This window comes from Equus caballus, chromosome 16, assembly GCF_041296265.1.
Source record: "Equus caballus isolate H_3958 breed thoroughbred chromosome 16, TB-T2T, whole genome shotgun sequence".
Classification (NCBI taxonomy): domain Eukaryota; kingdom Metazoa; phylum Chordata; class Mammalia; order Perissodactyla; family Equidae; genus Equus; species Equus caballus.
This window is the reverse complement of record NC_091699.1, coordinates 90810342-90878633: the sequence shown is the minus strand read 5'-3', so window position 1 is coordinate 90878633 and position 68292 is coordinate 90810342. Positions and strand designations below refer to the sequence as shown.

General features: G+C 37.9%; 1 long non-coding RNA gene across 1 annotated transcript; it reads left to right on the top strand.

The window, feature by feature from the left end:
• The first annotated feature begins 9775 nt into the window (after window positions 1-9775).
• Window positions 9776-47474, top strand: LOC138918131 (uncharacterized). The gene is made up of 3 exons (XR_011427127.1): window positions 9776-9986; window positions 43954-44089; window positions 45081-47474. It is a non-coding gene; the product is annotated as an uncharacterized lncRNA (long non-coding RNA).
• The last annotated feature ends 20818 nt before the right edge of the window (window positions 47475-68292 follow it).

Below are 68292 nucleotides of genomic sequence, written 5' to 3'. Positions count from 1 at the left end.
AATATTATTCAGTACTAAAAAGAAACAAGCTATTAAGCCATGAAAAGACATGGAGGAAACTTAAATGCATATTACTAAGTGAAAGAAGCCAATCCGAAAAGGCTGCATACTGGATGATTCCAACTATATGACATTCTGGAAAAGGCAGAACTGTGGAGACAATAAAAAGATCAGTGGTTGCCAGTGTTGGGGAGGAGTGAGTGATGAATAAGTGGGGCATGGAGGATTTTTAGGGCAGCAAAAGTACTCTGTATGATACCTAATGATATATCATTATACGTTTCTCCAAACCCATAGAATGTACAATGTCAAGAGTGAACCTTTATGTAAACAATGGACTCTGGGGGATAATGATGTGTTAATGTAGGTTTGTCAGTTATAACAAACGGCCCACTCTGGTGGGTGATGTTGCCAGTAGGGGAGGCTGCACATGTTGGGGTACTGGGTACACAGGAATTCGGCACTTTCTGCTCAGTTTTGCCATGAATCTAAACTTGCTCTAAAAAATAAAATTTGTTAATTAAAAAAAATGTTGGTGAGCATTTGGAATTCAGAAGCCATTTGACGCATTGGAAATAATATCATAGCCTTTGGAATCAGACAGCCATTATTTGAGCCTGCACATGTGTGGAGGCAGGGGTATATGGAAATCTCTGTACTTTCTGTTCAATTTTGCTATGAACCTAAAACTGCTCTAAAAAACGAACCCTATTAAAAATAAACAAATAAGGAGCCGGCCAGCCTGGTTGTATAAGCAGTTGGGTACACCAGCTCCATTTCAGCTGCCTGGGGTTTGTGGATTCGGATCCTGGGCATTGACCTGCACACCACTCACTGGGCCATGCCGTGCCAGTGTCCCATGTACAATGTGGAGGAAGATTGGCACGGATGTTAGCTCAAGGACAATCTTCCTCACCAAAAAATAATGATAATAATAATGACAAAAATAAATAAATAATAAAAATTAAAACAAAACTAGGTTATTTTATGTACAAATCTATGTTTGCAGTTTCTCATGAGAAATTAGGAGATCTGGTGATGCAGAGCCTTGGTTCTCACATGGCAGAACCAGCTGGAACTAAGGGGGACTGCCTGCCCCCATTACGTGGGTGCTGGCTCCCCCAATTGCCACAGGGCCCACTGAGCCGCTTCCTACAGTCATATCCCTGACCTCAGCAGCTCTTTGGTGTGTGACCTAAGGGAGTTTAGGCTTGTGATCTCTCTGATGCTTTCCTTTCACCTCAAAAAGTCTGTAATTCTCACTGGGCAAACCAATAATTACGTCTTATTTATATTGCCGTTTCAGCAGCCTGACAAATAAGCTGGAAAACCTTAGTACAAGACCAGATTTAATTAACATAACCAGAAATGTTTTCTTCTCCAAATTTTCCTTGTAGGTGGCCGACTTTCTATATCATGTATCTTTCTCCATCTTCCTTTGAAGGCGCTGACTTGCCCTTTAACCATCATGTCCCCATAATCAGACGATATAGTCCTCCAAAAAAAGAAGAATTGGCTTCCTGCCCCCCTTTAGAACTGATTCTTTTTTTGAACTACAAAGTATGCAACATTAAAACTCACCGTGTCATAGCTTGAAAATTTAACCAACTCCAGCTCAGATGGCTCCTGAAATGATCTCTGAATTTTTTAGGGAAATAATAAAGAGATCAATAGGCTTTTTTCTTACTCCATTCCACTTCCACCTTCTCCTCTCCCCCTTCTTCCCCGGTTTTCATCCCAGTACACAGTTCTCTCCTTCCTTTTCTTCTTCTCCCTTCCTCTTATTCCCACGAATGTCTTCCTCCTCTCCCCCTCCCTAAGCCCTATCTGCCTCTCTTCTTTCCTTCTGCCTTCGCATCTTCCCAAGTGACAATGAGAAAGGAAACAAGGATGCATGGCAGCAACCTGGGGTGTGTCCAGACAGCTTTCTGTTAAATGCAGGGCCACTGGAATATTTAACTTGTTTTAATTTTTTTTTTTTAACCAGACAGTGCATCCTGCCACATTATATATCTAATTGAAATTGGAGCTGTATAGAGTATTATAGAAGGTGGGAAGTTTTCTGTTAACGTTTTGCAAATGCCCCTCGTGGGAGGAATCTGCGCCAGCATGAGGTAGAGTTTGTCTCTGGAGGAGGATTGGTGTTGGGGCCATGAATCTTGTGGGAATTTTTCTGCTAAATCTGTCTGAGGCTCACACCCTCTGAGTGGCTTTTCTGTGTTTCTGAATGGGGATACTTTGAAGCATTGCAAAATTGACCATTTCCCTTCTGAGATCAGTGACTACGTTCAGCGTCCTTCTTCATTACGACGCAGGGCTCGCCTGTGATACTGGCTGCAGTGAATTCTCCCTCCTCTTTACTGTGCAATCCTTTGCTAATCTTTGAAAGGGATGTGACTTCTTCCAAGCTAACAGGACCTGAATTTTACTATTATCTAATTTACTGCTTTGTTTCCATCCCTGGCAATGTGCTCTCTTCCTGAATAGAATTCTTGATTACAGTTGATAAATCCTCATTACTATTCTGACATCAATAATGGTTTTAATAACAATTTTACATTAAAATGGATTAATTTTTGATAAAGTTTGGAGTTTATTCATAAAAGCCGTATCTAACAAGACTTTGAAAGGCTTTCCTCTGATGCTTACTCATTTTTTTAAACCAACTTGATTCTCATTTTATTCTCACTTATGGATGCTGTAACTGACTTGAAACTTTCTACTTGTGGAAAATTAGCTCTAAAATTCACTAGTCTGACCTCTGTCATGCTCCACTCTGCTCAAGTCTTCTAGCATTTGGTTAGAGAGACTCAGTTTAAGGGGCTCTTCCAGAACACTTTCCAGACCAGCTTGACGAGTTTTCCAGCAGCTCATGTAAATTGTTCCATGCCCAAACAAATGAATCAACTAAACTAATTATTTTTTTTTTCATCAGCCACTTACTAAAGGAAAAGAGGCCTACTTATCTGGGTATTGTAAACAAGGAAGAAAATGCCATTGACCATGCTCTTCTCATTGCTTTTATCCTAGCATAGGTTAATTTTAGGGTGCAGGCATTCTTTCCCTTAGGACAAATGTCATCTCTGTAGCTGCTGATAGTGGCTCCTCCTCACTGTGGCTCAGGCACATAGGGTGACCTTTCCATGTCTCAAAGAGCAGAGCAGATTTGGATCTCTTGGCAGCATCTACTCAGGGACAGTGTAAAGCCATCCATAGCAACCCTGGTCTGTGACTCAGGACCAGGCCTTCCATATTGCTTTCATGAAGACTCTACTCATCATAAGTAGCTTTGGCTTATGTTCTCCTTCTGTTTTCTTGGATAGTGTCCTTTCGGTTGGTTACTACCACCCACTAATATTTTGAATTTATCTGTGCTAAAAGCTACAGGTAACATCCTGCATTCTCTTTTGCCTCAGAAACTTGCTTGGCTTCTTTCTGTGATTGAAGCATAATTAAATAGTTGGAATCTTTACCTTCCCCATCTTTGCTTGCAGCTCATGTTTGACCATCCTGAACGTGCTGGATGTTGAAGAGGACACACGTCATCTGTGGTATCTTTGGGGCCAAAGTGGCTGGAGCCTGTGAAGCCCAAGGAAGGCTTTGTAGAGTGAGTGCCTGGAACTACATTTCCTGGCCCACCAAGAACCCTCAGAAAAAAGATGCTATTTCCAGAAAAGATTCCCAGGGACAAACACTTTGCCCTGGAGATGAAGTTCTTGGACTCATTTCTCCAGCTTCTCTTGCAAATGGCTTCCAACCTTTTTTTGAAATGCAGATTTTTTATGTGATTAGAAGGGACCAAGGTGAGAGGCAATTGAAACTATGTTTGATTATGGACGTGGGGTTTTATAATAAAGCCTCGATGAAGGTTTATGCTCTTGTGAGTTGATGTTGAGACGGTGAATTTGTTGCTTACTCTCGTTAAGTTCCTTAAAACTTTCCAAGCCAGATGGGTCTCTCTAAAGACTCTAGCAAAGCCATACCCCTGAGCAGTGACCCCAATAATGGCACTATATTTAATAAAATGAAATGAAATAATATATGTGATAGGGCATGTAAACTCTAAAATCTAAGGTGCTAATTACGGTTACAGATAATCAGCCACTTTTTATAGACCTGTCACACTCTACCAAGACATGTGATAAGGAAGGGACTTTGCCTGGGTTATTTCTCATCTGTACTCTCAAGCTTGCAAAACAGGAATGATAATACTGTTTTACAGATGAGGAAACTGAGGCTCATAGAAGTTAAAACAACTTACCTCAGACTTACTAATAATTATTTTCTAATGATTGAGGAATATTATTTTCATGCACATTGTATGAAAGTGACTGCTATCGAGCCACTTATTGTTTTTCAGATCATTGCACATATACAGAACATTTTCTTAACATTATAATTTCAAAGAAGGACAGTGAAATTCTCCAGTGGCATTCATATTTTAAAAAAATCATCTCTCCAGCTCCCTCCCATTTTCTTTTTGCTCGATTCAGCTGGGTCCTGTCCTATGACTCACTGTTTATTTCTATCCTGCCCAACTGCTTGACTTTCACTTACACAGGCTCAGTCCAGAGGTCCAGCTGAATTCCTTGCAGAATCGGGCTTGTTTCTATGTGGACTCAACTATAAAACTCACAAGTGCTTTATTCTTCTCAATTAATGGAAAGTTGCTCTTATTTTTAAGCTTACCATACCTCCTGGAAATCTACCAGACTCTATGAATTTTCGACTTAGATAATCCCTGATGCCCAGTAAGCAAAATCACCTTGGAATGTCCCTGTAAGGACTGGCCAGGCTCAGTGAAATAAATAACTACCTCATCACATTGCTGCTCATCTTTCTGTAATGCTTACCCACCCACAAGACCACAGGTGGTCTAAAACTTGGAGGTCTCTTCAGGGCAGAGTTGATCCATGGAGTGAGAAGTTCAACCAGGATTTGTTCCTGTCAGGGAAGCTGGGTGCAGCCGAGTGTGCTGCTGATCAGAGCTGAGAGCTGACTGCTTAGCTTAAAACCTAGGCTATAGGAAGATAATTGTCCTATTTCTTTTTAAATATCCGAAATACCATGTTATGGCTTTTACCCATAGGAGGGCAATGTTGAGCTGCAGGAAAATCCTTGCAGTTTTTTGCAAAAGAACATATAGAACTGATTAATTTTAAAATTAATGAATCGAAACAAATTAACTAATTTAAACATACTACAAGATGACAGTTATTTAATAATATCCCCATGTCGAATACCGACTGGCTTCATGTTTGTCATACTGGAAGTTAATTTGTAAATTGATGTCAATTATCCTTGTCACTCAAAGCCAAATCCTTGCTGTCCCTTTGGAGAAGGCTATCTTCTCCTTTGTGGAGCTTTTCTTGATTTTAGCTCTTGGAATAGCTTGAATTCTTTACAAACAGAATGCTATTCTTTTATATTTTTATGCATGGTGTGCTGATGACGGCTCTGCTTAGAGATAAGAAGTTTTACAGTTCAAATGTTTCATCTGCTGTGACGCCCTTTCCTGGGTGAGAACTTGAGGTTTCCTTTAAATGCCACCACAAGGCTCTCAGAGCAAAGAGTTAACCAAATGCAATGTTTAAAGTGAGTTATAAAGAACAAGACAAAATTAATTTCAGCCAAACTTTAAAGTATGAAATTTGGTCATTTATCAAAATTATTTTCATAAAGGAGTCATGGGCCAATACAGCACACTGTCATTTGAACTTATATTGAAAGCAAGTCTATTTTGAATTTTTTGAAGCAAGTGTTGTAGATAGAATTTGAATAGAATTAGTGTTTGTGTGGGAAGGTGACAAGTTTTGTTTTGCTGTGAAGTCTTATCTGACTTCTAGATTGAAAGAGCAATTTCTCTCTCCTTTGCATGTCCATATGTCCTATTGTCCAGAACGCAGTGATGTGGGTCTGGTTGTTGCTGCCCTAGGGCACATCTGGCTGCAGGAGCTTGGTGTGTCTTGTCTATGGTTTAGTTCCTGTGTCTAAGGAAGCAATTAATAGAAGCAGCAAACCCCTGGATCAGGAATAATAATAGCCAACATTTATTCATGCTTTTCTATATGCCAAACACTGTTATCCAGATACTGTTATGAATTTAACCCTCACAGCAATACTATAAGTTGTATTATCAACAGCATTTACCAGATGAGTAAACCGAGCTGCAGAGTTAGTAAATAACTTGCTCGAGGTCACAAAGCTTCCGAGAGACAGAGTCAGACACACTCCAGGCTCCTCGTCACCACTTCCAGCTGATGGCAGTAGAGTGGATCAAAGATAAGGAGAGGTGATGCATATGGCATTTCAGAGCAAAGGGGAAGAATATATGACTGTTAGGAAATATTTAAACATTTCTGCAGTTTCTTTTATTTAATGCAGTGCTTCCGGGTAGATGTGAGTGGATGGGAATGGGCAAGGGTGCCAATGGGGAACATCGCCGTAAAATTTACTCATTTGATCTACCTGCATGTCTTAACATTTCTTTTTTTTTTTTTTAAGATTTTATTTTTTCCTTTTTCTCCCCAAAGCCCCCCGGTACATAGTTGTGTATTCTTCGTTGTGGGTTCTTCTAGTTGTGGCATGTGGGACGCTGCCTCAGCGTGGTCTGATGAGCAGTGCCATGTCCGCGCCCAGGATTCGAACTAACGAAACACTGGGCCGCCTGCAGCGGAGTGTGCGAACTTAACCACTCGGCCACGGGGCCAGCCCCATGTCTTAACATTTTTGATGGCAGATTTTTGTTCTTTCTATATTATAATAATATGATAAATGGATTGAAATCTTCTGGAGGGTGGAAATTGCTTCTTATAATTCTCTGTATCCTCCATTGCACCTAATCCAATATCATGGATATGTGGATATGGTAGATTTGGAAAAATAAATAAGTGATAACCAAAAAAAGTGTATGCAGGGCTGAAAGGCAGATATCTGTAAAGTCAAATGCAGAAACCACAGACACACAATCTTCAGCCCATAGTTTAGGTCTGAGTAGCATCTTTGGGGGATTTATTTTGCTTATTTGCAACCAGGAAGAATAGTTTGTGTCTGAACTACTGTCTGGATGATTCACGTCAACCTTATCGGAGAAAGTGGATTTTAGACAATGGTCAGTAGGTGTGTTTTTCTTTCTAGTTATTACTTTAAAAAAGATCTTTGACTTCCCATTCTGAACATCAAAATTATATGATAATTTGAACCTCATGCAATTTTCTGGATGGATATTGTTGGCATATATGTAGAGAGATCTGTTTGACTAAGCGTTTTTAATTTAACAGTTCTTATCTTGAAATAAGTAGCACTATATCGTTCCTGTGAAATTCTAGTCAAACACTAAATGCTCACCTCAGATAGGGCAAATATTTATTCATCTTATGAGATTTAGAACTCTACATAAAGCAGTATTTTTCAAGAAATTCCACACAGGGAGAAGGAAGTAGTTTAGCCGAGCAAAGATACCCTTCACAGGGAGGGGAACATTGGTGCACTTCTGGGGGGGGGTGTGTGTGTGTGTATGTGTGCGTGTGTGTGTATGATAACGGGAAGGAAAATAAATGTAGAATAAAACACAAAATAAGGAATATAGACTTTGAAGAAAGACGATACGTAAAGAGAGAAAAATTCTGAGACTAATCAGGGAAGGAGGACTGGATGGATTGAAGCAATTTGCACAGTAATTTCCCCACTTCCTTGTTCATCCTCGGCCCATTAATAAAGGGTTCTAATTGAATATGTGCAGCAAGAGGGCCTATATGTCATTTCAATGACTCTGCAGCTGTGAGACTACACAGCAGAGGTAGTGCTTTCACGGGGCTGGCCCTGCCTCGCATGGGGATATAGGGTAATGTTTACATGCCATCCCGTCCCACCCAGCAATGGGCACCTCGACTTCCCTGGAAACCTCTCATCCTCAGATTTCTCCCCAGGACTTGGAGAAATATGGGAAAAATGACCAAAATTTTTAAGAAACAGAGAGAGAGGGAGGGAAGAAGAGAGAGGAAGAAGGCAGAGAGAAAAATAAAGGAAAGATGGTGGCAATATCACTTTAAGGTTATTAGAGTGAAATTTGAATTTGGTTATATGAGAACAACTAGGGATTAAAAGGTATGTATAAAATCCTAACCCCATAGCATAAAATAATTTCCATTCCTGGCCTCCACAGTGTATTTACGTTTATACAAATCAGTTAATAATGACTTTGAGTGGAGTCATTTTCATCATCCAATTTATTCCAAGAGGTATGGATGGAAGCTCATTCTTCTAGGTAGAAGTCAGTAAATTTCTTGTTCACAAATTTGATGAAATCCAGGCCCACTCAAAGCTGAAAGGGTCTGCTCAACTGAAGGGGTGAGAGTAACAAACATAGTTTTATCTATTCAAGTTTTACTCATTTTTGCCTAATTTCTAATAACTCAAGATTTCAGTGACTTTTCAAGCCTAATTGAAACAATCACCAGTGTCACAGTGAACCCAGAAAATTTCACCAGAGCGAAGGCTCGTGTCCTGTCTTGCTGCGGGAGGCCTCCTTTGGTTGACAGTGTTGCCATCAGAGGTAGCTGCTCAGGAAAAATTCCCACGGGGTTATGCAGGACTTGAAAGACCTGAATCTTGCCTCAACTATCTCACAATTAAAAGATAAGCATATTTTTTAAGTGGCTGTAATCTTTTTTATATCTAAATAAAATTTTTATTTTTGACTAATTTTAGATTGACTGAAAAGTTTCAAAGATAATGCAGACAGTCCCCCCACACAGCACACCCAGTTTCCCCTGTTGTTACTAATCTAATATTCCTATCGCAGATGGGTCACAACTAATGAACCAATACTAAGATATTATTATAAACCAAACTCCATACTTTACTTGGGTTTTATTAGTTTTTCGCTAATGTTCTCTTTGTGTTCCCAGATCTCATCCGGAATCCCAGGTTCCACCTAGTCGTCAGGTCTCTTCAGGCTCCTCCGGGCTGTGGCAGTTTCTCGGGCCTCCCTTGCTTTTCATGACCTGCCCAGTTTTGAGGGGTACTGGTCACTATTTGTAGAGTGTCTGATGTTTGCATTTGATGCTTTTCTCAGGTTAGGTAGGTTACGGTTTTTTGGAGGAAGACCCACAGAGGTGAAGTGCCACTCTCGACATTGTATATCTAGGGTACATGGTGTCAGCGTGACCTACCATGAAGGATGTTGATCACCTGGAAAAGGTCGTGTCTGCCAGGCTTCTCCACTGTGAAGTGACTTCTTCCCCTCGCTCCACTTTCCGTCCAGTACTGTTCGGAGACAAACCCCCAAGCATGGCCCACAGTTAAAGGGTGAAGAGTTAAGATTCACCTCCTTGAGGGGCAAATACCGACATAATTATCAACATAATTGATTTGGAATTCTCCTGTAGAGGAGACTTGCCTTGTACCCCCATTTATTTGCGTATGCAATCATTTATCTCACTATGGACTCAGGGATATTGATTTTCTACTTGAGTTATAATGAAATAGCATGCTATTTTTTCTTGCTCCCATTATTCCAACTTTGGCTGTTTAGAGCTCTTTCAGTTGGCTCCTGTGTCCTTTTGACATATCACCACCACCATTGTTTTGTTTTTTGTGCACTTTCTTACTTTTTGGCACTTTGAGACGCTGCTGACTCGTTTTGCCCCAGTCCTACAATCAGCTGTTTCTCCGAGGAGAAATTGGAGAATGGTATTAGGAATGAGATATGAGCACAGGGTGTACAATGACATTTAAGCAGTTGCTTTTTACTTGCATGTGGCTGATTGTTTTCCATTGGGCATCGTCCTGCCCCCCAACTCTGAGAGTGAGACACCTCCGTGTTTAGCATTTGTGTCTGTGCCTCCTCTGTGTTTTTTCACATTAGTCAATTATAAGCAGTGGATAGTCTCAAGTATCTTTGTTCTCATTTCCCAGCTTGAAAATAGCTGGAAAGTGATGTCATTATCCTTATGGACGTGAAGAGAAGCTTCATTGGATTCCAGGTTAGTTTTTTATTAAAATTTCTTTAGCACAAGTTAATTAGTTTCACTTTTTTTTTGGTCAGTAAATAAATTCCAGAGTTTGTCAGACACCATCTAACAGGAATTCTTTTTAGAAGCCAAGCTATAAATTGTGTGACTAGTCTTATTAGAATACAATATAACTCCCGCGTTTTCTAATAGGTTGTCAAAGGAAAGTGATAAGTAGAAAATGTATTGTATTGATGTAGACAGTACATGAGACAGAATAGTGTGAGTAAAAGTACGTTGTAATTAAAAAAGAAAACCTTGTGTAATCCATGATCTTAATTTCTCACAACATAGATGTGCTGACGTTTATCTCACTAATATATTTGGATAAGCAATAATGTTGGAATCATTATCAACAATTGTGTAGGGGTTCTTCCAACTGGTACTCAGCCCCAAGTTTGATAGCACCTACTGGTCAGGATAGGCCAGGCCAGTGTTCTCAAAATGTGGTCTCCAGACCAGGAGGCTGAGCATCACGTGGAACTTGTTAGACAGGCAGTCTGTGTTCCGACGAAGCCCCCAGGTGATTCTGATGTATCCTCAAGATTGGGAAATACTGGACGCCAAGTTAAGCTGCAACTCTAGACTTTAGTGTCTTAAAACTTTAAAAGTTTATATCTGACTCAAACTACATGCCTGCACCGGGGGTGGAGGGGCTCTGATCTCAGTCACCAGGCTGCCAGCAAGACAGAGGCCTCGTTACAACATCTGTTTCTGTAGCAACAGCAGCTGGGAAGTGAAACACACACTGACTCTTAAGGCCTCTTTTGGGAAGTAACACTTTCCTCTTCTCCTCGTAATTCTTTGATCAAAGAAAGCCTCTTGGCCACACTTAACTTCAAAGGGAGTGAGGTAGTGCCATCCTACCAGGTGCCAAAAAGGAGGGGAAGATAGACTGATAGTATATGTCATGAATATCTGTCACAATAGTCCATATCACATTTTTCCCAATAGAAATATAATGAGATGTACATATGTATTGTAAAATTGTCCAGTATCCACATTAGAAAAGCATGAAAAAGTAGATTAAATTAATATTAATAATATATTTTATTTAATTCAATATATCCAAAATATTATCATTTTGACATATAATCAGTGTAAAATCAGTAATGAGATAATTTGCTTTCATTCTTTTCATCCTAAATCTCTGAAACCCGGTGTGTATTTTATGCTAGAGTATATCCTCGGTTTGAAGTAGCCACATTTCAAGTGCTCAGTAAATACATGTGACTACGGATTGCCATTTTGAGCAGCATTTTGAGCTTGTAGAGACAGTGTCCACCACATAGTAAGCATTCCACACATATTTGTAAAATGTTGAAGGATTGTCAACCATATATGTTTTAAAAAATAGTTTTACATCTTTATCACACTAATAGTGCTTGGATCTTGGGTTTTCTTTTCTTAACTTCTTTCCTCCTGTGCATTTCTCCCACTTCTTTAGTTGTATCCTAAATTTCAGGGATATTTGTGAAAATCAGATTTCAAAACTTTCATCAGAAAATCATTACGAGTGTGTAATTTTTCTTCATATCTTGATCTATTTGCTGCAGGTGTCTAGTTTTATATCTCTCTCTACAATTTCTTGCTATACTCTCTGTGTAACATTTTTGTGTATTTAGGGACCACAGGTCTTTTCAGCATTATGCCAAATTTAAGCTGAGCTTATGAAGTTTAAACAGATGGCCTCCACCCAGACTGATGTTCAAATGTGAGGATTAAATGCAAAGATAATATCCAGGAGAGTATGAAATGCTGAATTGTAGCCGTAAGGCCCGGAGTTATGTCTATAACTGCTCAATAAAACTGTCCAATAGAAAATAGTTCTCTATTGCCATGATACCCTCCTTGTATCCTGCATTTTCTCAAATGTGAACTACATGTTCTTGTTTATTTAAGACAGTTTGATTCAACATTTTAAAAAATGTAGAAACATACTGAATGAAAAATTAAAGTTCTGAAATGCTGTGAGCCACAAATAAGGAATATATTTGCCAAAAAGGTGTTCATTCTCTTAGAATGACCTGTTCATTGCCCATTTTCACCATTGCCTCAGAATACCAGACACGTGGTCAAGTGATTTGATAAGCGATAACTATACTTACACAATAAGTCTTCTACAGAAAGCTCCTAAAGGACACACTTCCAAAAATCTTCTTTATATCAAAAGGAGCTTAGCTTAATGTGGTGCTTTGTTTCTGAGTTTTGAAGGAAAAATAAAGGCCCAGTGGTTTAGCAAATGATATCTTCTTCCTGGTACACTCAATGTATATGCAAGTTCGTTCTGTTGTGGTTCTGACTAGTAATATTAAATAAGGGGAAAAAATCTTAGTGTTCAGGTGGCCATGAGAATGTAGATCATGCTCCTCCAATTACAGGGGTGAATCTGCTGAGGGCCCTCAGCTGCTGGGCTCTGAATTCCATCCACTCCTTTGTGCTCATCCCACACTTCTGACAGGCTCTTTGTACCCAAAGATGGAGACTGGCATGGATGGATGTTGAAGTAGAAAGGTTTCTGGGCGTTTTTCACAAGACCTCTCTGATGGTCTACTTTGGCTCAAGGACCCCCTCGTGGGTTTGCTGAACCTTCCTTAGACACTTCCACCTAACCTGTCTTGTCTTTTTCTTTGCACTTGGAGTCAGGCCTGTTTGTACTCCGGGGCTTTCTGAGGCTTGTCTGGCTACCTCCCTGTTTTCTCTCACGCAGGCGTTTCTTTGAATAAAATCCTTATGTATTTAATCCAGTCTTAGCATCTGCTTCTTGGAGGACCTGGACTAATATAAGTGCCTTGGAAACACTTGGCTTTTCAGTGAGGGTCTCCTCTTCCTAGAGTGGAGTGGTGGGGCCCGAGCAGTGTGAGGAGGGTGCCCTGTGGGTGCTGGTGGCCTCGGCCTGGTGCAGGGTATTGGAGCAGGTGACAGCGCGTTGGCAGAGGAGAGCAGTGGTGGATGCAGGGCTTCAACGTGAGGTGTCAGAATCCACGAGAGAGAGGAGAGGCACAGGGACGAAGGGCAGTGGTAACAATGGGACATTTCTTGCACACAGGGGGAATTGAACCAAAACTAAATTAATGAGTCAGGTTTGTCATTGTCAGAAGTGAGAGTTTTAAATATGGAAAGTGGGAACATTATATAACACCTGTGGTTTGAGGTTCAAATGTGAAAAGAATTGATGGTTTTCAATGTGGAGATAAATGTGGTTATAAATGTATGTATATAAACAATATATGTTCCCCAGCTTTGTCATAGAATAACAACACCCCAATAATAATGAGCGTATCTATCACCCAGATGTTGATTTCTATCTAACACTGTTCATTAAATGAGCTGGAACTCTGGAACTGGAGAAGGGAAAGCACAAGATGAGCTTGGAACATTATTTTGTGTCAGAAAGCATGGAAGTCGCAATGAATGATAGGGTCATGTCAAAAGGACACAGGAGTCAGCTTTACGAGGTTCCCACTGACCAAATTTGGGACAATTCGAGGATAAGGTTGACAATAGTGGGTTATAATCAATGGAATAAAATAAGAATCCATGGGTCCATGCTAACATAAATAAATAAGTAAGTAAGAAGACAAAAGTTTTCCTTCATAGAATGTCAACTAATAAATGTAGAAGAATGAATATAAGTAGAAAAATCACAATTAAACAGCAATCATGATAATAATTAATTCAGCCAAAAAATATCACTGGATGCTAAAACTATGAGTGAAAGTTTGAGGAGGAATAGAATATTTATATCACAAAGTATTTCCTCACAAAATATTTATTAATGATAAGGATAAAAGAACAACCGTACAGTGAAAAAAATAAAAGAAAAAACTGACAGCAGCCCCCTTAATCAAGTGATCAAAGTTAACGACTCCAATAATAGGAAAATTCCAAATCATGTACGACCTAATAGGATAATGAAACATACCACCTCTTCTGTCAAATTTCTCCCAGATTAGGCTCTCATTATGAGGCAACGTCAGAACAAAAATCCCAAATTGAGGCATGTTAAAAACGTAAAGAACTGATTAGGTCCCAGGCATAATTTTCATCAGATCAAACAGCTTGAAAGAACGTTGGAAAAAGAAAGCTGTCATGGGCATGCACTCAAGGACTTGCTTCTCCCACTTGCTCTGGAGAGATGAGAAAGTACATCCGTCAGGTTAGATGCCACGGGTCGCAGCAGCCACGTTTCCCCAGCGGCCGTGTCCGCAGCTGCCCGGAGCTTCTTTACTTGGTCTTTCCCTCGTCAGGAAATTAGTATCTGGAATTCTCCAATAATTATAGAAAAGACGCAAACTCTATGTGACTAAAATTCATCTAGGCTTAGATTTATAAGCTTAAAAATTATTTAGAATTGATTTATGCAACAGAAATTTTTTTTATGATTTTTACATTTGTTGTTATTGTTAATACTAAAGTATATTAGGTAACAGATGTGAATACAACCGGAAAAGACGGTTTTAAAAACCCTCATACATAAGCCTTTCCCTCCTACTTGTCATCCCCCCCCACCCACTACTTGTCATATTTTACAAAAAGGTCAGGAAGGAGAAGGAGGAGGAGGAAGAAAGCACAGTTATGAAGGGTGCTCTACGTGCAAGAATGAAACTGACATTTATTAAGTTTATATCACGTGCCAGACACTATTTTTGATGCTTTTTATATTGACTAGCAAGCGAGAAAAAAGCTGAGAGTAATTAGTAATCTTGCTTAACAGCAAGTTAGATGATATGTCTGTGTTTCTCCAAAGCTCGGGCTTTATCCTCAGCGCTGCTGCTAAATACTTAAAGAGCTGTGTAACCGGTGAAATAAAGAATGGAAACGCTCCACCAGATGTCAGTGTCTAGGGGGTTTAATGCTTTTCTTTCAATATAGTTTCTTTATTTTAAAAATTTGAACAAACACCCAAAATAGTCTAAAATGTGTTAAATTTAACAGACTTTAAAATATGGTGCCTGAAAATGTTATTGTCTTGGAATATTATCAGAGTAATGTTGATGTTTTTAGTAATTTTCAGTTTAAAGTGAAATTGTGTCCCAAAGCTTCTCAGTAAAACATTACTTTAAAAATCTGGGTCAAACAGAATGTCCTGAAATGGCTAACAAACAGTATTAGGTTTGTCAAATAAAGTACTATTAAAAATTGTGTGACTGAAATGTTCTCTGAATACTTTTTAATTTTTAAAAAGTCTGGTGATTAACACATAATGCTCAAGTATTAAGTGAATAAAATGTAAAACGCTCAAGTATTAAGTGAATGGTTCAATTAGTTTTGACAAATGTGTACACATTCACTTAAGACGCAGAACATTTCCGTCAATCAAAACGTTTCTTTGTGCCCTTTCCCGGTCAGTTTCCACCTCCCTCAAAGCTAGATGCATATGCTGATTTGATTTCTATCATCATAAGTTAGTTTTGCCTATTCTGGGTCTGTATATACATGGAACGGACAGAATGTTCTCTGTTTCTGGCTTCTTCCACTCAGTGCAACATTTTCATATTTATCCACGTTGTTGGAAGTATCAGTGGTTTGTTCCATTTTATTGCGGTTAGTGTTCATTGTTGGAATCAACAACAGTTTGTTTATCTATACTCCTGTTGATGGACATCCAGGCTAATTTTGGCTCTTACGAATAAATCTGAATGAACATTCTTGTACAAGGGTTTCTGTGGACATACGTTTTCAATTCTCTTGGTCTGGAATTGCAGGGTCAAAAGGTAGATGTGTATTCCACTTTTTAATCAATTGCCAAACATCTTTCCAAAGTTGTGTCATTTTATACTCCCGCCAGCACAAAGTATGAGAATTCTGGTTGTTTCAAATCCACTCCAATATATGGTTTTGTTAGTCTGTTCCATTTTAGGCATACTTGTGGCTGTGTAATGGGATGCTTCTGACTACTTTTAACAGAGCTGAAATATAGGCCATGAGGAACACTGTGCTAGTCATTAGGGCTGCCACAAATATTTTAGATCTCCTCTCTTCTGAACATATGATAAGATTGCACTAGTTTGTCTCTAAGCTTTAATATTAGACATGCATAGTCAACAACAGGCCCTCTGCAGACTTGTGCTGAACATGTAGCGAGACATAGAAATAACCTTTGTTATATTAAGCCTTTGAGATTTTGGTGTCATTTGTTACTACAGCATAACCTAACCTAACCTGAAAAGTGGAATGCGGTTCTCAGTCTTGCTTGCCCCATTGGGGTACACTTCGACTATCAATGAAGTCAGGATACCATGTAAGAGAAGTCAGGATGTGTTTGGAGGAAGTAATTTATGTTTTGTGAGCACCACCCATGTGAAAGACAATCTAGGAAGTACTTAAATTATTCCTTTGAAGATTCTGTTACCTTGCAATGTGATTTATTTTTTGTCATTCAAATGAGGAAATAGGATTAGAGTGTTGATTACCTTGTTCAAAGTTATAAAAGCCAGCGAGTGTAGGTGGCCTTTCTCTTTTACTTGTATTCTTTTCATTGCTCTGCGCTGTTTGAAGCTGGGAGATACTGTCAGTGACAGTGCTGGATGGTGTTGTTACGGCCTCTTCCACCGTATGCGTCAATGTGAAAACAAAGAATGTAAAGAGTAATGCATTGTTTCTTATTCCAAAAGCAGTATAGTTGTTGACAAAATGGGCAAGACAGAACTTCAAATGGCCTGAGGACACATTTTGTGAGCCAGTGTACACCAGGAAGTATAGCTATAAATAAAATGGAATTTCAAAGTGCAAATTAGGGATCTGTGTCCCAATGCGCGTCCATGTTTGACAGAATCGTGGCAGTGATGGATCACATAGGAAGAATTTCCACTCACTTGCCAAAGTTCAGATGTGTTTGTTACTTTGTCAAATGAGAGTAATCTGCACTCATCTTTTCAATAATTCCAATTTGCTTAAGTGATACCAACACCGTAGGACCTGTTATGGAGTGGTGATATACATACAGATACACAGAGTGTGTGCACAGTTTTCATGATGGTTATGTTTCTAAGTGATATTTTTCATTTAACTATGTAAGAAAGAGGTAAGGAAAAAAATGAAAAGACATTTCTTTAGGTCCAGCTCTTGAACTATAAGAGGGTGACTATTAACTTCTAGGTATTTTTGAGACTTCTTTACATTTGGCATTTATGTTGTCTAAACAAATTTCCAAGGATTTAAATCATGTAAAATATATTCTCTGACAAAAGTGAGAATAAGCTAGAAGTCAGCTGTAGAAAAACAAATGACAATCCCTAAACATTTGGATTAAGAAACAAACTTCCAAATAACTCACAGGCCAAAAAAGAAATCAGAATAGAAGTTAGAAAATATTTTTAGCTAAATGGTATTGAAAATACAATATATCAATCTTGGGGAGATGCAGCGAAAGCAATGCTTTGGAGGGAAATTTGAGTGTTAATGCATATATTAGTACATAAGAAAGCTTGAAAATAAAGGATCTACACTTCCATTTCAAGAAACTATAAAAATGGTAAATTGAATCCAAAGAAATAAGAGAATTCAGGAAATAAGAAAGAGAAAGCAAATATATAACAGAGAAAATTGACAGAGCTAAAAATGTGTCCTTTGAAAAGATTCACAAAACTAATAACATTCTAGCAAGACTGATAATGCACAAGTAGAAGGAAACACAAAATAAGCATCTGAGAAATGAAAAGGGACATCACTACATTGCACAGACACTGAAAATACAATAAGAACATATCATGATGCTCAGCATCACTAGCCATGAGAGAAATGCAAATCAAAACCATAATGAGATACCAGTTTACAACCACTAGAATGGCTATTGAAAAAAAAAAAAGGAAAATGACAAGTGCTGGTGAGAATGTAGGGAAATTGGAACCCTCATACATTGCTGGTGCAGCTGCTTTGGAAGACCGTTTGACAGTTCCTCAAAACGTTAAACATAGTATTACCATGTGACCTAGCAATTATACTCATGGGTATATATACCCAAGAGGATTGAAAACAGGTATTCATACAAAAACTTCTACACAAGTGTTCATAGCAACAGCACTCATAATAACCAAAAAGTGGAACCAACTCAAATCTCCATGAACTGATGAATGGTGCAACAATATGTGGTGTATCCATAAATGGAATATTAGTGAGTCATAAAAAAGAAGAACATATTGATACATCCTACAACACAGATCAACCTTGAAAACGTTGCACTAAGTGAAAGAAGCCAGACACAAAAGGCCACAAAGTATATGATTCCATTAATGTGAAATGTCCAGAATAGGCAAATCTATAGAGATGGAAAGCAGATTACTCTTTGCCTGGGGCTGGGAGGAGGAGGAATGGAAAGTGACTGCAGGCGTGGGGTTTCTCTTTGGGCTGGTGAAAATGTTCTGGCATTAGTACCAGTGATGGTTGTACAACCTTGTAGATATATTAAAGACCACTCAATTGTACACTTTAAAATGGTGAATTTATGTGAATTATAGCTCAATAACAAGAGAACATATTATGAACACATTTATGCTAAGATGTTTGAAGAAATGACATAAATTCTGGAAAAACACAACTTGCATAAAACTAAATAGAAAATTTAAATAGCCATGTTTGTTAAAGAAATCGAATTCTCAATTTAAAGCCTTCTCAGACACATGCAGAAGCTTCCAGCCTAGGTAGGCTCCCTGGTGAGTCTCGCAAATATTTGAGGACAAAATAACCCGACTAATGTCAATCTTGCACAAACTATTTCAGAAAATAGAGAAAGAAGGGGACAATTTCCGACTTGTTTTATGAGACCAGGGTAACCCTGATGCCAAGATCACACAACAACTTTGCAAGAAAAGAAAACTGAGGCCAAATTCTTTCATGAACACAGAGGCAAAAACCCCCAACAAAATAATTCAAGCGAGATTTATTCCAGGAATTCAAGATTGGTTCAACATTGGGTCGTGAATCAGTATACATCACCACTCTTATCATCTAAAATCATACAATTAACTTCATAGGTGCAGAAAAATCATTTGATAAAATCCAACATCTGTTTAGTATAAAGACGCTCAGGAAACTAGGAATAGAGGGTATCTTCCTTGGTCTAATAAAGGGCATCTAAAAAAATGACAGTCTGCAGCTAACATCCAACACAATGGTAAAATACTGGACGCTTTCCTCCTGCAACTGGAAACAAGATGAGGGTGTTCACCCTTACCTCTTCTAGTCAATATCCTATTGAAGTTCCTAGCTAAATGAAAAACGTAGTCCGAAAGTAAGGAGAAAGCTGTCATTACTTGCAGATATAATAATCATTTGTGCAAAAATCTATGAACTACTAAAAGAAATAATGGAGTTTAGTAAGGTCACTGGTAAATATATAAATTACATTGAATGTTTATAAACTAATAACAATTAGGAAATTAAAACACCATTTTTCAATTTACAATAAAACACCATATTCATTGAATAGAAGACTCATTTTCATTAAGATGTCATTTCTGTCCACATTCTATGCAATCTTAATTAAAATCCCAGCATTTTTTTGTGTATGTGTAAGCTAGCAAGTTGATTCCAAAATTTATAGAGAAATGCAAAAGATCTGAAATATCCAAAGAAATATTTTTTGAGTACCAGACGTTGAGATTCCTACAAGCTATGTTGATTCAGACAGTGTTCTGTTGGTGCAAGATAGACAAATTAACCAATGGAACAAAATAGATTCCAAGAAACAGAGTTACACATACACAGTAATCTGACTAAAGCAAAATTGCAATGGCAGTGTAGTGATGAAAGAACGGTCTTGTCAGTATATGGCACTGCATCAATTGTATATCCTTATGCAAAAAGTAAATCTTGACCACTATATGCACAAAAATTATTTTGAGATTGATTCTAGACCTAAATGTGAAAGGTAAAACAACGCAATTTCTAGAATAAAATCTAGGAGAATATATTCAGGGATAGACAAAGATTTCTTAAACAGTGATCCAATAAGCACTAACCAGAGAAGATTGATAAAACGATAGACTGGACTTGATTAAAACAAGTGAGATGGGGGGCAACTGGAAGCTTTACACATGCTGGTGGGAATGTAATTAGGTAGAACCGCATTGGAAAGCTGGCAGTATCTACTAAGGCTGAACATATTGATACCTATGACCCAGCACTGCAACTACTGAGTATACAACAAGCAAGATGAGTGCTCGTTTCCAACAAAATATGTTTATAGTGATGTTATTCATAATAATAAAAAACTGGAAACAGCACAAATACCTATCCACAGTAGAATACCTACACAAAAATTCTTGTGCATTCATACAATGGAATTCTACACTGCAATGAAGAAATACTGCTGTTTGCAACAACGTAATATCACCTATACAATGATGAATGAAAACATGTCGAAAGAATAGTAAATAATATATGATTCTGTTTATAGGAAGTTTGAAAACAAACGAATACTCAAGGACAGAATAATTCTAACCCTTGGTGGGGATTTTCACCAGGTGAAAGCCCTGGGGCAGTCTGTATTTCATATCATGTTTGTGTACAATTATTTACCCTTGTTCCCTCAAATTTACATTATTAAACGATTCAGAAAATGTTTTATAGTTAATTTTGCTTGGTTTAATTTCTCCCAAGAGCTGAATTAAATAGCATGAATCTGTAAGGAGAAAGAATGCTGACATTCTAATAACTCATTATGGAGAATTTGTTTTAAAAAGTGAAATTCAGACATTTGGTAAGTCCTAATTGATGTTATTGACATGTTTTGATGTCGGTGTCTGGTATAACAAGAACTCAGAAACACTAGCTGGCTATCTCTGCCTCCTTGTATGAATTTACTAAAAGCATATCACTCAAAAATCAATTATCATAAAATAACTTTAATATTTATATGCAACTATAGAACCTGGTTCCTGAAAAGCTTTACCTCAAAAATGGCTATGACTGAATTCCTAACAGAAGTTTTCTCTGAGCACCATGTGACCCTAGGAGATGAAATAAGGTAAAATACACATGTGCATGTGCATACACATACACACACACAAACACACACACACACACACACACACACACACCCCCTGTAGATTTTAAAATTATATAACTTTTCAAGATTATGGGTGCAAGTTTCCATGGGAGTGAATCTTAGAATATGTGTGAATTTTTTCAAGCCCCTTCAGCCACTTTAGCAAAAATATCTCAGAAATCAGGTAACATAGCTGATGAGAAAGCAATATTTGAACAGCTTGCCCAGACCACATGGTTGATGATGGTCTTTTAATTTTAATCATTGTGGAATCTACCCAATAAGCCAGTATAGGCAGTCCTCACTTTTGCACGGTACCACGCTGAGGAAAATGCGTGTGTGGGAACCCTGTCCTCGATTCACATGGTTCCGTGGTATCCAAGATTGGTTACAGGGCAAAGCAAGCACCCAGTTCAATATGCACTGGTTTCACTTAAAATAATACCAAGAAAGCAAGGACCACCTACCATTATGAACCTCTCTTTTAGTTTGTGAAATTATAAATTAAAGGAAGTGTATAAAATTTTATTTTTTCTACTTCAGAATATTATAATAATAAATAGTTCCATTGTGTTGATATTGAGAAAAATGTGCAAATACTTTATACCAATGATTTACAGATTTTTAAAAATGATAATAAATCACTTTTTTTAAAAAACATCTTGTTACTCACTCTGAATATTCTTTTCCCCAATACGCTTGACTTGTAGAACTTTCCTTCATTTCTAAGAAATGATCAATAAAGACCCTTTTAAAGTTGTTGTTGTCAAATTGACTCCGACAATCAGAGATTCTCATACAGCCACTTAAAGTTTACTGCTTTTCACTTTTGGTGTTTATATTTTTATGTTTATTTTAGTAAATTTAAAAATAGAGAAAAGAAGATTCTACAGATTGCCTTTGACATCAACATTTAAACAACCATTGTCCAACTTGCGGTATATAATTTTTCAGATGGTTTACAACTTGGCAACGTCTTTAAAAATGTCATCATGTAGAATGATGCTTAGGCAAAACCTCAGGAGGGAACTATGGTGGGTTGTCCCTTGAGAAGATTGTTTATTTTCTTGAAAAAGAAAAGTCTAAACGATCATTTAGATTAGTGATTGAGATGGATGTTATTACTGATATTAAGTACTATAAAAAACACTCCAATTAATATTTAACTTACCTAAACTTTTACATTCTAAAATCTTCTGTGGATTAATTGTTGAGGAAAAAACTCAAGGGCCCCGATTTACTCATGTAAGTCTCACTATAAACACGTTATTACAGGTCCTAGGGAAAAGGTGTGGAGTAGGAGGGAATTGTCATAAATCTTCGGGTTCCTGTTTTCCCAGAGCTACTTGTCAGAGTGACTGCAGAAACAGGCAAACATTTAAATTTAAAAATTCTTTTAGAAATCCATTTCTATCATTAAGCCATCAGGAATAGGAATATACTTTTGTATTCGATGTGAGGTGGGAATCAAGCATACTGTTTCCTTTTAATGGAGAGTCAGTTGTCCTAATCCCTTTATAGAATAGTTCATCTTTTCCCCATTAATTTAGTTCCCATTTTATCATGATCTAAAATGGCATAAATACATGGGTCCGTTCTTTACATTTTCATTGATCAATATATTTACCAAAACCACAGTGATTTAATTACCATGACCTTGCAGTACATTTTGGAATTTGATTGGACAGCTTGCCTCATTGTCAATGTTCTTGACTCCAGGTGCAAAAGGAGATCAAAATTGATAGATCGTATAACCCTTTGTTGGAAAAGGGATTACAAAACCTAAAATTATCTCTTGACTATAACGAGAGATCCTTATGTGACCAAGAATGCATTCAACCTAAGTATCAGGGACAGCTACTTGAATCCCATTCTTACTCTCCTTGCAGGATGTTTGGTCCATCCAAATGTTTGCTAATCCTTATTCCACTCTAGACTAAGTTGACTGATTCTTTCCAGCATCTTCTCTTTTGTTTCTTATTCATATTTATTTTCCCTCTTCACATTAGAAATATTATTTTAATTCTTTCATTAAAATTCTTTATCGTTTTTGACATGCAATTCACATGCTATAAAATTCACCCGTTTAAAGCATACAATTGAATGCGTTTTTAGTATATTCACAGATTTGTGCGACCATAACCAAACCGAATTTTAGAACATTTTTGTTTCTCCTAAAAGAAACACTGTACCCATTATCAACCACTCTCCAAGCTCCCACCCAACTCACCCATCCGAGGCAACTGCTGATTTACTTTCTATTTTTCTGATTTGCTTTTTCTGTACATTTCTTATAAATAGAATCATAAACTATGCGACCTTTTGCGTCTGACACCTTCCTTTATGTCACGTTTTCAAGGTTCATCCATGTTGTAGCAAGTATCAGTTCTTCATTATTTTTATGACCAAATATTATTCCATTCTGTTGATGTATCACATTTTGCTATCTATTCATCAGTTGATGGACATTTGGGTCCTTCACACTTTTGGGCTATTATAAATAATGCTACCATGAACATTTATGTGCATATTTTTGTGTGGGCATATGTCTTCAATTCTCTTGGATATAAACCTAGGAATGGAATTGCTGGGTCATAAGGTAAATCCATGTCTAACTTTTTGAGGAACTGCCAAACTATTTTCTAAAGAAGCTGTACAATTTACATTCCCATCAGCAGTGTATAAGAGTCCCTGTCTCTCTACATTCTCATCCAAGCTTGTTATTTTCTTTTCTTGTTCAGTTTTTTAAAGGTGTGCTTTTTTGTTGAGGAAGATTGGCCCTGAACTAACATCTGTTGCCAATCTTCCTCTTTTTTTTTCTCCCCAAAGCTCCAGTAATAGTTGTATATCCTAGTTGTACATCATTCTAGTTTTCCTATGTGGGATGCCGCCACAGCATGGCTTGATGAACAGTGTGTAGGTCTGCACCCAGGATCCCAACTAGTGAACCCTGGGCAGCCAAAGAGGAGTCCGTGAACTTAACCACTTGGCAACAGAGTTGGCTCATCTTTTCTTGTTTTTTAAAATTATAGCCACCCCACTGGGTATAAAATGGTATCTCATTGTGATTTAGAATTGCATTTCCCTGATCGCTAATGATGTGAGCATATTTCATGAGCTTATTGCCCATTTGTATATTTTCTTTGAAGAGAGGTCTATTCAAATTCTTTGCTCATTTTTAAATCAGATTATATTTCTTTTTATCGATGATTTGTAAGAGTTCTTCATATAATCTGGAACTAGACTCTTATCAAATATATATTTGCAAATCTTTTGTCCCATTCGGTGGATTGTCTTTTCAATTTTTTGATAGAGTCCTTTTGTGCTCAAAGGATTTCAGTTTTGGTGAAGTCAAATTTATCTGTTTTTCCTTTTGTCTCTATGCTTTATTTGTCATTGCTAACAGATTACTGCCTTATCCAAGATTATGAAGATTTATACTTCTCTTTTCTTCTATGATTTTTATAGTTTTAGCACTTACCTTTTGGTTTCTAACTCATTTAGGGTTAACTTTTGTATAGAGTGTGAGGTGGAGATTAAATTACATTCTTTTGCATGTGAATATCCAGTTGTCCCAGCAGCATTCATTGAAAGGACTTTTCTTTGTTCATTGAGTTGTCTTGGCACAATTGTCCAAAATCAATTGCCAATAAAGGTATTGGTTTATTTCTGGACCCTCGTTTCTATTCCGCTGATTCATATGTCTATCTTTATGCCAGTGTCATACTGTCTAGATTACTGCAGCTTTGTAGTATAGTCTAAATTTGTTTTTCTTTATCCAGATTGTTTTGGCTGCCAAGGAGGAGTGACATCAGTATCATGGTGGCATAAGATGTTTCTCATTTTTGTCCCCCACCCCTAACAAGAACACTTCATCATCCATCCATGAACAAAAGCCTTTGTAGGAGTTGCGGGATCCAGCACTGATCTCCAAGGGACCTGGGAGGAGTCTCGCCCACATGTGCACTGGTAATAGGCAGACAGACCTTGGTCCTGGCTATTAGTCCTATAGTGACCCATGAGCCAGCTCCAGTACCTCTCAAGTGTGGTCTGGGAGCTCCTGGAGAACACTGACTTTGACAATCACTGATGGATGAGAGAGCCTTTGTGGAAGTCCAGGTTTCCAGAGGAGAAGTTCCAGCAATCTGCGGGGGCAAAAAAATAGGTTTGCACGGAGTGGGTAAGAGAAATAGCTTGACTTTACCTGCATCACCCCCTAACCAAGCCAGCACAGCTTCAGACCAAAGGAAACCTTCTTGGCCTGTGATTTCTTCTCTAGGAGGAAGGAAGAGCCTATGAGTGAGCATTTGGCTTCCCCAGTTGTGTGAGACACTGCCAAAAAGGCGCATTTCCCATCCAGAATACTACATCGGGAGCTCCATGACTTGGGGGCAGGAAGAGTCTGGGAGAGCAATAGATAGGACTCACAGAGGGCATTAAAGGGACATGGATCCTACCAACTGTGCCATGGACTCCATGAAGAAGCTTGCCCATAAGCTGTTGTGATCACCAATGGATCACCCAAACTGGCCCACAGGCACTACCAACACCCTATGTGCCTCACCTACTTTCCCTCTATGCCCAATGGCAGGCTCCCTGTGTGCCTTCCTGAGGGCCATGGTGAAAACCAGCCATGGAAGATAGCTAGCGACCACATGCAGAAAGCAGACCCAAAACTGCAGACCAGAGAGAGATCACACACTTGAGCTGTAGGGCCACCTTTGGGAAAACAAAAGAGAGACTATCAGCACTTGGCCTGGTACATTGCAGAATCCAGAGAAGGCATACAGGCTTAAGAATTCTGCCATAAGAGGGAACAAAAAGCACGGAGTGGGTATATCCATAGAAGGTCTGAGAAATTCTCAAAATATCCAGCAGGGCTAATGGCAAGTATTTACCCATGAAGGGATGGAAGATTGGTTTATTGACTTGCAATCTTCCTTCTTTTCTTAATATAGGCATTTACAAGCATACATTCCCCTCTAGGAACTACTTTTGCTGCTTCTTGTAAGTTTTGGTATGCAGTGTTTTTGTTTTGTTCACCTCAAAGCATTTTGTAATTTCCTTGTGATTTCTTCTTTGGCACAATGGAATGTATTATTTAATTTCCTCATATTTTAAATTCCTCAAATTTCCTTCTGTTATTGATTTCTAATTTAATTCCATAGTGGTTGGGGAACATTCATTTGTGATTTCAACCCTTTTCAATTCATTGAGGCTTGTTTTATGGCCTAACACGTGATCTATCCTGGGTAATGACCCACAAATACTAGAGAAGAATGCACATTGTGATGTTGCTGGGTAGACTGTACTGTTCGTGTCTGTTGGGTTTAACTGGTTTACAGCATTGTTCAAGTCTTCTGTTTCACCATTGATCTTCTCTCTACCCATTGTATCCGATGTTGAAAGTGAGATAATTTAGTCTGCAGCTAGTATTTTTGAATTGTCTATTTCTCCCATTAATTCTGTTTTTGCTTCATGCATTTTAGGACTCTACTGTTAGATTCATATATATTTATAACTGTTATATTTCCCAAGTGGATTGATCTTTTTATCATTATAAATGTCCCTTTTGTGTCTATCACAATTTTTTGTCTTAAAATCTATTTGACTGGTGTGATTATAGTCACTTTAGCTCACTTTTGGTTACTTTTTGGTACATGGTACATTGTATATCTTTTTCTATCCTTTTACTTTCAACTTATTTGTGTCTCTGAATGTAACATGTCTTTTATAGACAGCATAGAGTTAAATCATGTTATTTTGTCCATTCTGCCACCTTTGCCTTTTATTGGAGTGTTTAATTTAAATGGTTAAATTTAACATGATTACTGATAATATAGGATTTATATCTGCCATTTGGCTATTTATTTTTTATGTCTTATGTGTTTTTGTTCCTCTCTTCTTGCATTGCTGCCTTTTTTGGTCTTAAATAGATATTTTTTAATGTACCATTTTAATTCCTTTGTCATTTGTTTTACTATATTTTGAGTTGCTGCTTTTAGTGGTTGCCTGGGGGTTATAGTTGACATTTAATTTATAACAGTCTGGATTAACACCAACTTAATTTCAAGAGTTTATGAAACCTTTGCTTTTATATTGCTATGTTCCTCTCCCCCTTTTTATGTGCTGATACTCTCATACAAATTACATCTTTATACATTGTATGCCCAACAACACAGACTTACAATTACGGCCTTTGCAATTGTCTTTTAAATGACATGGGAGAAAAAAGTTATAAACATAAAGTGTATTTATACTTTCTTTTCCATTTAGCTCTGTGGTTACAGTTACCAGTGCTCTTTAATTATTCATATGGATTTGGATCACTATATACTGTTCTTTCATTAAAGTCTGAAGGTATCCTTTTTGTAGTTTTGTGGAGCAAGTTAGCTAGTGACAAATCGTCTCATTTTCTTAAATATGAGAATGTCTTAATGTCTTTGTCATTTTTGAAGGATAATTTTGCTGAATATACAATTCTTGGTTGATCGACATTTTCTTTTAGCACTTGGAATATGTCATCCAATTGTTTTCTGGCCTCCAAGGATTCTGATGATAAATCAGCTGTAAATCATATTGAAGATACTTTGTATGTGATGAGTTGCTTCTCTCTTGTTGATTTCAATATTCTCTCTTGAAATCTCTCAACAGTTATATTTTAATATATCTAAGTGTGGACTTCTTTGGAGTTTGTTGAGCTTCTTGGATGTGTAGATTAATGTTTTTCATCCAATTTTGGAAGTTTTCTGCCATTATTTCTTCAAGTATTTTTTTGCCCCTTTCTCTTTCTCTCCTCTCCTTCTGAGGCTCCCATTGTACATATGTTAATATACTTGATGGTTTTGCCCATGTCTCTGAGGTTCTGTTCATTCTTTTTTCGTTCAAACTGGATAATATCAATTGACTTGTCTTAATGTTTGCTGATTCTTTCTTTCGTCTCCTTAGATCTGATGTTGAGCACCTCTCACGAATTTTTCGTTTCAGTTACTGTCCTTTTCAACTCTAGAATTTCTATGTGTTTCTTTTTTGTAATTTCTGTCTCTTTATTGATACCGTCTATTTTTCAAGACATCATTCTCTACTTTCCTTTAATTCTTCAGATGTACTTTCCTTTACTTCCTTGAATAAATTTTTAAAAACTGATTTAAAGTCTTTCTATCATACACACAACATTTGAGCTTCATCAGGGACAGTTTCTATTGATTGTTTTTTCATGTGTATGGGTCATATTTTCTTGTTTCTTGCATGCCTTGAAAATTTTTGTGAAAATTTAACATTTTAAATGGTATAACATTTCAACTCTGGAAATCACATTCTCCCCTATACCCAGGGTGTGTTGCTGTTACTATTTTTTGTTGTTATCTGTTTGTTTAGTGACTTTTCTGAACTAATTCTGTGAGGTCTATATTCTTCATCATTTTTGACCACTGAAGTTCCTGATCAGTTAGATCAGTTGTCAGCTAATGATTGGACAAAGATTTCCTTAATGCCTGCAACCAATAAGTCTCCCAGTTATTGCTAAGGGCCTTTTGTGCTTATTGGGGCATACCCTCCATATTCAGCCAGGAATTTGACAACTCTGTCTTAGCCTTTACTCACTGCCTTTTCAGAGCCTCAGGTTCAACCTGATGTGAGAGCTTAGGGCTTTAGGGCTTTCCTAAGCATGTGCACAGCCCTGGGCATACTCCCAACTCTCCACATAGGTGTGGACTTCTAGATTCCCAAGAATATCTCACAGCTTTTCAAAGCTCTTATGAACAGCTTATTCTCCAGATTTTCCTTTCAAGCTTTCTGAGTAGCTTATATTTGCCCCAACTTTTATTTATTGCCTCAGGCAGCCACAAAGTTAAATGATTGCCTCTCAACTTTTTTGGCAAACTCCCTTGGGGAAAAGAACCTCTGGAGTGTGTGAGCTCAGAGGCAGGTCAAATAAAGACAGCTTTGCAAGTGGAGTCTTCTAAGGAGACACGGTTCTCTGAGAATGAGATTCTGAAAGAATTCAAATCCCATTCTGCCCCCTCTGGTGGCTTCCCAACTGCTAGTTTTCACTGTGATTATGAGCTGTTGGTTTTTCAGGCTACCATGGAGCTGGAGAGTGGGATGAGAATAGGGCAAGTTAAAATGCCACAAAACTTGCTCTTTTTGTTGACATTCAGCCACACATCTTGAATAAATACTCTCTAGATTGCTGTAAGTTTTTGATTAATTTCCAGAGTTCTGAAAAATTTTTGCTGGTTCCTCCTTCCTTTTATGAAGGAGAGAATTTTCAGAGGTCTTACACCATCATTTTCACTGATTTCATCTCTCTAAAATAAATTTTATGGTAGTATAAATTTTCACTGTTTCTAACATGGGAATCAATATGGAAAAGCTAAAAGAGGAGCCTGTGACTGTGTATGATTAAAACCATCTAGATATCAGCCCTAGGGAATAGTATCTTAATGGCCGTTTTTTTAAAAAAAATCATAGATTTTCTTCCATTTTCCACTACCAATCCACACTATATTTTGCAGTCTCTTCTTCATCCATGCATACACTAGGATCCTTGCTGCCAGTGTCATTCCTGGACTCAAGTACGTCTACATGGACAGGCATGTGCAGCTCCAGAGTGGTCCTGTAGGGAGGCTGGTCCACAAGTGATAGTCACTGAATTTTAAAAGAAACTTTACATGGACTCCTTTACAACTTTTGGCATCAATAAGCAGGAATTTCTGGGAGTAGGAAATGCACCATATTATCCATTGTGAGTGTAAAATGGAGCCCTCCTTTATCTTTCCCTACTCCTATGTTGTATAGCAGCACACTGTCAGTCTGGTGAGGTTTTTTATATTATACAACCCCCAAAATTTCACATGCTTTTATGAAGCTAACAATTTACTTAATTTCTAGCACTTTGTCTAAGATAGGTGTTTATTTTGACAGTAGGAGGCAAAAATTGAATTTATCACTTTATGACTTATCTAAACATGCTATGTTTCTGATACGCAAACAAGTTATTAGGGGGTGTTATCATCATCTAATAACTTTAGGTGTGGTAAATATTTAGAATAAGTAAAATAATATTCTGAATGACGTGGTTTCAAAAATTGTGTCACAATATGTAATAAATAACATTGCTAATTATATTTTAAGGGCAAAATTTAAACTTCCAAAAGCATTCCTTGTTATTTAGCAATGATTTTTATTTTTTTCATGCAGCCTTAATGAACTGAGATCATCCAATTTAATCTTGATTAATTGCAGCCTTCCAAATGAACATTTGAAACTGTTCTAGAGGCCGAGAAAAGAAGGTCTGGCATCTTTCATTTCCACTGCACTTTAATTTCCACTGTTACTTGGTTGAAGCACTTGTGAACTTCTCTGAGATTAAGGTTGAATTTTTCTAGCAGGTTTTTGTAGTGTCTGGATTCATTTTCCAGTATTACATCTGGTACACTATTGGAAAGATTGAACACAAGGTAACTTTTACAAATGCTACCAGAATATTTTCCAGTTCTGAACATCACATATAACTTCTACTATGATAGGCTACCAAAATTTCTTTAGTCACCTTGAAGTCAACTTAGGATAAGAATCAAAGAAAAATAGAGCTTACAAGATTGCATTGGCCTAGAAAGTGAAAATCTGAGGATAAACAACATAAAGTTTCTATCATCACATGCAAAGAAAATACACTGTTCTCACTTAGGCTTCTTTTCCAGACTTTCTCATCTGAACCACAGACTTTTTGGCATTCTGGTTTATGGTTTAGTACTTCCCGCCAAAGAACAGTATATTTATTTTGAAAGGAGAAAATGTGCTTCACGATGTAGGAAAAAGAGAGCAACTAAAATGGACTGAATTCTACTCTCATTTTAGGTACTTTCATGTTTCTCATTTCAAATTGTTCCTATCTTAGTCTGTTCAGGCTGCTATAACAAAATGCCACAGATAAGGTAGTTTATAAACAACAGAAATTTATTTCTTACAGTTCTAGAGGCTGGAAGTCTAAGACCAGGGTGCCAGCGTGGGCAGGTGAGGGCCTTTGTTCTGGTTCTAGCCTACACTTCCTCACTGTGTCCTCACACAGTCCAAGGGGCTAGGGAGCTCTGTGGGGTCTCTTTTATAAGAACACTAATCTCACTCATGTAGCTCCTCCCTCATGACCTAAGCACCTCTCAAAAGCCCCGCCTCCAGCTACCATCACCTTTGGAGGTTAGGATTTGAACATATGAATTTTGGGGGGACATAAACATTCAGATCATTGCAGTTACCTACCTGTTGACTAGCAGAATGGCAATTTTATCAAACACTTTCATCCATGGGAACTGTGTTAAATTGGGTGAATAAGATTTGGTCTCTGGATATCAGCTTAAAAAGACACAAGTGGGATTGAGTCTTTCATAGTATAAGGTCCTCCATAATTTTAACACAATTGCATAGCACTCCTATAACATTTTTATTGACCTTCATTTCATTTTGACTACAAACTTATATTCTTGAAGTGTGCTGGTAAACTAGCTCTCTGGGCAAAAAAAAAAAAAAAAAAAAAAAAACCCAAACAAATAAATCTTATTTGTAGCATTTGTCAATTTCCGTGTTCTAAACATTTCTATCACAGCTGATTTCAAGCTACCAATGCAGTATTGGGAAGAAGTACACAATTGCTTATCTGGAGGCAGTACGAGTGAGCTACAGAACACTATTCTATCTATTCTTAGCATTGTTTCTTCAGAGCTCAATCCTTACAATCTCTCTCTTCTGTGAATCTCTGAGAAAACTTGGAAGTGACCTCAATCTACTAACTTGAGGCTAGATTGGAGTAGTTAGAGTGATGTCAGCGTCAGGGTGGAGTGAGCTTGCCTGGGACTCTCTCCCCTCCAACATACAACAAAAAGGAGCAACCATATTCCAACAAAAAATATCCTAATAGCACAGGAATCCTCAGAGACTCACAGCAGCCAAATGATGGGGGGCAGGGAGGCTGGAGCCCCCCTCGGTGGAGCTGGAATGGGGTAAGAGAGAATTTTGCTTCCTCCCCTAGAGACTGGGATCACTGCCAGGGGAGGCTCCGTGAGGGAAGGAGTGGGGGATTGCACATCTGCAGGATCACCCAGGACTCCCTAGTGCCCTTGCAGCTTAGAGGGAAGCCCTCTAATGGGGTGAAAGCTTTCATGTGGGGTGACCTCATCAAGCCAAGACCCCAGGAGATGAGATAACGAGAGCTGATCAGGAAACCCAGGTCTGCACGCAAGAGAAAGTGTCTCCCCCCTCTAATCCACACTGTGCCCTGCCATCTCAGCTGAAGGGAGAGGGCTCAGAATACACAGCTATCAACCCCCATCTAGTGGCAATAGGCTGTAACTGCTGCAACCAAATAATATCACAAAGGGGAAATAGTGTTCTTCTGGCATCCGGCAATTCATTAAATCTCCAGACCAGAGGGAAAACAATAAATAACCAGAATTATGTACTGAAGACTCAGAAATAAGTAAACTAAATAACAACGAATTCAGAATAGCTAACATCAAAAAACTCAATGAGGTAAAATAAAATATAGAGAAACAATTCAACGAGTTCTGGAGCTACTTCACAGAAGAGATTGAAACTATAAAGAAGAATCAATCAGAAATACTAGAGATGCAAAACACAATGGAAGAGATAAAACAAAATACAGATTCCCTGAATGCTCATGTGGACAAAATAGAGCAGTGAATCAGCATAATCGAAGGTAGACATGTTGAATGGTTCCAGACAGAGGAGAGAGAACTAAGACTAAAAACAAATGAAGAAAATCTCCGAGAAATAGCTGACTCAATGAGGAAATGCAAGATAAGAATTATAGGTATCCAAGAAGGTGAAGAGAAGGAGAATAGAGCAGAAAGCATGCTCAAAGAAATAATACCAGAAGGGCCGGCCCCGTGGCCGAGTGGTTAAGTTTGTGTACTCCGCTGCAGTGGCCCAGGGTTCAGATCCTGGGCGCAGACATGGCACTGCTTGTCAGGCCATGTTGAGGCAGCATCCCATATGCCACAACTAGAAGGACCTGCAACTAAGATATACAACTATGTACCAGGGGGGATTTGGGGAGATAAAGCAGAAAAAGAAAAAAAAGAGATTGGCCACAGTTGTTAGCTCAGGTGCCAATCTTTAAGAAAAAAAAAAGAAAGAAATAATAGCAGAGAACTTCTCAAATCTAGGGAGTGAGAGAGAAATGTGTGTGGAGGAAGCTTTCAGATCTCCTAAATTTGTCAATGTAAAAAGATCTACTGCAAGATATATAGTAGTAAAACTGGCAAAAATGAATGACAAAGAAAGAATACTCAGGGCAGCAAGGCAGAAGAAAATAACCTACAAAGGAACCCCTATCAGACTTTCAGCGGATTTCTCTGCAGAAACCTTATAAGCTAGGAGAGAATGGAATGACATATTCAAAACTTTAAAAGATAAAAATCTTCAGCCAAGAATACTCTATCCAGCAAAAATATCCTTCAGATATGAAGGAGAAATTAAATTTTCCCAGACAAACAAAAGCTAAGGCACTTCATAGCCATGAGACCCCCTCACAAGAAATCCTCAAGAAGGCCCTCATACCTGAAAAGAGAAAAAAAAGGAGGAAAGGGTCACAAAACACAGAGTAAGTAGACAAACAGATAGAATCAGAATAGGATAGCAAATATTCAACTATAGCATTAGCATAAAGGGAAGGAAAACACCAAAAACAAAGACAATCTTGTCACTATAACCACAAACTCACAACACAAGTTGGAATAAGATATGAATAATAACTTAGGAGGGGAGAAGGAAAGGGACTGAGTCAGTTTAGACTAAGGAAATGAGAGGCCATCAGAAAATGGACTACGTTATGCACGAGATTCTGAATACAAACTTCTGAGCAGCCACTAAACTAAAAAGCAGAACAGAGACACAAAAAATAAACAAGGAAAAAACTAAGAAACACAGCATAAGAAACTGCAGAAGTCAATGGGTAGACCAAAACACACTGGAGGAGAAACAAAGGAAACTTGGGCAAACTGGAAAATGAGTGACAGAATGACAGCATTAAGCCCACATTCATCAATAATCACCCTCAATGTAAAAGGATTGAACTCTCCAATAAAAAGACAGAGTGGCAAGATGGATTAAAGAACAAGATCCAACCATTTGTTCCCTCCAGGAAACACATCTCAGCTCCAATGACAAATATAGGCTCAGAGTGAAGGGGTAGAAGATGATATTCCAAGTTAATGGCAAACAAAAGAAAGCAGGTGTCGCAATACTTATATCAGACAAGGTAGATTTCAAGATAAAGCAGGTAAAGAGAGACAAAGAGGGGCAGTATATGATGATCAAAGGGACACTACATCAAGAAGAAATAATGCTTATAAATGTCTATGCACCCAAAACAGGAGCACCAAAGTTCATAAAGCAACTATTAACAAACCTAAAAGAAGACATCAAAAATAACACAATAATAGAAGGGGACCTCAACACCCCACTCACATCAATGGACAGATCACACAGACAGAAAATCAACAAGGAAACAGTGGAATTAAATGAAAACCTAAAATAGTTGGACTTAATAGACATATATAGAACACTCCATCCAAAAACAGCAGAATACACATTCTTCCCAAGTGCACATGGTACATTCTCAAGGATAGACCATATGTTGGGAAACAAGGGAAGCCTCTATAAATTTAAAAAAATTGAAATAGTAAAAAGCATCTTCTCCAATCATAATGCTACAAAGCTAGAAATTAATTACAAGAAAAAAGCTGAGCAATGGACAAAGATGTGGAGACTAAACAATTTACTATTGAACAAGCAATGGATCACTGAAGAAATTAAAGAAGAAATCAAAAAATATCTGGAGACAAATGAAAACAATAACATGCCATACCAACTCATATGGGATACAGAAAAAGCTGTATTAAGAGGGAAATTCATCACAATACAGGCATACCTTAACAAACAAGAAAAATCCCAAATAAGCAATCTCAAATTACACTTAACTGAATTAGAGAAAGAAGAACAAACAAAGCCCAAAGTCAGCAGAAGGAGAGAAATAATAAAAATCAGAGCAGAAATAAATGCTATTGAAACAAAAAAGGCAGTAGAAAGGATCAATGAAACAAAGAGCTGGTTCTTTGAGAAGATAAATAAAATTGACAAACTCCTAGCCAGACTTACAAAGAAAAAAAGAGAGAATGCTCAAATAAACAAAACCAGAAATGAAAGAGAAGAAATAACAACAGACTCCACAGAAATACAACGGATTATAAGAGAATACTACGAAAAACTATAGGCCAACAACATGGATAACCTAGAGGAAATGGATAAATTCTTAGACTCTTACAATCTCACAAAGCTAAGTCAAGAAGAAACAGACAATCTGAACAGACCAATCACAAGGAAAGAGATTGAAACAGCAATCAAAAGCATCCCAAAGAATAAAAACCCAGGACCAGACGGCTCTCTTGGGGAATTCTAGCAGACTTTCAGAGAGGATTTAATACCTGTACTTATCAAGCTATTCCAAAAAATTAGGGAGGATGGAACGCTTCCTAACACATTCTACAAGGCCAACATCACTCTGATACCAAAGCCTGACAAGGACAGCACGAAAAAGGAGAACTACAGGCCAATATCAATGATGAAAATAGATGCAAAAATTCTCAAAAAAGTTTTGGCAACCAGAATTCAGCAATACATCAAAAAGATCATACATCATAATCAAGTGGGACTCATACAAGGGACATAGGAATGGTTCAACATTTGCAAATCAATCAATGTGATACACCACATCAACAAAATTGAGGAATAAAAACACATGATCTTCTCAATAGATGCAGAGAAAGCATTTGATAAGATCCAACAGCCATTTATGATAAAAACTCTGAACAAAATGGGGATAGAAGAAAATAACCTCAACATAATATAGGCCGTATATGACAAACCCACAGCCAACATCATGCTTAATGGGCAAAAACTGAGCGCCATGCCCCTGAGAACAGGAATGAGACAAGGATGCCCTCTATCACCCCTCGTATTCAACATAGTACTGGAGGTTTTGGACAGAGCAATTAGGCAAGAGAAAGGAATAAAAGGAACCCAAATAGGGAGAGAAGAAGTGAAACTCTTGTTGTTTGCAGATGACATGATCTTATATATAGAAAACCCCAAAGAATCCATTGGAAAGCTTTTAGTAATAATGAACAACTACAGCAAAGTTACAGAGTACAAAATCAACTTACATAAATCAGTAGCATTTCTATACTCTAATAATGACCTAACAGAAAAAGAACTCAAGAACACAATACCATTCACAATTGCAACAAAAAGAATAAAATACCTTGGGGTGAATTTAACTAAGGAAGTGAAAGACCTATACAACGAAAAACTATAAGACTTTCCTAAAGCAAATGGATGACGACATAAAGAGATGGAAAGACATTCCATGCACATGGATTGGAAGAATAAACATAGTTAAAATGTCCATACTACCTAAAGCAATCTATAGATTCAATGCAATCCCAATCAGAATCCCAATGATGTTCTTTACAGAAATACAACAAAGAATCCTAAAATTCATATGGGGCAACAAAAGACCCTGAATTGCTAAAGCAATCCTGAGAAAAAAGAACAAAGCTGGAGGCATCACAACCCCTGACTTCAAAACATACTACAAAGCTACAGTAATCAAAACAGCATGGTACTGGTACAAAAACATGTGCACAGATGAATGGAACATAATTGAAATCCCAGAAATAAAACCACACATCTATGGACAGCTAATCTTCGACAAAGGAGCTGAGGGCATACAATGAAGAAAAGAAAGTCTTTTCAACAAATGGTGCTGGGAAAACTGGACAGCCACATGTAAAAGAATGAAAATTGACCATTCTTTTTTACCATTCACAAAAATAAACTCAAAACAGATCAAAGACCTAAAGATAAGACCTGAAACCATAAGGTTTCTAGAAGAAAATAGAGGCAGTACACTCTTTGACATCAGTATTAAAAGGATCTTTTGGGACACCATATCTTCTCAGACAAGGGAAGCAATAGAAAGAATAAACAAATGGGACTTCATCAGACTAAAGAGCTTCTTCAAGGCAAGGGAAAACCAGATTGAAACAACAAAAAAAAAACCCTATTAATTGGGAAAAAATACTTGCAAGTCATATATCTGACAAAGGGTTAATCTCCATCATATATAAATAACTCACACAACTCAACAACAAAAAATCAAACAACCCCATCAAAAAATGGGGTTTCTCCAAAGAAGATATTTCTCCAAAAAAATATCTCTAAAGAAGATATCCGGATGGCCAGTAGGCACATGAAAAGATGTTCATCATCACTGATCATCAGAGAAATGCAAATCAACACTACACTAAGATGTCACCCAACACCCATTATAATGGCAAAAATGACCAAAGCAAAAAGTAACAAATGTTGGAGAGGTTGTGGAGAAAAAGGAACCCTCATACACTGCTGGTGGGAATGCAAACTGGTGCAACCACTATGGAAAACAGTATGGGGATTTCTCAAAAAATTAAAAATAGAACTACCATATGACCCAGCCATCCCACTATTGGGTATATACCCAAAGAACTTGAAATCAGCAATTCCAAAAGTCCCATGCACCACTATGTTCATTACAGCATTATTTACAATAGCCAAGACGTAGAAGCAACCAAAGTGCCCATTGAGTGATGATTGGATAAGGAAGATATGGTATATATATATATATACAATGGAATACTACTCAGCCTTAAAAAAGAATGAAATAGTCCCATTCACAACAACGTGGATGGACCTTGAGGGAATTATGTTAAGTGAAATAAGCCAGATAGAGAAAGACAATGTCTGTATGACTCCACTCACATGTGGAAGTTAAACATGTAGACAAAGAGAACAGATTAGTGGCTACCAGGGGAAAGGGTTTGGGGGGTGGGCACAAAGGGTGAAGTGGTGCACCTATAACACTACTGACAAACAATAATGTACAACTGAAACTTCACAAGGTTGTAAACTATCATAAACTCAATAAAAATGTTTAAAAAAAATTAAGCTAATAGCCTTATGGAAAGTGCTATATTATAAATTGGGGAGGAAACACGAGGAAGCAGATTAACTTAGTGCCATTAATTAACCTGATTTTGGCCTAAAAAGCATCTCCTATAACTATTTTGAGTGGTACAGCATGACCAGTAAAAGGCAAGGCAGAAATGTTCTGATTGGAGGAATCTAGCCGGCTTCAAAGCTCATTCTTAAAAGGCAGTGGTCCCCAACCTTGAGTGCACATTAAAATCCCCTGGGATGCTTTTAAAATTCTGATTGCCAGCCTTCCGGTTTCTGTTTTAGAATGCAGAGACAAGGGTGTCACACACACTCTTACAACAAAAAGAGATGAACATACTGCAAGTTCACGGCTTTTCTTGAACCTATCAGAGAGTTGAGGTTGCAGGGCAACCAACTAGTCCAAAATATTAAGAAAAGACAGGTGCGTGCAGGGACACACAAGACCTGATCATTTGCTTCCTTGGGGCAGATATAGTAAGAAGATACAAGAAAGGAGAATTCAGCTAGCATAGGTAACAAATTGGTGGAGGATGAATGTAGGCTGGCAAGACATTGTGGAGCCCCTGGGGGCCACAGATGTGGGGACAGTCTGGCTCCCTTGCATATTTTTATCCACAGATCCCAACAGATCCAAAGAGATTGGTGAGAATTCTGACAAGGCATTCTTGATGGCCCAAGGCTGGGGAGAGGGACAACAGCTGCTGTGTGATGGCACAAATTTCCACCTGGCCTCTTCTCTCCTATATCTCTTATGAGACAGAGCCTTAATCTGCCTTATAGCACTAGTGTAAGCCCGTTGTAGATAGGGGAGGAAAACAGGAAAAAAATGTTATCACTGGAAGAAGGGGCAATAATAGCTGGGAGTGAAGCAGGAGCATTGGGAAGTCCACATCTCTAAGACCCAGTGGCACAGTGCCTTCCTAAGACTGAGTCTTAACTAGAACAAAATAGAACACCCCCTGCATGCCCTCCACCATCAGGTCAACAAGGTCAAGTAAGAAGTAAGACTGGAATCCTGCCGGGACTGTTGCAAGAACGTGAAGACAGACCCACTCCGAGAGGTAACACACAGGGGATGATGACGAAAAACCTTCTGGCAAACCAGCTCCCACACCGCCAAGCTAGTACTGAGAAATTTAAAACATATGGTTCACTGAGGGCAAGCATGGCTTCCACAAACCCTACAGCCAGACCAACATCTGACGATTAAAACAAACCCCACACTAAAGGCCTAGAAGAAGGAAAGGAGTGCTCATTTCCAGGTATAAAACCTATTTACTTCAGCCTGTGCTATCTTTCACAGCAGGCCATTTTTAACAAAAAATCACGATGCATAAAATAGGTAAGAAGAAAAAACACACTGCCAAGAAACAGAATTGCCCCTTGTTAAGTATGACGTAGATATTGAAACTTTCTGACCCAGAACCTAGAATAATAACATGTGCTGCATTAAAAGCTCTAAGGGAGAAGTTGGACAGCACGTAACGTCAGATGCAAACTTTCAGCAGAGATGTTTAACAAATGGAAATACTAGATAGTGGACACTCAGTAACAGAGATCAAAAATGCCTTTGACTGGCTCATCAGTAGACTCGACACAGATGAAGAAAGAATCAATTAACTTGAAGTTAGACCAACAGAAATTACCCTAACTGAAACACACACAAACCCAGTAGCTGCAGGGGCTGAAGGTCAGAGGAAGGGTTGAGCAGAAAAGGACAGCAGGAGAAGATTTGTGGATGATGAAACTGTTCTGAATCAATGACTTTGGAGGTGGAAATATGACTTTATGCACTTGTGAAGACCCATAGAACAGTATGAGACAAATAATGAGGTTTTCTTTTTGTAAATTAAAAAAAAAATTAAAAGGAGAAAAGAATCCTGATTTTCAGAATAATTAATCAGCATATCTGGGCATGGGGCTTTGGCATCAAGCAGGTGATTCCAGTATGGATTTTAAAGTAGAGAACCTCTGCTGGAATTGCCATTTGTGTTGGTGAATTTACTATAGTATAAGCATTGGTTCCTGAACTTTATTGCCCACTGAAATCACCTGGGAACTTTAAAAAAGAACAATGTCTGTCTCTCATCCCCAGGAACTCTGATTGAATTTGTAAGACATGATATGGCCATCAGGGATTTTAAAAGCTCTCCTGGTCATTCAAAAGGTGATTCTCTCCTGGTGCAGCAAAGCTTGGGAACCACTGTTCTAGTGCAGGGATTCTCAGACTTTCACCTGCCACAGAATCGCCTGAAAGGCTTCTTAGAACAGATTACTGGGCCCCTGTCCCATAGATTTGGATTCACTAGATCTCAGCTGGAGTCTGAGAATTTGCATTTCTAGTAAGTTCCCAGATGATGCTGTTGGATGTTGGCAGTCCTTTGACAACGGCTGGTCTTAGAGCAGTGCTTCTCAATTATTACTGTGCAGAAAATCACTGAAGTCAAGATAAAGATTCTGATCAGTCCATCTGGGGTAAGGCCTAAGATTTTGCATTTCTAACAAGCTCCCATGTGATGCTACTGGACTGAAGACCACACTTTGAATAGCAAGGTTCTGTAGAGTCTTGCACAGCTTATGGAATAAGTGGCAGCATTTGGTGATTTCTGTGTAGATTTAAAGATTGAGAAGTACTGCTCTCGAGGTTGGTGGGTGTTAAGTATTGTATGCTCTGCAACCTGACTTTCTGTTAGCAGTAAGTTTTGATCTATCTCCCAGAAGACAGACTTGCTTACCTCGGTGCATGACAGTTTATTAATTCACAGTGAAATATACAAAAGTACAGAGTCAGACCAGTACATCAGGGCAAGCAAATTTCTTTGTAATGTGGAAAATCACAAAAAGGCAACCTATTGGAAGATGGCTTAGTGAGTGAGAAACACAATGAAAGCGTTCAAATGGTTTTACAAAGTGCCTTTCAGATTCTGATTGGGTGTGTTGGTTTTATCTAGTATAATAGATCTCTCGTGGGCACACCTGGTCATAGGTGAGTTAATGCCCTGTGAATAACTGCCTGTGGGTCAGCCTCCTCCCCCTCTCCAGTCAGTTGTCAAGAAAGTGAGGTCATCTATTTTAGAACACATTGGTTGTTTCCTCCCAAGGCTGGTGTGGGTGTGGGTAGCTAAGTACTGCAGACCTCTCTTTAATATAAAAACCCTAGATGAAAATAAATAATATTATCATTAAATAGGTAGTGATAAAGTCAAGCTTCTAGCAAAATAAAGCCAAAAGTAAATGAAAGAGTGCTTACTCTCAGCATTTAAAAAAATTAAATTTTAATTTACCGTGACAAAGGTAAAGAAAAGAAAAAATGACCTGCATATCTTTCTGTATTTGCATATTCTAATCCATCTTTACTTTTTAAATGGAAAGGACAGAAAGAGGGCTCTGTTTGCTATAGAAACCAGCATTCTTTGACAAGCTTAGAGTGTCTATAATGAAGCACTTCCAAAGTCAGCAGAGCTTTTCTCTCTCTCGATGAGGAATCAGTATGAGCTTTCCCATGTTTGGGGTCTTGTTGACACTGTCCGAGGGAAACATCTAAGGCACTGGGCCAAATTATTTAGGAAAATTGTGGGGCTACTTTAAGAGCATTAGCAGGTCTTAAGTTTAGGGACATAAACAGTAACCTTGATGAATGATCGTAGAATTTGCCTCTGCCCATATATTTAATGTATGCTAGAGTCAACTAACATTTTACTTTTATCCTATTCTTCTATCAAAATAAATACAATCATGAATTGTGAAGCTTGATTACAATATAATAAACATGTAAAATTCAAGGTATTGCTTTTTGAACAGCTTAATAGGACTTTTTGGGGGACAAAATAAAAGTGTATTATGGATCTCATTAAGTCTCATTAAATTTTACTGTGGAAGCAAAGCTTTGCCTTCCCAGGTTACATACTGGCCACAAATATTGATTAGGATTTTCAACCTGGCTGCACAGGATAATTACTAATCCTTTCCCCTACCTCTACCTCCATTCTCCTTCAATTGGTCTTGGTAAATCCTGGACATTATTGTTTTTTATCATGAAAATAAATGTTCTTCAGATGAGAGGGAAAAAACCTTAGTAAATGTTTAAAGGACAGTTAACTATTTCACGTGTTTTAATATGCAAAGGACACCCCTCCTAGCAACTGTGATTCAGAAACAATTTAGAACGTACGTGTGCCCTCATAGTTCCACTTTGGCATGTTTATGATTTTGCAAAGATACGACTCTAGCAATGCCAAGAGGCTACCATGGCGGAGGACGTGTGTAGTAGCAATGAGGCCTCCAGATATTTAGACCTGGAAAAGGCAGCCTGAGGGAACACATGAAGGAAGGTAGATAAGACCCATTGTGCCAATCCATCACATTAGTCTTTCTCTTTGTAAGTCTACAAGGTTTCTTGTGTTACAAGGAATTAGTAAAGTCTGATAATGACCGAAATGTGAATACTAATATAAAGGAAAATTTAAGTCCTTAAAATATTTCATGACTAATTCTTTCTATTAAGTAGAGCTGTGGACATGATTGGTTTACAGATAGTTCTGGTACACTGAGGATAATGAATTGTCTAACTTGTGGCTACTTGGATTAGGAGAACATATCAGAGCGTTCAGGTCCACAGTCAGGAAATGCTCCGTAGGACAAGGTGAAGTTGCAGGGCTAGCTTCTGTATTATAACATCGCCAATAGGCTAGCATTAAAGAAATGGCAGAATTGGAATTGTCAGTCAAGGAAGTTCCTTCTCTTCCACTTCCTATTTTACAACAAAATTCCGTGCTTTTTATTCGGCAGTAAGAACTCACTCTGTGAGGTTTGTAGAATCAAGCACATAACCAGCTGAACAGGAACCAGCAGCTAACCACAAACAATCTCCAGCACCTTTCCCAGTAACGGAACTGCTGTTGTTCCCCTGGAGCACGTTTTGCAGATGCAAGATTATTTCAACAGTGTGAGCAACAGTATCTGAGTAATAATAACCAGAAGAGAATAATCCTTCACAATGCAGTGGCAGCCTCCAGCTGGTTCTGACTTCCCCAAAGCCTGGTATAAGCAAGAGAAAAACAGGTGTAGCTCCAGTTTAATACACAACAGCTTGCAGACTAGGAATTCTCTTATTTTCCGTTGCAAATATACAGAATGTTTTGTGGTTAGTGTCTTTAATTTTACAGCTCAAAGATTGCGGTGTTGGTGTCAGAAGCAGAAGTAGCAATATCTTGGGCACATGAATATTTTTCTACAGAGTACAAAGAATTCAAAGGAAGGCAATGGAAAATGAAGTGAATTCTGTGTGAATGCATGTGTACATGCGTACATGCTTGTGTATTATAGAATTCTTGGTCTCAGGGATGTACTGTTTTGTGAAAATCCTAGTAGTGATGGGAACATATCTGAAGACTCCAAAATCACCAGGAAAACAAGGCAATCAAACAGCAGCTATGACGGGCCTACTGGTGGCAGTGGAAAAAAGAATTGCAATGCAGTTGACCTAAGGCACATTTCAATTGATGCACCAAATCTATGGGCTGCAGGAAAATAATACATAAAACACAAGGCTCCTGACTATGTCAGGGATGATGGGGTTCAGTCTGAGGCCTTCAGACAGGAATTTCCTGCAAATAATGGCTGTATTTCAAATCAAAGAATGGAAATCTTCCCAGATACCAGTACAGAAGGGACCACTGTCATGTGATAGTTCTTCTGTCCCATTTGCATACAGATATGCCAATGATGTCAATACTACCCAAGGGCGAATCTACACTTTGTGCTACACGAAGCTTATACAATTTGGGGTGTCTTCTTTTTAAAAAAGAACATAAACATATACAACTTTTGGAAACTAAAATATTTACTTAGTGAACACATTCCTCCCCCCTCCCGCAGACTTGGAGGAGCCTGGGAAGCTGAGGGGTTCTGAAATGTAAGCTTCCTTCACTTCTTGGTGATTCTACCACTGGTACCACCACCTTGGAAAATGACCTACTGTCTTACAGAATCTTAAGCCAAGTGAACTACCTAGGTAAAAACTAAGCTTCATTTTAATAAAGCATGAATGTGATAAGATTTATTTTTAAATTATTTAAAATAAAAAAGTCATTAGTTCTCAGCAGCCAATGACCCTTGGGGGAAAGATAGGAAGCTTGCTGAATTTTAGTACAGGATGCACAGTGCTGACTTTGAAGCAATAACAAAAAGATTTCAGCAATGTTCATGTAGCTGTGTGTGTTTGCAATAAAACCCAGCAGAACTTACATGGTGCTACTACACGCGGAGCACGGTCTAAGTTTTTTGTATGTATACACTAATTCGTTTTAACTCTGAACAAATGATTCTTTTGGCGCTTCCAATATCCCCTGTTTTGTATGTAAAGAAATAGAGGCATGGAGAACTTAGTAAGTTGCCCACGGGCAGATGGTTACTAAGTGGCGGAAGGTGGATTTGAACCCAAGCAGTCAGCTTCATGCTCTCTGCTTTTTACTGCCCTGTATTCTGCCTTTCTCCCTGGTGCTATGTCAGTTTGGTGCAGCGGAAGGCCAGCATTACCTGTGCGTTGTGATAGTCCAGACATTTCCCTGTGTACAATGATGATGTGGGACACACCAGAAGGCCAGTGCTCTCTCTGTGTGCAACAACGCTCTGTTGCCAGCACTAGCCAAATATCAGACATTGGAGGTTGGTGCAGAAGCCTATGAATTAGCCCAGTTGAAGACGACAAACCATTTAATGTATCTAGGCCTTTATTTCCTCATTTGTCAAACAAGGGTTCTGGAAGTACTATTTTTAATGTCTTTTCTAGGTCTCATGTGCTGACAAAATTTTTGCATGTGATTGTGAAAGCCCAATTTGGCATAAATGACCATATTCTAAAAATACTTTAGACAATGATGCTTCCTAATAGAGTGCGCTGTGCCACTTGAATGGATGTGTTCATACTAACATTTATTCAAAGCATACTATTCCCACATGAGATTCTAAGTATGCTAAAACTACTAATTCATTTAATTTTCCAGTGGTCTTATGAGGTAAGTAGTATTCTCAACCCTATTGGATGGCTACGGAACCTGAGGCCTAGAGAAACGAAGTCTGTTTCCCTACAGTACCCAGTCACAAATGGAGAGCCGGGACTCAAACCCAAGCCATCTGGTTGTAGCAGCTGCTGTCCTACCATCTATGCCTTAGTGCCAAAGGGTTCATTCAAACAAGTGGTGCGTCGACAGAGAAAAGGAAGTTGAAAACGGTTACCGATTCTGGAAAAGGAGATGTTCTGAATGCTGCTGGGTGTTTAGACTGCTGTAAAGAGGAATGGCATGCAGGCGAGTGTTGTTGGAGATGTTGCAGGAAAACAATACTTGAAATATTCACTGAGAAAAATCCAGAAGAGGTGGCTGAAAAGGACCAGCAGAGGAATAATAATCATAACTAGTACTGATGAGAATAATATCTGATATCTCTGTTTTGAACTTATTATGTATGAAGTATGGTTATAAATGCTTTACATATATTAACTTCTGCCTCCCAAACACACTATAAGGTAGATATTATTATATATCCTATTTGCCAGTGAAGAAACTGATGAAAAGAGAGTTTAAATAATTTTCCCAAGGCAGGCCACTTAGGTAGAAGTTTTTAGTATTGAAAAAAATATATTTATCACATACCAGTTGCTGGAGTAGGTGCTGTAGATTAAAAAAATGAAAGCAAAGACATAAAATTCTAGTCAGAAAAGACCAGCAAATACATGATTTGAGGGTGCCTAATACAAAGCTGCTTTTTGATGACTGAGCCAGATGAAGAGATGACAGCACAGGCAAAAGGAGGGGAAATACAGAACTTACCTTTTAGGGGATCAGCAAGTGGGACGAATAGGTGGAGTGGGCTGCCTCAAATTAAAGCTAGAAATGCAAGTAGAGTCTAGCTTATGGAAAGGTTGTGAGCCAACCGTAGGAACACAAATGATTCTCAAAGACTTCAAGGAGCTGTTTAAGAGTTTTAATCAGGGAAAGGCAATATTGAACGTGAAAAATGATGAAGCCTAAGTAAAGGAGGGGTCATAACGAAGAAGGTCATAGGAGAGGGGATAAAAGATACTAGGAAGATAGAATTGAAAGGACTTCAGGATAAATCAGATGTGGGATAAAATAGGGAGAGCATAAAAGATTAATTGAGTTCCTGATTAGCTGGTGATGCTGTTGTCAGGTGAGAGTGGCATGGGGAAAGCAGGTGAGAAGCCCAATGTACACAGGCTGAGACCAGAGGTGTTTGGGAGACACCTAAATGGAAACATCTGGTAGGCAGTGGCTCTTGAGGTGTGAAGATCAGAATGCTTGATTTAAGAGTCATCATTCCACAGGAGAACGTAAGAACTGTCATAGAATCTGCATAGAGTGAGAAGAGAGTGGATGGGACAAACAGGGTCCAGGTGGTTAAGAGGTAGCCAGGAGAAAAAACTGAAAGAAGAGAGTGAGTAATAATCTCAAGTACCAGAGAGAGAAGAAGAATTTGAAACATATCCATTGATTCAATAATTAATTTTATATGAAGGCCTAAATGCGATTTATGTGAATTGTTAGGTAGTTATATAAACTTTACACAGATGTTTGGAGAGAAATGAGTTAAAAGTTATTATAAGTGGTGCACTAACCTACACCATAGGATTTGGGGTGATAATCCAATCTCACAATTGTGCATTATCCATAACCTGTATCTTCAAGGAAATAGGAAACAATTTTTGATATATTTAGATTGCAAAGATAAGTAAACATATCACAGACTACAAATTGGATAAAACAAATTATTTTGGTCTTTATCAGGTGTGGGGGCCTGGAATTGACCACCCCAACATATGTCTCTTTGGCATGATTATTTAGCGCTGGTTACCTTGCAGACAGGAAAGCAACTGAAAAGTAGAATTTACTTACCCTTTGTAAGAGACATTTACATTTGTAAGAAAATCTCCATCTGTAAAGATATCTCCCTCTCTACCAGGAAGAAGAGGCCGATGACCTTATCTCTAGAAACTCTTAATCAATGCCAAAGGCAAGGACTTAAATCTGCATTTTGTTTACTGTACTTGTGTGGTCATCTCCCATGATCGACTCCCCCTCCACCCCCAACATCCTCCTTTGTTGTTAGCTGAGATGATATTTAAGGTGGGGGCTTCAGCCATTTTGGCGAATTGCTCAGCTTGCCTGACCCCTCCCATGTATACATGTTATAAAGCTTTGTTTAATTTTCTCCTGCTATTCTGTCTCACGTGAATTTAATTCATTCCCCGGCCAGACAAACCCAGAGAGGGTAGAGGAAATGTCTTCCTCCCCTACACAGGTTTACTACATTTAGTTACTAGACAAGCTACCTTTCCCAAATATAATGTGTGTATGTGTGTGTGTGCTTTAAGAAAAGCAATGTTTATGATAGACACACTAAAATAGTTCATCTCTGGTATAAAACAAATATGGAATAATGCCTTTGGTTACTCTGCTGTGAGGGTGAATAATTAGATGTCTGTGGTTAGTGGAGACGTCCACAACCACATCATATAATGCATCCACTGGGTGTTTTCTGCTGTTTCTGTTTTTACTGAAGATTTTCCAGTTTCTTGGGCAAACATAAGGAGACACATTAGACTGAATATGTTGTCCTTCATAAAGCCATTTTGGTTATGTCTAAGCGCTGGTGTTGAATAGCAATGTCAGATTAGTCCATTCAGTATTTTTCCAGTCAGTACAGCAAAGGCTGACCTATTTAAAATTTTCCTAGTAAGCCCTCCCCCCTTCACTAAATTGGGTTGGATTTGTTTGCAGAAGTAATAATGTTAGAATTCAGCCCGATAGTCATAAATGGTTTTTGTTGCATTTGCATAGGAAATCTATTAAGTTTAAAACATGCTTGAAAATATTCCCCATCTATTTGAAAGAACCTGCACGTTCTCGTCGCATCCTGAAACTCTTGTCCTCCTCACTGTAGTGTTTAAATCCTTCTGGAATTACGGAGTTAGTCCTCCTCCTAGGAGAAGGTTGACTGGAAAGGTATTGGGTTTGTTTCAAATCCAGGTAAATGGCATAGAATTACAATTCACTGGGCTTGTAGAGTCTGAACAACATCATCAGGAAAGAGCCTGATTGACAGACTTAGCATAGGAGGGCTAGAGACATTAAAATAAATGTAATTATTTTACCCATAGTGGAAGCTCTGGAGAGTTCAAGCCAAAAATAGCAAAATGATTCGAAAAGTTGTACTAGCAACTGTATTAGAATGGTAATTCTTCCTCGTGCTTTTATTTTGATAGCTATTCAAGAAGAAATTCAAAGTCAAAACACAGACAGAGGTGGACATTGCCTGGTGTTTGGCTGCCTCTCATTCATTTGGTCTTTTTAACAGCACCCTCACTTTCCCCTTGAGAGCTGCCCTCTTCCATGTCACTGTTTCTTGGGATGAAACTAGGACTTCCCTTTCCCTTGCCACAGCAGGTGCGGGTGACTTTGTCTGGCTCCTTCTTTTCCTTCCTCTCCAAGGTTTGAATCAAGATCCAAGAAAAAAAGAGCCTGAAGTAATTGGAGACCCAATCCATCCAAGCAATCTGACTTCCTGTTCTTGTTGATGATGCTTCCTGCTTTCTAGCCCCCAAAACTGCCTTATTTGCAGCTTGTCCTTCAACTTGGTTCTTCAGATTCTCATTGATTATCTGAAAACCCAATAAACATCCAATAAATTTCTCTTTGCCTAATTGAACCAGAGTTGTTTTTTGTTGCTTGTGCCTAAAGATCACTAACTGATAGACACTAGTTCAAATATGGTTAAGAAACATGTTCTTCTACTTCAAGTAACACATATATGAATACTACAGTAATCTTGATTTCCTAAATCAGATTAATTACTTCCTGGGGAATCTAAACAATGAAATATTCTGATTTCTTTTTAATCACCTACTAGGTATAAGTTATTATCTTTCACTAAATGGAGTAAAATATTTTAATATGGTGCAGTTATTCAGTTCCAATTCAGTTCAGTCATCTCCTTGAGCTTGGGAGGGTGGAGATGATGGCCATCGTCCCCGTTTCGGAGGGCAGAGAACTCTCTCCTGCCCTCAGAGCACCTGTTGAGCCCTGGCTTTGTCTGGAATCAGCCAATGACATCCTGTGGGGAATGTTCTTCTCCTCTAGATCAATTATTTTAGTAGACTTCACCAAGTATGGACTTTAAGGATTCTGTATAGCTCTATGGAGCCAGCACAGCCTGATTACAGGGAGGCATACTGAGACAGAAGTCCTAAAATGTCTGCTATTGACTTAAACATAGACTAAATCCTTAGTCAAATATTTATGTACCTATTTTCGGTGCTGAAAGAGGTATAACAAAACATTGTCTTCATCTTTTAGTAACTTTATCTAAATTTTCAACACGAGGTTAAAAACTTGAGAAAATTTGGAAACAATGCAGGATAGTATTGATCTAAAGGAATATTGGTTCCATCATATAGTGGGTGAAATCCCATTATACATTTACACACAAACATTTATTACGTGGTTAACTTTGGATATGTCACAGAAGCTTTATCATCTTCACTTTAAACTTGAAACAACATTTTCACTTATGAATGACAAAATTTGTGGGAACAGAATCTCTTGGGGTCCTTTTCTTTGATTTCAGATTTATGGCATGCTGACAATGGAGGAGGCACTTGTGGTCCATAGTCAGTAGCCCCAGGCCTGTTGAGAAGATGAGAATCATCAAAAATGATCTTAATGAAAATAGTAGCTAACAATTATTAGACATTAATGCTGATGGTATTGCTCTTATGTGATCTGAAAGAAAGCATGCATTGAATAAATGTCGTCTCTGAAGTTCTGTTTTATATTGTTTGATCCTGAGAACAATCCTGTGAGGTAGGTTATAATTACACTCATTGCATAGATGAGGATTTTGAGGCCCAGCCCATTTAAGTGAGTTTTAAAAGGTGATTCAGTTAGTAAGTTAGTAAGTAGCACTTGGATTCAGACCCAGGCTCTTCCAATCTCAGAGTCTACACTTCTTATTCTTGTGCTATGACATACTTCAAGCATGTGAGACCCAGATAGGAACTTGAAGGATGAATGGAACTTAGGAAAATGAGACAAGAAGACTTCAGAGAGGTCTAAACCTACATATGATTTTCCACTGGCTGGCCCTTAGGACGTGCTCTATAAAGGTGTGCTGGATTAAATAATGCATAGGTCTCCAGCCAAATATGGCATATATTGGGTTCAAATTAATAACGTCAGGTGGAAAAGAAGTCATAGAAAGTTTTGCAATGTGATTTAAAAATATTTTCCATCAAATGTCCTAGATAAGACTGGAGTTCATGAAGATTTCTTAATCTACACTTCTGTGCACACATCCCCTTGAAATTTCGCAAAGCCGTGTGATTTGCTTTGATGAATTAAATGTCACAAAACTTCTAGGAAGAAGCATCTAAGTTCTGGTGTTCATTTCCCCATGCTGTCTTCTTCTGCCACTATGACCTTAGAAGCATGAGCTCATATGGAAGTGCCACAAGCTTGAAACAGCTTTTAATGGCAAGTACCCACTTACAGGACAGAGGCCCTGGAAAGTTGCTTGGACCTAAAGGAGACTTCATATGAGTGAGAAATAAATTTTTATTTCACTAAGCTGCTGAGACTTTAGTGTTTGTTACCACAGCATGATCTAGATTGTTCTGCGTAATATAATATACAAACGAGAATGTAATTTTTTAATATTTTTTTTGCATTTTTGTACTTTTTAAACCACTATAACTCTATTATATTTTCTTGGCTTTTTTGTTTTGTAGCCAATGCTCTGTATATTTCCACAACGCCTCACTTTTTTTTCTGATAGGCAGCTGTGAAAACGTGTTTCTGATGAAACAAGATACATTGGCTACGAAATGTTTTGCAATCAGTTTTCTTGGTAGATTAGCAGAAATATCTAATTTATTATAAGATCTTTTCAACCTTTGAGGGAGAGAGGGGAGTGATCTTTTCATATGCAGCTATAATTTTATACACATTTAAAAATTAATAGATGAATAAGACTGCAAAATTAGAAGACCACTGCTTCCCAAGTCTCCTCGATATTCTGGAAGCTTTGAAAAACCTCTGCTTCTGAATGCAGCGAATTTCTAATATTAAAACGATGAATTTCTCACCTTCAAGAAAGTTGATGAGGTAGAGGAGATGACTGGCTGGCCAGTGCACGTTACTCCTTTTCTTCCTTTCTAAGAGAACCAGGATTTTTTTTCACTTAACATTGTGGAGAGCAATCATGATTGGGCAAAGCAGACATGGCAATCCCATTTCCCTCTTGAGGTACTTGCTTTCCCAGCTGCCCTGTACAGCTGTAGGACAAGGTCTGGCAAATGAGATGCAAATGAGGGAAATGTTTTGCTTTCTGATAAAGGATTCTAGATTGAGGAAAGCTAACTCATGTTGTCCCTCTGCAGCAATCATTGTGACCCTAAAGTAAGAAGCATCAATAGGTCCAAAATCAATGCCATAAGGAGAGTGGAGCAGAAGGATAGAAAAGCCTGAGTTCTTGGCGAAAGCATTGAACTGCTGAACCAGACAAAGAACTGCATATCTTCAGCCTGTTGATGTGTGTCATGATTTAGTGATTTTATTGCTTAAACCAATTAGTTGAGTTTTCTGTTATTTGCAGCCAAATGTGTTCTATCCTATAGAATAGACTCTGAGCTTCCAGTCTCAGAGGAAGTCTGGTAAGACATGGTGCAGAAAAACCAAATATCTCTAATGGTTTTAGAAGAATTTCTTCAAAAATTCTTACAATGTTGAACTAATGTAATTACATGTAATTATTATCATTTGAACATGGCTCAAGTAACATGTATAATTCCTTCCTTATATCCAAAGATGACAGAAGATCTATAAATCATTCATTTGGGCAGTTTGTTGCATTTATTGATGAATAGGATTATTATTTATTAATTAGGATGTCTTAGAAGAATGTTGACTGGCAAATAGATTTGTTTCCTTCAATTTTGACTTTAGACACAATTTCTAGAAACTTCGTAAAATCCCTTCCTCTCCTTTTTCACCATGGTTTTCTGGAGGGAGGCGAGGAGACATTTTTAAGTATAACTTTATTACCTCTGCGTGAGTCAAGGAAAAGTTATATTGAGAGCTTTAAATGTTATGAAAAGATAAACTTTATGATGCATACCTCATAAAAATGGATAAAATTTGTGATATCTAAAATGAAATGTACATAAATCTTCGGCTTTCTCTTCTTGACATTTTCTTGAATATCAACACGTAAGAAGTTAGAATTGCTCAGAATTCATGAGCAAATATTCTACCCTCCAGAATTACACTATTCTTCTAAATTTATAAAAGTTATATCTCCAACCTTTCTGAATATTTTCAGGCTTTTCTGGTTTTTGCCTTCACTAATTGTATGTGGAGCTATATTCTCAATACTCTGCAATCAGTTATTGCTGTGGAAAACTCTTTAATGCATTAAAACACGTCTCAATTGAGGAAAATAATGATCACTCCTCTGATAGCTTGGAGTGGAAACTGGGAAATGTGCCATTTCAAAGCATGTCTTACACAATTCCCATGGCTTTTTTTCTTCATTCTGATATAATAAATGACCAAAAGGCCATTTGGTTGACTTTTAGCTGAAGGTTGAGCAATGGTAATGAGAGTACACAATTCTATCATCTACTTACTTCTATTCTCTTAATCTTCAAGGGAGATTTTTATTTCTGGCAATGAATTATTGGTTAACATAGAAAAGTTTGCTGATTTAAAGTGACAAATGTGTTTTGTTGCTCTATTGCTTAGCCCATGTTCCATTTGCTGCTTGAGGAAGCAGTGATTTTCAAACAACTATTGAATTTAAGAAACTTGTGGGGTAAATATAATTTTTCTCCAGTATAAGTTTTCCCAATAAGGACAGTTCAAGTAAGAGAGGGCTTTGTGTAACTGAAGATATGCTCACATATGCCATGCAAGAAAACTTAGGTACTATACTCAAAGGAGAATTTGCTTTTTCTCACTAAATACTTTGTTTACTCTTGTTTATTTATAATTCATATCAACTTGGTTGTCTGGTTTCTCTTAAATAATAGAAATCAGAGGATTATTGTCTGGAGAATTATAATCTAAAATTTAGTTTAAAGTGAATCTAGGGTGTTAGTGGCCCTGGGCACCTGGCAGAAAGAAATGTTTCTGTTTTACAAAGGAAGAAACCAAGACAAATGGAATTAGTTAACTTAACCAAGATAACACATGACAATTCTAAACTTGGGTGAATAGAACATAGCCTCAAAATACATAAAGCAAAAATTGACAAAACTGAAAGATAAGATGATTGATTTAACTTCATGTCTGACAACATTTTTTATTGTTCACATTAATATATCAATACATAAAAAATTAAAGGTATGATATAATGTTATATATTATACTATAAAGTATATCTTAATAAGGATATAATATAATAAATATAAATTATATTATCAATAATACAAATCATTGACAAGAACATTAACAAGCTCAATCTCATGTTAATATATAGAACATTTACAAAAGTTAGTCATGCTGTAGGTCTTAACACAAGTTTCAATAAAGTTCAAAGAACAGATATATAGTTTATCTGTAGGGATTATTATTATCATTACTATTCAGAAGATTGATGAGAAGATTAAATGAAACACCAAATGCAGGTGCAGAGTAGATATGTAAAGTTAACTTTTTGTCCTTTTGTTTCTGTTCCTCTGTTAGAAATATTCAAGCTACACTTTGATAAATTCTTTTCTTCCCCAGCTTTACTGAGATGTAATTGACATATAACATTGCGTAAGTTTAAGACGTACAACGTGTTGATTTGATATATATATTGTGAAATGATTACCACCATAGTGTTAGTTAACACCTCCATCACATCATATAATTACCATTTCTTTTTTGTGGTGAAAACACTTAAGATCTACTCTCTTAGCAACTTCCAATTAGATAATACTGTATTATTAACTATCATCACCATGCAGCAATTAGATCCCCAGAACTCTTTAATTTTATAACTAGAAGTTTGTACCCTTTGACCAACATCTCCCTAGCTCCCCCATCAGTGACTACCACCTAGCCCCTGGTAACCACCACTTTTCTCTTTGTTTCTATGAGTTCAGCTTTTTGAGATTCTACGTATAAGTGATATCAGACAGTATTTGTCTTTCTCTGTCTGACTTATTTCGCTTAGCATAATGCCCTCAAGGTCCATCTACGCTGTTGCAAATGGCAGGATTCCCTTGTCTCTCACGACTTAAAAGTCTTCCACTGTATACAGATACCACATTTCTTCAGTGATTCGTCTGTTGATGGACACTTAGATTGTTTCCATATCTTGGCTATTGTGAATAGGGTCGCAACAAACAAGGGAGTGCAGATATCTTTTTGAAATAGTGATTTTGCTTACTTTGGATAAATACCCAGAGGTGAAATTACTGGATTACATGGTAGTTCTATTTTTAATTTTTTGAAGAACCTTCATACTGTTTTCATTGGTGGCTGTACCAATCGACATTCCCATCAACAGTGCACAAATGTTCCCTTTCATCCACATTCTCGCCAACGCTTCTTAATCTCTTGTCTTTTTGATGATAGCCATTTTAACGGGTGTGAAGCGATATCTCATTGTGGTTTGGATTTGCATTTCCCTGATGATTAGAGATATCAATCACCTTATCACATACCTATTGACCATTTGTCTTTCTTCTTTGGAAAAATGTCTATTAAGGTCCTCTGCCCATTTTTAAGTTGGACTTTTTTTTCTATTGAGTTGTATGAATTCTTTATATATTTTGGAAATTAATCCCTTTTCAGATATGTGACTTACAAATGTTTTCTCCCATTCCATAGGTTGCCTTTTCATGTTGTTGATTCTTTTGCTGTGCATGATAAATTCTTCTTTGCTTTCTTATCCGAAGATCACATTTTGTGGAGTATATAAAAATTAAAAATTGAAAGCACTTTAAAACTGGGGACAAATAATATAGACATTTTGGTATGGCAACATGTTTATCAGTTGTTTCCTAGACTGGAATATGAAAGCACAAGAATTTTTACCTCTTTATTGATAGTGCTTGGAACACTGCCTGGCATGTAGGGCTACCCCAAATCAATAGTGCATTTGTGTAATAAAAAAGAGGGCCTACCTTCCAGGATATAGCTATGCAACTCTTAAGTTTCCCTCTTCAGTCAAATCTCACCCTCATTTTTGGGAGTTCTTGGGCTGAGAGCTGAAAGTTCCTTTTCAATCCTCTGATATATCCTGTTCTCTTCCACCCCCTTCATTTCACATATTCCCATCAAAAGTTGCGAGCATATTTCTGTAGAATTCTTCCTGAAATATGGGAATGTAATTGGCAAGGTGGTAGGCTTTTAAGCTGAAGCTCACTTTAGAATTGGGTCTGTTTTATTTAGCTTTAAATTTTCAGGAAAACTAAAAGAGGCATTGGATATATTTAGTTACCAAAAAGGTGGGATTGGGCAACAAGCAGGAAACATGACCCATCACATTTTCCATCTGGAAATCATTCCTTCTCTTTATCTTACTTGGTGTGCCTGCTGAGGCAGAGGAATGAAGACTTCTATAACCAAAGGAAAATGGAAAGAATGCTGAGGCAATTACAGAAAATAAATGAGACCTTAGTCAAAATTGAGAGGGAAGAAATAAGGAAAATGCAGAACTATTGCCGTGAGGTATACTAAAAGTTAAAATAAACTCGTCATAAGTTGTCCTTCTTTGACGAGAACACGAGAAAAATGTGTACATGTAATGAAAAAACAGACCATTCAGTCTTACATTTAGTTCCAGGCAGCACCAATCTCACCTGGGAAGGCTGAGATTCCCAAGAGTCATTGGTTTGCACAGATAACAGCCTTAGGAGCAAAAGTTGGTTACTAAGAGGATGTCCGAGTGAGAGAAAAGGGAGAGTATGTTAATGGGTCCAAGGTGTCTGGCAAGGAGAAAAGTCAATATCTGAGATGTGGGGAGGAGGCCCAGAAAATGGAGGGGATGATGTGTTAATATGGGAAATATAGCTTCCCTGCGAAGTACTGAGCTCTGTGTCAGCAGGAATCAACTTCCGCTTTATCCACAGCATATTGCCTGAAACATTTTAGGCATTCGATAAGTATTTATTGAATGAATGGTTATAAATTCCTGTTGGACAGTTGGAACCTAAGGGATTAAATGCTTTAACTAAGGTTAAATATTGGTGATGGGTTGCAGATATCAACCAATTTCCCTATTAAGATTCCTCAAGGGGCCGGCCCCTTGGCCCAGTGGTTAAGTTCACCTGCTCTGCTTCAGCAGCCCAATGCTTCGCTGGTTCAGATCCTGGGCGCAGACATGGCACCGCTCATCAGGCCATGCTGAGGTGCATCCCACATACCACAACAAGAAGGACCTACAACTGGAATATACAACTATGTACTGGAGGGCTTTGGGGAGGAGAAGAAAAAAATAAAAAAAATAAAAAAAATAAAAGATTGGCAACAGATGTTAGCTTAGGTGTCAATCTTTAAAAAAATAAAATATTGAAAAAAGATCCCTCAATATTAATTTTTTTTAGTATTCATTTCACATGTTAATTTCCAGGTCCTTTAGGGGAAATCTTTCCTCAGCCAAAGGCACATGTCTTCTGGTTTGAGAAAATGATTGGGAAGACAGATTTTTCTCTACATCACCTTTAGGAAAGAGGAGATAATGTTTACCTTCCAGTCTGGATCCATTTTGTTGGGAGTGAGTACTCTTGGGCCACAGGTGCAAAGAACTATCATAATCAATTCACAGGAGGAAAATTTGGTGGGGATTGGAAAGAAGGTTTGCTCAATTGAGTTTGAGCTTCATGGAGGCTGTTAGCACCTGTCTGGGAATTTCACATTCTCTGACATCTCGATGACCTATATTTTTATCTTTGTGTTATGGTGATATAAGGGCATACTTTACTGTTTGTAGGAAGCAGGAAGGATTTCAAAATTTGGATGCTACAGAGAAAGTTGTACCTCCAACTATTTTTGTAAGCAAAGAAATCTGAAGCCCTTCATGGAAAACTAGTGAAGAAATTTCCTTCCCAAATTATGAGAAAAAGATCTGCATATATTTCTTTCCTAAGGAAAGAAAGAAGATGACTTCACTTATATCCTGCCTTGTCCCAGAAAGGATTAAAACAGCTTTATAATGACTTTAAAAGGATCTTTTCCATCATGACTTTTCTATTAGCTGTTGGAAGCCATTTTTGTCAATGTTACCAATGTTCCTTCATTGCAGCCAGATGCCAGGTCTCCAGTGATGGGTAAACTAAAGGAGCTTTTAAGAATGGAAAACTAAAATTCTCAGTTACTGAGGTGAGGGGATGTAAAATTGAGTTGACATCTAAACAATAGTGTTTTGAATATGAAACTCACATTTATGTTATTTCGTTAATACTATTCAGGTCCTTGTGAAGTATCTGGTAATTTATATCTGAATTAGTGAAAGAAATACCAAATAGATTAAACAAGCTCTCTGAGTCATAGAGTTGAAATGGGGACACACAAATGGAATGAAATAGTCAAAGACATTACACGTGTCTAAGACCTTAAAAAGTGCTTTTTCTGGCATACCTGCCAAAATCTGTGCATTCTGACTTTCCTTTTTTTGTGCGCAATTTCAAAAATGTGCATGGGATGTGTGGTATAGGTTGTTCAATGATGGTGATAAAGTAAACTGATATTTGTCCTAGTTAAAAAGGTAAATTACACATGTACACTCTGGAAATTATTGAAAGCAAAAATTTCAAGCTAACTGGGATTCAAATTGTGACCTTTAGCTTTGAAACTTTTTATTCCTTTTCCCCCATAGTTTACTACATAGATTAAAAGAACATGTATTTATTTTTCATCTTTTTCAATAATTCAATTTATTTGTAATACAAGTGATAGCACCATTGAAATTATAATGAATTATGCAAAATTTTACTGTACAATAGGAGATATTTACACAAATCTTTATAAGATGTAAAAGTGCCTGGAATGAGAAAGCTACGGCCAATAAAAGCTGAAAAGTTGAGAAGGAGATTAAGTGTCCTGCAGAAGATTTGTACTTCTACAGACTCTGAAGGATGATGGATGTGTAATATGTGGATAGCAGTTGAGCAGCAGAAGGAAAGAATAAGGAAGGAGAAAACACTGGAAAAGGAGAAGTATCTTTTAGAGGGGACAAATGGACACATTTTAGAGAGGTAGGAGGAAAATTTTGAAAGCACTGTGCTAGGCTTTGTAAATTAGTTATAATTTGTGCTTTTAGAAATATAGCACTTGGTGGCAAAGTTTACTCAATTAAACCAGTATTTTGGGAAGATGAATTCAACTGCAGTATTCAGGATAGGCTGGACCAAAGTGAGAAGAGAAGCAGAGAGAGTAATGAGGATACGGTGGCAGGAATGACAGTAAAATGGAAAAAGTCTGACAACCTATAGGGGTGGCAGTTCAGTCAGACAGGGAGTAAACAAATGAAAGGGGCATTGTGAATGATGTCGAAAGAACTGACAGCACTTAGTGACAAAATAACTATCTCTGAAGTAGCAGTTCCCTCAGAGACTTGATCCTGTGTATTTGCCACGTTGCCTCCTGTCTCCAGGGGCTTCTAATAAATCACCTAGTACACTGAGCATCGTCTCTTTGATACAGTGATGATTATCTAGAGATACAAGCTCCAAGTAACCATAGCAAAAACAACATCAACAGTAATTATCTTAACTAAATCTTTTTCTAAACAAATGTCCTTTTGTTGAGTAAGTTTCTTCGTAGTGCTTATGAGGAACAATTACAGGAAGAGTGGTGGTTTTTTTTTCACATGAAGACAAATACTTCTGGAAGTTTGTTTTCAGAAATGAAGGATTCATGTACATACATATCTATTATATCCAGAGAACATCTGTTCCACTTTAGAAAATTAGAGACGGCAACATCAAAAAACTCGAGAGTCTCATTTCCTGAGAAACCAAGCATCTGACAAAGGCTGACTCTCGATTCTCAGAATGAATAATTTCACAGAATGCCAATTGTGAATTTTAAAAAAGTTGCATTTACTTGGAATAGCAGAGAAGAAGCAGTGACACCAAACAAATGATTTTTCAAGGGCCTTGGTGAATTACAACCACGTTCCTATAGATTTCAGCTTTTTAAAAAAAATTGAAGATGCTTCTCCATTTTAAACATATTGGAATATTTGTACTAACATGTCTGTCTATGCACTTCAACTAATTCAATTCTTTATTGACATGGTAAATTAATTGGGAAAATGCTGATACTATAACTCTATGCCAACAGATGTGTTAAATATATAAACATCTTTTAGACAAAAATTGAGAGGAAAGGATGGTGATATCAAGTAATACTAAATTTACATAAAAGGACCATAATTATTTTATTGAAATATGTATTGGCCTCAGAAATAAAGCTAGCCATTTTATGTATCTTCATCCTGTAATTTTGTTAGCTTCCCGTTCTTTCTATTGCCTGTAGCTTGATTTCGAACTCATTGAATCCTGATGCCAGGAAGGGTAATAGTTTTATTATCAGAAGGCCACAGATCTGCAAGCACGTTGAAGATTGTCTGATGCTAAAGAAAGAATATGTCTAATAGATATTTGCAGGATTGTGTCACAGTTACATGCAAGGTAGGACTTTCTGCATAATGGCTGAATTTAGAGGCCTCGACCTGAGCGTTTGGCCCCTCTCTCCTTCTCTAGGTTCTGATTCTCTTTCTCTTGCTCCTCCTTTCCTAATGCGGAAGCCCTTCTTCCGATGGCTGGGGCTCCAGCCCACACTGTCTTCACAGCTTCTAATTCCAGAGCAAGAGGGCGCCTTTCCCAATTGCTCCAGCGAAAAACGAAGAAAAAAAAAAAAAGACTCAGAGAGGCTTCTGATTGGCTTCCTGGCTTATTCACGGAACAATTATTGCAGTAGTTGGGGTTGGGAGATGGGGCTGGGAAGAAAAAGCAGCCTCATTTTTCCGAAAGAAAGGAGGGAGATGGGTGGGTTCCCCAAAGGAGGGGATGCTGTACAAACACCATATGCACACTGAGCTGACAATGATTTCTGACCTGAAGAAGGATTCCTAATTTATGAAAAATTTGGGAACCAAGGTTTATAGGAAAAAGTCCAATCTTTTCGGTATGGTAGCAATAGGACCCCAATGAATGTTTTCACTCTTCTTCCCTGTTTCCTCCTGCTTTTTCTGTTGCTGCTCACTCCTCCCTGGTCTTGCGGTACAGCTACACTGCTGGTTTTTTCTGCTTTCTGGATTTATGCTTGCTAATTCCACTTTCCTCTAACTCCTTCCTCATTTGTAGATGTTGCATCTACCCTCAGCATATACTGAAATATTCTTTTACCTTCTCCAGTGAAATTCCTCCTTCTGTCCTGTAGAAGACCTTGTACGTGCATATCCCCAGGAAAGGGGGGCGGGGTGGAGAAAGCAGGCACTGTGCTCTCACGGTAGGAGGTAGGAGGGAGTTCAAAGTCAGTGGTACTTTAACTTAGGAAAAAACCCCAATCTGACGTTTCTTTATACCCAATTGTTCCGGAGCAAGTCCACGTCCTTACATTGTTTACATGTGACTTCTAGGGGCAGAATCTTGTAGCAGGGACAAGCGTGGGCTCTGGGTTCCCATTCTGGTTCTGCCCTTGCTAGCTGGGCAATGTAGTACATTAAATCTCGTTAAGCCACATTTTTTTATTTTTCATATAAGTAACAGGAATGTAAATAACAGAACCAACTCCAGTGAATCACTGTGAGGAGCAACGATCATTAGACGGAACTGTTTCATCGTGTTATTCAAATCTTCTATATCCTTACTCATTTTTATGTCTGCTGTCTTTATGAGGGAATGAGAGAGGAGTGTTAAAATCTCCTGCTCTTTCAGCTCTGTAAATTCTTGCTTCACAAGAGATTATATTACTAGGTTCATACAAAGTTAACAATGTTACACATTTTGTTCTCTTTTTTGTCTATCTGACTTTAAAATTCTCCTTGTCATTAGTTTTCGTTAGTCTTACTCTGCAAAATGTGCCTACATTGCGTTTATCATGCTAGCAGCTTGTAGTGTTTATTAAATCTTTGGCTTGATAATAGTTTTGTCCATCCCATGCCTTAAATTATCTCTGTAATTTTTGCCTATAATATTTGAAAATCAAGAAAAACAAGAAAAAATAGAAACAAATGAACAAGATATCTAGATAATGGAGTTATGAGACAAAGATACTACAATAACAATATCAATATGTGTCTATGTGACAACATTGGCAAGTTTGAGAGACGTTTGAAAACTATTTTAAATATTGGAATTTCAAGACCTGAAAAATACAATAACTAAAATTAGGGATGGATTTTTAGCAGACTAGAAACAGATGTGAAATACTTAGAGATCAAAGAATGGCAACTACAGAAGAAAACTAAAGAAACTTGAGGAATGAGGTGAACAGGGGGAACATACATGTAATCAAGTCCCAGAAGTAGTGACTGAAGCTCCCTTACTCGATTATCTCCTTCTCCTGAAGGCAGCCAGGGTGCCCGGATCTCATCAATGAAGTCACGCATTTAATTTAATGAGGTCTTCTTCCCTTCCCAGAATCAGTTTATTCCTTACTTTCACTCCTTATTCCTAAGGGGAGATCTTTGGTGTCTTAACCCCAACTCTACGAGCTTTACCTGGCTTTCTCCCACTCAAGCCTGCCCTCAGCTCCAGTTCTCAGTTTCCCAGGCTTAGGACCTGCTGAAAGGTCTGCTCAGCTGCTCAGCTCTCTCTCTACAACTGCCAGATGCTGTAATGGGAGAATTGGTCCCAAATCTGGGTTCATTGTTCTAGGTGACCTTTTTCTCTTGATCTTAATTCTGTAATTTTTTCTCTTATTAACTCTTTGATACCTGCAAACATATTTTTAAATTTTGTTTTCATATTTTCTAGTTATTCTCAGGCACGTTGTCCCAAATTTCTAGCCCATTTTCTGGAAATGGAATCATTTCTGATTGTTTTTCAATGTAGTTGGAACAAATTCTCCAAAATACTTTTTAAAGGACATAAGGGTACTGTGTAAGTTTCTGTCACATGAAGAGCCTCTATCAAAAACTACAGCCTCTTCTCTGACTCTGGCCTGGCTCCTGCGGGATCTTTTTGCTCTTCCTCTTTAACTTATTTCTCTTTTCTTAGACTGGTTTGGTTGCCTTTTCTTCTTTATAGTTTTGCTGAAAGTAAAAACAAAACATCAGCTATATCTTTATTACTTAAATATGAACTTTTTCAATGATTTTAACCCACATTAATTCAAATTTTAATAGAAATACTACATCAATTAAAGATAGTTATCCTGTATATCTGACATCAGGACTACAGCTAGGAAAGGGACACTAGAGGCCGGTGCTCTAAGAGTTAAGGGGCATAAGGATATCCCACAGTCCTTTTCCCCAGTGACCCAGTCCATCTTGTAGTATGGGTCAGTTTTACAGTACATACAAAATAGTTTTGAAACTCAAAGGCCTCCTGGCTATTTACTCACGTAGTTATCTGCACTTCCGGGTGGACTTGATAAGACAATGAAAGTCTTGGATTGACTGTGACCTTGGGGAGAAGAAGAGACTCAAATATGTGGGCTTAGGTTTTCATTTTAATTCTTGAATTTTATTTCCTGCTTCAGTCCAAATGTTTCAAGAAATAATTCACATTTAGAGTCAATTGTTTCACAAGCCCAATATTTTCAGAAGCTTGACTTTAACCATGAAGGTTGAAATATGGAAAGGAGATTCACTTTGAAGATGAATATATTGAAAAACATGAGAAAGATACTAAAAACTCAAGGAATGTCTGAATTGGCGTTTTATTTTTGCCCACATTTATATTTATGTCTGTGATATAACTATCTACAGAAGATATATTGTCTGGTGGTTGAGAGAGTGTCAGCAGTTTTGAATCAAACCAAAATTTTTCCAAATGCAGTTTTGTCAGGAAAGTAAAATTTCCATCTACCAAAGACTAAATGTAAGCAAGCATGGGTTGTGTTTTCCACTTTCTGACACCAGATAAATAATATGTTTATGTATACTAATATATAACTTATTAGAAAATGTATGTCTTCTTCCCACTACATTCTAGTTGATCAGTTCAAATCGTTGTATGAAATGTCTCATTCAATCACTAATTTTTGCTTCTTATGAAAAGTGTGACTACACTTTTGATTATGATTAGTTTACTAAAGGTTAACAAAAATTATTTAGAATTTCCCTGGGACCTATTGGCTTTGGACAATCCCACTAATATCCACGTTTTGCTGCTAATTCTCTGATGCTGTCCCCATCTGCATCCTTGTAGGGTCCCCACTGAAGGCCTGGTCAATATTTCTGGAAGGCTCTACTGTGCCTGGAGCATGATCAGGCAGAATCCTCTTCGTGCTTCTGCCCTGGCCTCCTTTTCTGCTCTCTAGAAATTATTTGGGGTGGGAGGTGTGGCCTCTCCCTGCCGTTGGAGCTTCTTTTCCATCTAAGAATGCTCCTTCTTTATGTTTTCGGTTTTTGGAACTTCTACAGCACAAAACCTTTGAGGTCACGTATAGAAGTGCATTCTTTTATATCATCAGTTTGTTGAAGCCAAGTTTTGTTTCTTGCAAAAACCAGAAAAAAACACTTTACCTAATTCTGCAGTTGACTTGGTCTAAAGTAGCTCCATTTGCTCCTCCAACTGTCTCATAAAATCCCAAATGGACACAGCTTTGTCAGCTTCTTTTAAAAGACAGGCATCCTCCTAATGCTCCAAACTGAAGACACGGGATTCGGCTCGGGAACTATCTCCTTGCGTTATCCTGTTCCTCTGCTCCCTGACTCATTGTCTCACTTAGCAGGTGCAAAACAAAAACAAAGGTAAATTTTGAAAACAAACAGAAGCCCCACAAAAACCTGACTCCAAGCAAGACCCCTATTCCTATGCATATGAACCCCTATAACCAGACACCAGACACCTGGAGCTGGGAGAGTGGGGCTACAAGCTGCCAGTTCATCACACACGTACAGCCAAACTTTGAATCCAGATTCCAACGTCTACAGAAGCTTGACAACTTCCCTAAACATTTACTTTATCTTCACGGAAGGAAAAAAGTTATAATTTTATGCTCTTATCAGTAATCACCATCTATTTGCTGGAAACTAAATATTTGGCCAGATACTTGGAGTGTGAAATGTGACTGCTGATGGAAAGATCATATAGTTGAGTCAAGAGAGTGGACAGGGCTCAGCTCGATCACTAACTGGCTATGTGAGCAGGTCACATTACTTACTCTCTTCAAGCCTCCGTTTCTGCACATGAATAATATGCGTGCTGGGCCAGATAACTTTTATGTTTTGCTAGTGTTCTAACTTTCTCTGATTCTAGACTGCTCGTGTTGAGAAATGAGGGGAAGGAGACAAAGGAAGCAGAGTGTGGTGTTAGTTCCTACCATGTGGGCCCGACTCTAGTCTTTATAGAGAGGTCTAACCATTTAATGAAGTGTTTTTCATGAATTATTTAAGTTTAGTTAATTATGCAATTGAGGAAATAGCTCAAAGATGCGTTTTATTATCGTTTTCTAGATATTAACATTTTAAAGGTGTCTACTCAAGGGGAATTGTATTACTTCTTTGAATGGCCTGTCCATGATTTTAGTCATTCTACCTTATGTCTGAAACATTATTCCACAACAGTTCAAGTCTTCTTTTCTGTCAAGAAACTGGGGGTGGGGAGGGAAATGTATCCACCAACTCATAATATATGTGTTCATGCTGGATGTATGTGTGGGACGTGTATATGTATATGGTATGTATGTATGTGTTTATGTACGTGCTTATATGCTTTTGATCAAAAAAGAATTGCTGTCACCTGTACTGAAAGAAAAGGAAATAGAATACAAAGAACTTCAAATAAGGAAGAGCAACTAAAAATGGATGTTCTTTGTAACACAGGAATTCGTGAATGAATGAGATAATGTGCCTTCTAATCTTAAGTCATCACTGAGGGATAAAGTTAGGATTTTGTTGAGCTCTAAGGCAAGCTAAACTTGTTTAAAGAAATTTCTAGAGACCATTTCTGTTAATGTTTTTATATGCTTTTACAAGGCCTGTGAAATTGGGTACTGTGGAAGGCTATGAGAAAATTTCACTTAGCAAGTTATCTTTCTTCTATGCTTAATGGAAGGGTGGTGTCCTGAAAGAGGCAATGCCCTTTCAGCCTGGCTCGCGCCCCCTCACTCAGAAGTTTTCCAAGTGAACGAACATGTTTAGTTTTCTAGTTTTTAAAATCCAGTATTGTAACTTCCTCCTTCTCTCTCTCCCTCTCTCCCTTCCTGCATCTTTCCCTCTGTCTACTATCTGCCCATTCCTCTCTCTCTCTCTTTCTCTCTCTCCCTTTTCCCTCCTTCCCTCCTTCTTTTCTCCTTTACTCCTTTCTTTCTTTCTTTGTCTTAACTAAAGTAAACCAGAGGTTTAAGAAATATAAATATTTTTGGTTCAGCTTAGACACTGGACCAAATTATCTGGGGACTCAGTGGTATTTATATTCTTGTCTTTCTGTCAGTTTGCTTTTCCTCTTCTCATTTCTTTTAACTCATTAAGCTTCTTCCTTTGCCAAATTGGGTTACTCTTAACTACTTTATTAGATTAGTGTTTGACAAAACAGCACATTTTCAGCAGCATGGTGGAAGACCATTTGTTAAACTATTATCTAGTAAATTCTTACATGAAACCTGTTTAGGTGGATGGCCGTACGTTTTTTTTTTCAAAGTTCATTTGGAAATAATATTACAGTTTAAAGTTGTCATTTAAAGTCTGCTTTTAAAGGCTGGGTTACAGTGAATCCTATGTACTTGGTTATATAGAATGGATAGCAGAAATATTTGATTTAAAGCATTAGTTTTACAGATTTAATCAGTTCCTATAAGCCATTTCATCCATTTGAATGCTCTGAACCATACATTTCAGGCTTCTTTTTTTGTGTGCAAAAAACGGCATTGCCTCCCAAGCACTTAGATCTCTTCAAGAGGTTTGTTTCTTTGGTCCCTTTTAGATTCTAATCATATTTGCTGCATTCAAGAACTATATTCTTAACAGTGAGCTCTCCGTTTCCAACCCGACTTTGTGGCTGGCCACTGGCCTGGATTACGGCTCAGGACCCGTCTTTCGCTGGAGTTTTAGGAGGTCAATCATTTTGCTTTCCAGTTCCGTCTGTTAAACACATTCTATCTTCTGTGGTTTTCCACTCCTCCCATCACTCTCTCCGAGGATGGTGCTGTACTGGGGGAGCGTTTTCCTTTCTTCAGAGGTAAATCGCTGGAGCGACACTCGTTTTGTAACTTACGGTATTTCCTCTCCGTAGTTACAGACCTTGTTTTTTGACATACCCTACATGTCGATTCTACTACTGAGTTAATAAGACCCCTTTTGGTTGCAAGAATCAGGGACCCTTCAGAAAACTGGCTTCAACCAAAACAGGGTTGACATAATTGAACATCGCAGTGGCAAAATTGTATTCAGACACAGATGTATCAAGGTGCTCAAAAAAAATGTTACCTGCAAGCTATCCCCACCTCTCGGTTCTGCTCTTCTCTGTCTAACTCTCATTGGCAAGCAGGTTCTACTGGGGACTTCCAAGAATCTCTTGGTTTACATCCCCACAGCCTAGAAAACCTGGCAGAACAAGACTTTCTCTTTGTGACTGTTCCAATGAACTTCCCTGTACTGTCATACTGGCCTTGCCTGTCTCAAGAGTTCATCCCTGGCTAAGAGTTTGTAACACATTAATTGGTCAGGCCTAGGACCAATGCCCATGTCTAGAACCCAGAGGATGAGATGAACTCCACATTTACCATGGATCCATGGACTAAGAGTCCAGGAAGGGTAGTTTTCCAAGGAAGATTCAGCTATTGGTCTTCAAAAAAGCGGGGATCGATAAGTGATCCTCAAGAAATGTTCACTGCAGCCATTTTCCTAATTAAATTCTTTCAGTGCACTCATTCCTTCAGGATAAAATCTGACTTCTGTAACTGGGTATTCAAGGCTCTAGTCATTTTACTTTCTGAAACTTTGGTCTAATCACTCTAGTCTCATACGTAGTCTCCTTATAAATTAGATGAGTGTTTTCATGAGGTGGTTGTCCTCATATCTCATATGTTCCTCTCTTAAAAATTTGTTATGAATTCTCCAATCCTTCCCTCAATTACCTACTTAAGTCCCATCATTTCCAAAACATTTTCATTGGCCATCCTAGTCCATGATGCTTTATCTTGTCTTTGAACTCCAAATGGTTTTGATTGTTTACAGTGTTTCTAAATCTTTAAAATTTTTATTTCTTATTTTTTTTGGTGCAAACTGCCACTTATTGTTAGCTGTATTTTGAATACCACTTGTTTGAAAAAAATCACAGAGGCAAAAAGCTGCTATGAATTCAATAATGGATTCAAATGAGAGTGAATACTATTAATTTTAAGAGAATCTACACATATGCTTGAGATGCATTTTGTACACGTATGTGCAAGACTTTCTTTTTGGGGGGTTGTGCTTGTGGATTAAAGCATTTCCATCCTTACTGCCCCACATATAGTGTTCCTTAGATTCAGGTGGGGGACTATTAGCCTATGCCAATTTTTTCATCTCCCTTGATATATGTACTACCATAATACTAGTTATATATTTATATGTTGATATCCTAGAACCTTGGATTAATGAGAAACAACCTGGCTTTTAAAAATTTTTTATTTCTATGGATCTTTTGTATAACCAGATAAAAACATTGGTTGATTAATTAGAGATTTCCTTTCCAGTTTGATGTCTTTATTCCTAACTATCTTTTGCTATTCTTAACACATCCTGAGTTTATGACTTTCACTTCATCTTGGGTGGCCTAATCCATATTGATATTTTGAAGCTTGGGAGCTGGGAGCGAATAAAATGAGCTTATTGTTAATAAATCTGTTGGGTCAGCCCCAATGGCCTAGTGGTTAAGTGAGGCACAATCCACTTCGGTGGCCTGGGTTTGGTTCCCACGCAAGGACCTACACCACTCATCTGTCAGTGGCCATGCTGTATCAGCGGCTCACATACAGAAAGAGGGCGATTGGCAAGAGATGTTAGCTCAGGGAGAATCTTCCTCAGCAAAATTAATCAATCAATAAATCTGCT